This window comes from Rhinopithecus roxellana, chromosome 10, assembly GCF_007565055.1.
Source record: "Rhinopithecus roxellana isolate Shanxi Qingling chromosome 10, ASM756505v1, whole genome shotgun sequence".
Classification (NCBI taxonomy): Eukaryota; Metazoa; Chordata; class Mammalia; order Primates; family Cercopithecidae; genus Rhinopithecus; species Rhinopithecus roxellana.
In genome coordinates, this window is record NC_044558.1 from 66,716,031 (window position 1) to 66,788,119 (window position 72,089).

At 38.0% G+C, this 72,089-nt stretch overlaps 1 pseudogene; it reads left to right on the top strand.

Moving 5' to 3' along the window:
* The first annotated feature begins 14,827 nt into the window (after nt 1-14,827).
* Nucleotides 14,828-49,973, top strand: LOC115900020 (annotated as a pseudogene).
* Nucleotides 49,974-72,089: the final 22,116 nt, after the last annotated feature.

The following is a 72,089-nucleotide window of genomic DNA, read 5'->3' on the forward strand; positions in this document are numbered from 1 at the left end:
TCACTTGTAAGTGGGAGCTGAATAATGAGAACACAAAGACACATAGTGGGGAACACCACACACTGGGGCCTGTTGGGGGTGTGGGGAGAGAGAGCCTCAGGAAGAATAGCTAATAAGTGTTGGGCTTAATATCTGGGTGATGGGTTGATCTGTGTAGCAAACCACCATGGTACATGTTTGCCTATGTAACAAACCTCCACATCCTGCACAGTGAGCTGAGATTGCACCATTGCACTACAGCCTGGGCAACAAGAGCTTAAATTACAAGTTGAAGAAAAAAATTAACTCAAAAAAAAAACATTTAAACATGGGCAAAGGACATGAACAGACACTTCTCAATAAGTCAATCCAATGTCTTATTTCATATATATATATGACACTGACATATTGATATATACATGTCAACTATATATATAATATTGACTCAAAATTTAATCTCAATAGAAGAAGAGATTATTGTCTGTTTTGCCTCTGCTGTACCCTTAGTCTCTAGAAGAGTACCTGGCACAGAGTAGGCATTCAGTCAAGATTTGTTAAATGGATTGATGAATAAATGAATGAATGAAAATACTATGTTTGGTACTGGAAAAATGAGAAGTGATGTTCAGAATTATGAAGCAGAGGCATTGTGAGGTCTGTAATCATCAACATAATATTAATCATGTCACAATGAAACTGTACCTCTTAAAGCAGAGCAGTTGTTTTGTAAAGTATTTAGAAATATGCTGACAAAATGCTGCTTTTTAAAAAGAAAGTTGATTAACTGGAAATGTTATTTTGCCAGAATGGTCCACATTTGCAATTAATTGAGGCTTCAAATTTAAAGAAGAAAGATGCAGACTCTGAGAGGATGAATTATTATATTGGTGCAAATTTTGCATTTGATAATAAAGCTTTATGAAAATCTCCCCCTCGGCTAGTATGTCCAGATGTTCTGATGAGCTTTGATGTTCCCTTGTGTCATCTTTGAGAACAGACCTCCCTAGTTTAAGCTCCATATTAATTTTCTTAATTCAAACTAAATAACATTGGCACAGAAGGTGTTGTATGAACCTTTCAGAGATGTAGAAGATCAGAAACAGAAGGGGAAGGTGGAGATTAGTTGTTAGGTTCTAAATTGTGGTTGCAACCTCACAGTAGATAATTGGGCATTTTACAAAGCAAATTAAGGCAAATTATGGTAATGCTCTAATTTGCAATTTGTATAATCTAGACACAAATTTATATAATTATTTTTCAAAGTTAAAAATGATAGACAATTGCCTCAGGGACTGTTGTAAACAATGGTAATGCATTTTTATACATTCAGCATGAAGAGAATCAATCTACGTTCATGACACTGGTACATTTGGGGTCTCATCCCAATTTTCTATGCTTTTTTTTCCCTTTATTTTTTGAGATGGAGGTAAGAGCTACATAGGCTACCTGGGCTGTTGCCTTTCCATTGTTTGAAAGCATAAGCCTGATGTTATCTGTCCTCACCAGCCCATGAAATTTCCTGAGGCAGCACTCCACCTGCTTAAGTAGTAACTTGGCACTGCCTCCCAACAATGTGTCCCTACTTATGCTGGGGACTTTCTACAAGTGGGTGCTTTGCACTTGTCCACATACCAGTCTGTCAAATGCAGTCAGCACATGGCATCCACTGGGTCCTCCTCCAGCTGCACTTCCTGATGCCTGTCTGCCATCTAGTCCCTACCACAGCCAACCACCACAGCCAACCACCACTGTCTGAGGTGAGGATGCTGGTGTCTATGCCAAAGGTGCTGTATTCTTGGGTATGAGTGTGGTGTCGGGTTTTGTACAGAGGAAGGGAGAAAGGCCCTCTTTCTAATTCTCTGCTACTCTTGGTCATGTGGGCCCTTAAGCAGATCTGATTACATTTAGAGTCCTTTCTATTCTTCCAGCTTCTGGCCTTTACCCTCTGCCAGAACCTTAAAGTCTCCCAAGAAAATAGATCTGTCAGCATCTGGCACTAATTCCATGGCCAGAACCTCAAACAATCTTTTTTTTTTGAGACAGGGTCTCGCTCTGTCACCCAGGCTGGAGTGCAGTGACGTGATCTTGGCTCACTGCAACCCCCACCTCCCAGGTTCAAGCGATTCTCCTGCCTCAGTTTCCTGAGTAGTACAGGTGTGTGCCACCATACAGGGCTAATTTTTGCATTTTTAGTAGAGACGGGGTTTCATCATGTTGGCCAGGCTTGTCTCAAAATCCTGACTTCAGTTGGTCTGCCCACGTTGGCCTCCCAAAGTGCTGGGATTACAGGCATGAGCTACCGCGCCCGGCCCAGAAACTCAAACATTCTTTTGGGGACATTCCTCCAGTTTCTAGTTGCCCCCCTACCCCCGACCACCAGGCTGGACTAAGGCATCAGTACAACATAGGTGCTATAATCATCATCTCTCCCCTCTCTTTTGAGACATTCTCTCAACAAAACTCATGTCCTCTAATCAGTCACGAAGCAGAAGACTCCATGTACATCAAAGGCTACATACGGGTTTAGTGTGAGGGTGATTGGAAACACAGTGAGGAATGGGGTGAATGTGTCAGTCACGACATTAGCAGTCAGTCAGCCAAAATGCTCTCTTATATGAGGAGATATTTCTCTCCAGTTTCTCCAGTGATGAAATAAAACCTGACAACCTTAATCTCAACACACAAAGTAATTTCCCTCAGTGAATCATTTAGGTAGGCACTGCCAGTCCTTCCAGTGCCGAGGGTTAGTCATCCCTTTGCAGCATTTCCTCATATGCCCCCAAATGAGTATTTGTGTTGATTGGGCACTTTATAACTGGATGGCATCCCCTTTCCTGTCCTCTAGAGCCTCGATGAACACAGCCTACGCTACTCACTCCTGCTCTGAGGCATCTCAGAGTTCACAGCTGGTGCTTTATGTGGAACTGCTCAGTTTATGCCAAGGAGACAGTCCTTTTGCTTTCTCTCCGCTACTTCTTTCTTTACTCAGTCACAACCGTATCTTCCTGCTATCCCCATTGGAGATAGCTTTGACTTCCAGTTTAGTGAAAAATCTGGTTTTTCTTCCTACTGTACTCTCAACATTCAATGCTTCTGTGAACAGATGTATGGATTTTTTTTTCCCACACTGACCCATATTCCGACACCAGTTGACACTGGAAATAGTGTCAGATCCCACAGGCGAAGGGCTGAGTCCCATGAGGCTATCCACCACTTCAGATGCCAACTGCAAGTAGTAGATCTTCAGGTTACCATAACTTCTACTGGACTTGGCTACAAATTGGAGGTTCCCATGACTCCGTCTCAGGTTCAATAATTTATGAGAATGGCTCATAGAACCCAGGAAAACAGTTTACTTGTTACTGCCAACTTATTAGAAAACATATTTTAAGAGACACAAATGAACAGCCAGATGGAAGAGATGCATAGGACAAGGTATGGGGCATGGGGCATGGTCATGCCACCCTCCCAGCACCTCCAGGTGTTCAGCAATCCAGAAGATCTCTGAAACCCAGAGGATGGGGAATGGGTCTGAAGTTTCCAAGCTTCTAATCATGGCTTGGTTTTTCTGGTGTCCAGCCTTCATCCAAGAACCTACTGAGGGTTGCATCATTAGAACAAAAGACACTGTTGTCACCCAGGGATTTCCAAGGGATTAGGAGCTCTGCATCAGGAACTGGGGGAAAAAAATTAGAAACAAAGATGCACCTAGCACCCCTATTGCTTAGGAAATTACAAGGGTTATAGGAGCTCTGTGCCAGGAATTGAGGATAAAGACCAAAACATGTATTCCTTATTATAAATCACAATATTGTACTTCTCTTCCTTATGTTTTCCTGATTTTAGTATGAAATCAAGCCACTTTTTAATAAGGACGATATTGAGCAATAATATTATTTAAAGAACCATTGGCTAGGGCATGCCAGTATTAAAAGGAGCAAGCTGGGTGTGATGCCTCCTGCTTGTAATCTCAGTAACTGGGGAGGCAGAGGTGGGAGGATGGCTTAAGCCCAGGAGTTCAAGACCAGCCTGAGCAATGCAGCGACACCCTGTCTCTAAAAAAAAAAAAAAAAAAAAGAAATGAAATTAAAAATGAATAAATAGGCCAGGCACGGTGACTCACGCCTGTAATCCCAGCAGTTTGAGAGGCCGAGGCGGGCAGATCACCTGAGGTCAGGAGTTCGAGATCAGCCTGACCAACAAGGTGAAACCCTGTCTCTACTAATACACAAAATGAGCTGGGCATGGTGGTGGGTGCCTGTAATCCCAGCTACCTGGGAGGCTGAGGCAGGAGAATTGCTTGAACCTGGGAGGCAGAGGTTGCGGTGAGCCGAGATTGTGCCATTGCACTGCAGCCTGGACAACAAGAGTGAAACTCCATCTCAAAATACATACATACATACATACGTACTGAAAGAAGTAAACAAAAAGGTTTCTGAATTCTGAAATGAGACTTCTGTATGCTAGAAATTTCTATAACCTGACATTTAGAAATTGTTACAACATTCTAGATAACAACCAAATAAAATTATTAATGAGGTTTGGCTCCTTAGGAAAAAAGCTCTGAATTAATTTAATTCATGTATATAAAGATACTGTGCAAGTTAATATCAATTTGCCAATTCAAATTAATATGAGAGTCTAAAAGTGAATAAATACTTTTACATTCAACTTTTTTTGTTGCCCAGATATTATGAGCACTTTCCCACTTTGCATCTAGGATAATGTAATCTTTTTCAAAGTCAATATACATCTCTAGATTATAGTTCTGAGATAAAGCCAGCACCATATATTAACTGTAAATATTCTACTCAACTAGCAATTATATTTCTTTTACAATTTGTGATTCACTTTTTCTATTCTAAATATCAAAACTGCAGAATTATAGGAGTTTAGGGAGGGATAGTATACAGCTGTTTAAAAATAATTATAGATGTATACTATCTAGATATATACAGTATATAGTTATTACAGTTATACACGCTATAAGTCACAATACTCAGCATTACTTATCAAGGCTTACTATGCATCTGACACCTTGCCACGTCTTTACCTACATTATCTCATTTGAAGTACAGAGTTTTAACTCCCATTTTACAGATGAGAAAACTAATGCTCAGTGATGCTAAGTAACTTGCTCAAGTTAATAGTCTAAGTGGGAGGCCCAGGATTTGAGCTTGCATCTCTCTGACCCCAGGGGTTATGTACTTAACCTCTATGCTCTGAGGTAGAAAAGGCAGAGAACCACTTAAAACAATTAAATTCCAGATGTGCAAAAGTGTATATAAATTACTTTTCTATCCTTTTACAGAACTGTCATATTCATTCCTTTTAGGCATGGGTCTAAAAAAGGTAAATGCTGGAATAGATGAGGCACTAACAGCAAGAGGACCTGAGGCATACCAGGACCAGTAGGTAGAGTATGCCAATGCACAGCCAAAGGAAGCAGAAGTCTTGATGGTACTTCAGATTAAATTTGGGTTAAAGAGCTTAATTTGATTTCCCTAACATTTTATTTATTTATTTGTTTATTTTGTTTGTTTGCTTTGTTTGTTTGTTTTTTGGGATTGAGTCTCACTCTGTAGCGTAGGTTGGAGTGCGGTGGCACAGTCTCTGCTAACTGCAACCTCCACCTCCCGGGTTCAAGCGATTCTTCTGCCTCAGTCTCCCGAGTAGCTGGAATTACAAGCATAGGCCACCATGCCTGGATAATTTTTGCATTTTTTCCTAGAGCCGGAGTTTCCCCATGTTGGCCAGGCTGGTCTTGAATTCTTGGCCTCAAGTAATCCACCCTCCTCAGCCTTCCAAAGTGCTGGGATTACGGGTGTGAGCCACCTCACCAGGCCGTATTTTTTTTTTATAGAGACAGAGTCTCACTATGTTTCCCAGGCTGATCTCAAACTCCTGGTCTCAAGTGATGGGCCTGCCTCAGCTTTCCAAAGTGCTAGGATTACAGGTGTGAGCCACCATGTCTGGCCCCTCCCTAACATTTATTAAACTTGTTGTTTGCTGGCCATGATGCTAGACACTTTTGCATACATATTTATTTTAATTGATCTGAATAAGAATAGTCTTCAAAGCATCTGCAGCATTTACCATAGATATTTTCTTCAGCCTTTTAAAACATACGATACACCTGAGAAATATTTGTGAGCTTCGTATAATCATTTTTTTAAAGATCTGAAATCTCTCCTTTTAGATTAGTACTTAAACAATTGATGAAGATAGTATCTCTTATTTGGGCATTACATTTTTCTTCTGGTACTTCAGAGATTAATCATATTCATCCTAAAATTAGTGACTATGAATCTTCTTTGGCAGGATGGCCCAACTTCCGTTATAAATATCATAGACATTTCACTTTTTTATGTTTAAGAAAAAAAAAGGTATGTGTATATGTACAGAGTTAAGGAGCTAAAAGACTGGGCATGGTGGCTTACACCTGTAATCCCAGCACTTTGGGAGGCTAAGGCGGGCAGATCACAAGGTCAAGAGATTGAGACCATCCTGGCTAACACAGTGAAACCCTGTCTCTACTAAAAATACAAAAATTAGCTGGGCATGGTGGCGGGCACCTGTAATCCAGTTACTCAGGAGACTGAGGCAGGAGAATCGCTTGAAACCAGGAGGCGGAGGTTGTAGTGAGCCAAGATAGTGCCACTGCACTCCAGCCTGGCGATAGAGGGAGACTCTGTCAAAACAAACAAACGAACAGGAGATAAATAATGCTGAACTTCGAAAAGGTTACTTTAAGTTACATATCAGCTTCTGAAGGAATCTACAACTTTTTTGGTGGTTGTTTCTTCCTTCTACTACCCGCCATAGTTTAACCATCCAATTTAATGCCCGGTAGGTCATTCTGTGACACTTTCTATGTCTACTACATGGCTGCTTTGAGTCAAAAATGTGAAGGAAATCTTGAGTTTCTTCTTACTTCACTGTCTCAGTTGATTTTTCTCCTTTTTATTGTCCTGTCTGCCCCACTGCCTTTTTCAACAACTTGTCTCTCAAAAAACGGCCCTCACAAACACACAAATACATTTTGATACCTTCTTAGCCTTGTCTGTTTCAAAATGATTTCTCCTTGTCACATTCTTAACCTCTTTCCCTCAACAACATTGCTGTTTCCTCTAGGCAGCTGATCTGAGCAGGATCTCAGGAGACAGTTCCTCCCCAAATCAATACCACCAGGAAAGGAAGAGAGGTTCAGTCCTGTGCCAGTCTTTATCTTTTACATATATGATCTCCTAATAAGAGATGTGGAGGAAGGCATAGCTATCTCCATGTTACAGGATCAAGGTCAGAGAATTAAGCAGTTTGCCCAAGTTCATAAAGCTGGGAAATGCCCAGTTGGCATTAGTTCATGCTAATTCACTTTGAGTCAAAAAATTCATGCTATTTCACTATGTCATCTTGCTTTCTACCATATTCAAAATGAAACTCAAAATTTATCAGTCTAGCAATCATAGATTTCCTTGATCAGAATTAAGTTTTTTCTTTGCTTTTTGAGATAAGGTCTCACCCTCTCACCCAGGCTGGAGTGCTATGGTGCAATCTCAGCTCAGTGCAGCCTCTGCTTCCTGGGTTCAAGCAATTCTTCTGCCTCAGCCTCCTGAGTAGCTGGGATTACAGGCATGCACTCCCAAGCCCAGTTAATTATTTTTGAATTTTTAGTACAGATGGGGTTTCACCATGTTGGCCAGGCTGGTCCTGGACTCCTGACCTCAAGTGATTCGCCTGCTTTTGCCTTCCAAAGTGCTGTGATTACAGATGTGAGCCAATGCTCCCTGCCAGAATCAAATTTTATTCAACCAATTTTATGTGCCATGACTCCCAGAAATTCCATTCAGGGTAATCATCACACAGGGTTTCCTGATTTTATGTCTTAAAGTAGGCTGTACCTACTTTACCTCTTCCTTTCCCAGTCCTAAGTCTACCCATTCTTTAAGGCTCACCATGTCCATCTTTCATAGGACCTTTCTGACTCTTCTAGTTCCAGCTTTTCTCCTACTAAACACTTGAGAAGTTTGGAAGATAGTGTTCCTCATTCCTCCTCTATCGCACCAATCCAATTGCACTCCTTTATGAGCTCAGTGGTTCTTGCAGTTGGAAGACAGGCTGAGCCTAGAGGAGTGGAGCATGGCCTTAATCTAAGTAGTGATGGATGGAGAAATCTGGTAGCCAGGGCAGGAATTTTGCCCTGTAGTTGGAATCAGAGCCTGGAGGCCAGTATCAGATTGGCTCTGAGGAGATTTGTAGCTCTCTGTGGGGAGACAGATGGCACTAGCACAGGTGGGTGTTCCTGAAAAGCCTGCTGGTTTCTTTGGCAGGAGAGTTAAACAAATGGGCCAAATCTACTCCTTCTCCAAGACTGAAAGGCCACTGATCTTTGTAGCCAAGAAGACCACCAGGATGTTCTTCCAGTGCTCTGAAAAAGAGCCAGCAACTTGCTGAACTTGCTGTATACCACCTACCTCCCTGGTAGAGCCAACTGTGGCTCTTACCTTTGGCTTGAGTGTGTACACATAAGGTGCCAGAGCAGCTGGACCTGAGTTCCATCTGGAGTAGTGGATCTCAAAGTGTGCATCACAGACCAGTAGCATCAGCATCACCTGGGAATGTGTTAGAAAAGTGAAATCCTAGAAGAAATAGATAAATTCCTAGACACAGACAAACTACAAAGATTGAATCATGAAGAAATCCAAAACCTGAACAGACCAGTAACAAGTAATGAAATCAAAGCCATAATAAGAAGTCTTCTGGCAAAGAAAAGCCCACGACCCAATGGCTTCACTGCTGAATTTTATCAAACATGTAAAGAATAACGAATATTAATCCTACTCAAACTATTCCAAAAAATAGAAGAGGAGGGAATACTTCCGAACTCAGTCTATGAGGCCAGTATTATCTTGATACCAAAATCAGACAGAGACACAAGAAAAAAAGAAAACTACAGGCCGATATCCCTGATGAACACTGATGCAGAAATACTCAACAAAATACTGACAAACCCAATTCAACAATACATTAGACAGATCATTTATCATGACCAAGTGGGGTTTATCCCAAGGATGCATAGATGGTTCAGCATATGCAAATCAGTCAGTGTGATACATCATATCAACAGAATGAAGGACAAAAAACATATGATCATTTCAATTGATGCTGAATGAGCATTTGATAAAATTCAACATCCCTTCATGATAAAAACCTTCACAAAACTGTTTATAGAAGGAACATACCCCAACACAATGAAAGCCACATATGACAGACTACCCAGAGCTAGTATTAGGTTAAATGAGGAAAAACTGAAAGCCTTTTCTCAAAGGTCCGGAACAAGACAAGGATGCCCACTTTTACTGCTATTATTTGACATAGTACTGGAAGTCCTAGCTAGAGCAATAAGATAAGAGAAAGAAATAAAGGGTATCTGTATTAGTCCATTCTTGCATTGCTATAAAGGAATGCCTGAGACTGGGTAATTTATAAAGAAAAGAGGTTTAATTGGCTCACGGTTCTGCAGGCTGTACAGGAAGCATGATGCTTGCCATCTGCTCAGCTTCAGGGGAAGCCTCAGGAAACTTACAATCATGGCAGAAGGCAAAGGGGAAGCAGGCTCATCTTACATGGTCAGAGTAGGAGCAAGAAAGAGAGCGGAGAGCTGCTACATATGTTTAAACAAGCATATCTCACAAGAACTTCCTCACTATTATGAGAACAGCACCAATAGGGATGGTATTAAACCTTTCATGAGAACTTTACCCCCACGATCCAATCACCTCCCACCACACCCTACCTCCATCATTGGGGATTACAACTCAACATAAGATTTGGGCAGAGACACAGATTCAAACCATATCAGCATCCAAATTGCAAAGGAAGCAATCAAATTATCCTTGTTTGCAGATGATATAATCTTATATTTGGAAAAATCTAAAGACTCCACCAAAAAATCTGCTAGAACTGATAACAAATTCAGTAAAGTTACAGGATACAAAATCAGCCTACAAAAATCAATAGCCTGTCTATTTGCCAATAGCAAACAATCTGAAAAATAAATCAAGAAAAGAATTTCATTCATAATAGCTACAAATAAAATAAAATAAAATACATAGGAATAAACTTAATCCAAGAAGTGAAAGCTCTCTATAATGAAAACTATAAAACATTGATGTTTCAAATTGAATAGGACACTATAAAATGGAAAATATTTCTTTTTTTTTTTTTTTTTTTTTGAGACAGAGTCTCGCTCTGTCGCCCAGGCTGGAGTGCAGTGGTGCGATCTCAGCTCACTGCAAGCTCTGCCTCCCGGGTCCACGCCATTCTCCTGTCTCAGCCTCCCGTGCAGCTGGGACTACAGGCACCCGCCACCATGCCTGGCTAATTTTTTGTATTTTTAGTAGAGATGGGGTTTCACCGTGTTAGCCAGGATGGTCTCGATCTCCTGACCTCATGATCCGCCCACCTTGGCCTCCCAAAGTGCTGGGATTACAGGCGTGAGCCACCACGCCCGGTCTGGCAAATATTTCATGTTCATGGACTAGAGGAATCAATATGGTTAAAATATCCATACTACCCAAAGCAATCCAGAGATTTAATGCAATCCCTATCAAAATACCAATGACATTCTTAACAAACATAGAAATAATAATTTTGAAATTTACCTGGAGCCACAAAAGACCCAGAATAGCCAAAGCTATCTTGAGCAAAAAGAACAAAACTAGAAGAATCACATTACTTCAATTTATACTACAGAGCTACAGTAATCAAAGCAGCATGGTACTAGCATAAAAACAGACACATAGACCAATGGAACAGAATAGCAAACCCAGAAATAAATCCATATATCTACAGTGAACTCATTTTCTACAAAGGTGCCAAGAACATACATTGGGGAAAGGACAGTCTCTTTAATAAATGGTGCTGGGAAAACTGGATATCAATATGCAGAAGAATGAAACTAGACCGCTATCTCTAGCAATATAGAAAAATCAAATCAAAATGGATTGAAGACTTAAATCTAAGGTCTCAAACTATGAAACTATTAAAAGAAAACATTGAAGAAACTCTCCAAAGCATCTGGGCAAAGATTCCTTGAGTGATACCACACAAGCACAGGCAACCAAAGCAAAAATGGAAAAATGGTATCGCATCAAGTTAAAATTTTTCACAGCAAAGGCAACAATCAATAAAGTGAAGAGACAATCCACAGAATGGGAGAAAATATCCGCAAACTATTCATCTGACAAAGGAATAACAACCAGAACATATAAGGGGCTTAAACAACTGCACAGGAAAAAATGTAATAATTTGATTAAAAAATGGGCAAAAAATCTGAATAGATATTTCTCAAAAGAAAACATACAAATGGCAAACAAGTATATGAAAAGGTGCTCAACATCATTGACCATCAGAGACATGCAAATACAAACTACAATGAGGTATCATCTCACCCCAGTTAAAATGGTTTTTATCCAAAAGAGAGGCAATAACAAATGCTGGTGAGAATGTGAAGAAAAGGGAACCTCCATACACTGTTGGTGGAAATGTATATTAGTACAACCACTATGGAGAACAGTTTGGAGTTTCCTCAAAAAATAAAAAATAGAGCTGCCATGTGATCCAGCAATCCCACTGCTAGATATATACCCAAAAGTAAGCATATCAAAGCAATATCGAAGAGATATCTTCACTCCCATGTTTATTGCAGCACTACCCACAATAGCCAAGATTTGTAAGCAATCAAAGTGTCCATCAACAGACATATGGATACAGAAAATGTAGTATATATACACAACTGAGTATTACTCAACCACAAAAAAGAATAATATCCTGTCATTTGCAACAACATAGGTGGAACTGGAGGCATTACGCTAAGTGAAATAAGCTAGGCACAGAAAGACAAATTTCACATTTAGCACTCACTTATTCGTGGGTGCTGAAAATTAAAACAATTGAACTCATGAAGATAAAGAGTAAAATGATGGTTACTAGAGGCTGGAAAGGATAGTTGGGGGAGGTGGGGGAGAAAGTGGTGATGGTTAATGGGTACAAAAATATGGTAAGATTTCTGAACTCCAAGGATTAAGACAAATCTTACAAATACAGAGACAGAAAGATCGAGTATGCAAATATCTATATATAGTTATATATGTAGAATGAATACGATCTAGCATTTGATAGCACAATAGGGAACAATAATTTATTGTACATTTTAAATGGACTAAAAGAGTAGAATTGGATTGTTTGCAACACAAAGAAAGGATAAATGCTTGAGGTGATGGATACCCCATTTACCCTGATGTAATTATTACACATGGTATGCCTGTATCAAAATATCTCATGTGCCTCATAAATATATATACCTACTATCTACACACACACGCACAAACACACACAGACAGCACACACACACATGAAAAGGAAATGCAAATGTTCAGACACTATCTCAGACCCACTGAATCAGAAACCCTGGGAGTAGAACCAATGATCCCATTTTAATAAACCCTTTAGGCAGTTCTGATGTATACTAATGTTTGAGTGCTGTGTTACCGGAAATGTAGTCCATAGACCAGTAGCATTGGCATTACCTGTTAGAAATAGGTGTAGAAATATTGGCATAACTTGTTAGATATGCAGACACTCAGATCACACTCCAGATATTCTGAGTTTGAATCAACAGTTTAAGAAGATTCCTGAGTGATTCATATACACATTAAAGTTTGAGAAGGACTGATTTAGAGAATAAATGCTCTAAGGCTAAAATAGCATAACCTTCACAGCAGGAGTTCCATGCAAAACAGAACTGCTAGAGGAGAGAGGCAACAACTTGATCTAGAAAAAATTAAAAGTGAACTTAAGGGTATTACTTATAATATTTAAAAATATAAAAAATGAAAACCCAAACAACAATAACAAAATAACAATGATCGGAAAAAAAAAAAATAAAAAAAAGCAACCCATGACTTTTTAACTGAACAAGCAAGTGGGTGAACTGAAGAAGATGATTTATGTTGGGTTCAAATTAGTAGCCTGAAAGAACAACTGGAAGAAGTATTTCAAAATAAGGAGCAATAATTCAAAGAGGTAGAAATCATGAGCAAAAAGATAGCAGACTTGGAAGAAAGATCCAGGAGACCTACATGTAAATATTAGAAAAACATAAGAGCACAGATTGAGGAGAGGCAAAATTAGTTAAAATTAGATTTATTCAAGTCAGCAGATGGAAATGTACTACCAAGATCCACACACTTAGACATATTCTGGTAAGATTTCTGAACTCCAAGGATTAAGACAAATCTTATAAATACAGAGACAGAAAGATCAAGTATGCAAATATCTATCTATAGACACACATATATATACATATAGAAGAGGAAGAAAAAGAAGAAGGAGGAGGAGGAGGAGGAGGCGGTGGCAGCGGCAGCGGAGGACGAGAAGGAGAAGGAGAGGAAGAAGAAGAAGAAGAGGAAGAAGAAGAAGAAGAAGAAGAAGGAGAAGGAGAAACATTAGACTGATACAGGACTGTGTCATCTACAACTCAGGAGCTAATAAAAATTACTAATATCAGAGAGAAAAGAACTACAATCTAAGAATTTTATATCTGAGGCAAGATATTATTCTTTTATCAGTAGAAAAAATGTATTTGTGGCTATGCAGGAATTCATAGAAAATATCATCCTCCTATTCCATCTTAGGGAAACCAGGTCAGAGTAGAAGATGAAGAGAGGAAACAAGAATGGTAAGCAGTATAGCTTGCAGTAAGTTAAGTTAGATGCAAATAGGTGTTAACAGAGTGAGATTAATATAATAGCTAAATAAGCAATCTTAAAAAGAAGAATTTACTGCAAGAGAAATCTAATAATAGCCTAGAACCCAAAGTATTAAGCCGTATCAGCAAAAAAGGTATTTGAAAGTAGAATGAGGCTGGGCGCGGTGGCTCATGCCTGTAATCCCAGCACTTTGGGAGGGCGAGATGGGCGGATCACCTGAGGTTTGGAGTTCTAGACCAGCCTGACTAACATGGAGAAACCCCATCTCTACTAAAAATACAAAATCAGCTGGGCGTGGTGATGTGTGCCTGTAATCCCAGCTACTCGGGAGGCTAAGGCAGGGGAATCGCTTGAACCCGGGAGGCAGAGATTGCAGTGAGTTGAGATGGCGCCATTGCACTCCAGCCTGGGCAACAAGAGTGAAACTCCATCTCAAGAAAAAAATAAAATAAAATAAAAAGGAAAGTAGAATAGATTCTATTCTGTAGAGTAAAAATTTAAAGGTAATCTGGCAGGAAGAATGGAGAAGTAAAGGTAAGTAAAGGTATTCAAAGGTCTCATTTATTGGTGGGAACAGTGAAAAAAGGAGTGATTTGGTTGAAAGGAAGAAGCACAAGGATTTCATATGATGGTCCAGACACTTGTGTGTGATGATAAAGGGAAGGTAATTAATAAGAAAATGACAATGTAGAGCAACCGGAACAAATCAGCAAAAATGAAGAAAGAAAAAAGAAGAAATGCAAAGTAAGACCAAAGATAAATATTAAATAAAATAGAATGAATAAAATAGTTGTTATACTTAACATGAATGGGCTAAACTTTTCTATTAAAAACAGAGACTGGGGGGTTGGGTTAAATAACAATATCAAGTAATACACTGTTTATTGTTTTTTAATGCTTAAAACAGTGAGTTTTTCAAAGACTGAAAAATGAAATGGACAAAGAGATATCACAAAGAGAAAGCAGAAATTCACGTTAATGCCAGATGGGCAGAATTTAATCTTAAAACCAGCAATGAAATTAAAGATGAATAATACATAATCATAAAAAGAATTTTTTTTTTTTTTTTTTTTTTTGGAGACAGGGTCTCACTTTGTTGACCAAGCTGAAATACAGTGGCATGATAATAGTTCACTGCAACCTTGAACTACTGGGCTCAAGCGATTTTCCTACCTTGGCCTCCCAAAACACTAGGATTACAGGCATCAGTCACCATCCTGGGCTAAAAAGTACAATTTAGGTAAAAGATATACTAGTCATTACTTTGTATGTATTAGATACAGCAGCTAAATATATAAAGTGTTAGAAATGCAAGGAGAACTTCATTTAGAAATATATATGTCTTTCAGAATCATCCAGATCCAACGGGGCAAAAAATAGTAATAATGACAAGCAGAAATTAAACAGTAAAACTATTGAAATGATGGGGTTCAGGATATACTACCCCAAAATAGGGCAGCTTGCCATATTGAATATTTTAAGCTGAAGGAATCTGAAAAACGGCAGGTAGAGGAAGGACACTCTGACTCTTTCTTCTCCCTGAAATACGACATAAGACCCTCACATGAGAGGTACCTTCCTGATACTCAGAGAGAAGTACACCTTTAACACCAAAGACGGGAAGATGGAGGGATGTTGAAAGTAATTTAAACCAATAAGCCTTGCTAAGTTTCCTCCAGTTTGCTATCCTAGCTCAAACCCTCTCTGCCCCATCATATTTTTCGACAACTTTATACTCTTTGTCAAACCTAGTATAAAAATACTCAGGGTTAACTGTTTCTTTGGGTCTTCATTTCCACTTCTGTGTTACGTAAAACATATTTTAAATAAATTTGTATACTTTTCTCTTGTTAATCTGTATCTTACAGCCCCAGCAAACAACTCAGAAGTGAGAAGATATTTTTCCTACCCTACAATATTAAACCATATATCCTTTGAGTAGAAAGTATTAAGTAGAAAATATTCATAGTTTTGCATGTTCATGGAGTATTTATGACATTTGGTCACACTCTTGGTTGAAAAAACGTAACTTTTTTTTAAAGGTCAATTTTACAGGTCATATTCTCTAATAAAACTCAGAAATAAGAAATAAAGAATGACAAAAATTCTAAACACTTATGAATTAACAATAACACTTTAATAAAGTAACAACACTTTAATAGCTCTGGGTCAAAAAGAAAGTAAAAACCAAAATTAAAAATTATTTCAAAGCAATGGCAAGAGCTACTATTTATGTCAAACCAATAAGACATGTGGAAATCTATGAGAGGAATATTTGCAGCTTTAAGTGCCTTTGCCATTAAAGGTTAAGAGCTGAAAAGTAAAGAACAATACTCATCTTTAAGAAATTAAAAAAAGAAAACAAAACCAAACAAAAGTGGAAAGATTAAAGTAGTGAAGAAGGAAAATAATGAATGAGAAAGCAAAATAATAAGTAAAATAGTAGAAAGGATAAATAAACCTAAAAAGGAAAGTCAATAGAAGCCAAAGAGAAACATACACAAGATAAGAAATGAGAGACAATCAAAGATAAGACACTGAAAACATTCTAAGAGAATATTAGATTCAATGGCAAGATTTCAAAAAACCTAGAGGGAATAAATGATGTTCCTGCAAAATATAAACTAACACAATTGACCCAAGAAGAAACATGAAACTTGAATAGATCAAATGCTACAGAAGAGACAGAAGGAAGCTTAAAAGACCTACTATCTAAAAAATCACCAGAATCAGATAGATTCAGAGGTAAGTTCTAGCTGATCTTTAAAAATAAACAAGTAAACCAGGTAATTCACATGGAACTGGTACTTTTCCAGAGTATAGAAAAAGCAATCTCTGGCCTCTCCTTTTTTCTCTTCATCATATTTCCTCTCTTTAATGTTCGTCTCCCCATCTACCTCACCCAAATATTTTGGCACATTTAACTGACTTCACAGACTTGCTGGTTTCAACATCCCTGCTCCTTGCCCCCTTCCTGACCACCTTCCCTCATCAAAATGTCTGCCTCCTCTGGCAGCTGGTCAAGCTGGGACTTAGGAGAGCAATGTTGGCCTGCCCAGGTACTGCTCAAGAGTTTTACTCCAGAGGTGCTCCTTTGAGCTAGAAGGCCCATCTTCCCTCCATGGAGAACACTGACTCCTTCCGTGGGCTCTGTTATTTTTAGGCTGCCAGTAACAGAATACCAACTCAAAATGTCCTAAACCATAAGGGAATTTATTATCTTAAGTAATTCAATCGATTCCATGGTTCAGCAATATCATCTAGAATCCAGCTTCCTTCTCCGTGCTGCTATTTATGACACTCGCTTCATTGTAGGGTTGCTTTTCCTCATTGTCATAATATGGCTACCAGCAAAACTGGGTACACGTGTGTCCTTATCCATGTGCAGGATTCAAAGACAACTGGCTCTTTCCCCTGACAACTCTGGTGAAAACATCTCACATTTCTTTAGCCCAATCACAGGTAGGGGACAGTTGGCTTTGAGTGATCATCTGAGGAAAGACTGTTAGAGAGACAGCCACAATGCCGTTTTCAGTTCCCACCTCATTTTCCCAGTTGGTCAGCAGGGAAATCTAGCACTAACCCCTAGGAATGCCCAACAGAAATGGAATTTGTCACCACGAAGGGTACCAAGATATGCTATACCCCCAAAATATGCCTTTTTGTTACGTTGAATATTTTAGTTAAAGGTCATCAAGACCAACAGATACAGAAAAAGCTCTAAAAGTAGGGCACAAATTTTACTTTAATAAAGGAAATATAGAAAATTTCCATCTTTAAAGGTGTCTCCTTTTCCCTTATGGAGAAGAAGACTCAATAACTCTTATCAGTGGAGAAAGCACTAAACAATCCTTGTTTACCATACTTTTCTTGGTCACCTTCCTATAACTAGCCTGCTGACCTAGAAGTCCTAAATCCTTTTTCCTTTGTTTAGCTAAAAATGGAATACTGTAAAAGCCTTAACCATCTGGCTACCTCCTTGAGGAACATTTTTCTTTATAAACTCTGGTGTTTACGTATGTAGCTATGTACATAATTAAAACTGTTTTTTTCTCTTGTTAATCTGTCTGTTATTTGTTTGATTCATGGACTCCAAGCCAATAAACCTAAGAGGGGTAAATAAAAAAATGTATTTTTTTCTGCTCTGATAACCAATAGAAAAATTAATACTTTGACACAGGAGATGCTTTTATTATTATTATTATTTTTACTACACCTCATCTTGATTCGTTACTTGTTTGTAGAAAGACTTCCCTCTTTGATTCTTTTGTTTTATAGTGGGAATGATTGAGATGAGTAGAGCATTATTTCAAGTTCTCTCACAAGACTGGATTGTAAATCACTTACTGTCGTGACTGTGGCCAGCTGCCATTCAACTGTACTTAATTCATACACTATTGCTATTGACATGTTTCTCAGGTGAGTGAAAAGTTTCTATGCCTCTGTATTTTAATTGGTTTAGCTCAAGTTTTGGCTAAACATGTTAAAGAAAAACAAAGCCAGATACTAGTTAAAGATTATGAAGACAAACCAATATGGAAATGAGCTCAACTTCAATCCATATAGAGACGACTAGGCATTTTAAAGGGAAAATGAGAGAGTGAAGAGAGAGAAACAGCCTGGCTCAACCAAAGTCACGGAAGTGAAAAATTACAATAATTGGGTAAAAGGGGTTGGCCAATGTGATTAGACCATCTGGGTTTGTTAACTAGTGCTTATTGAAGTTAGGCTCTTACCCTCCCACAGAGCCTGGGAGACAGGGGCCAAGTCTTAAGATGTTGGCTAGAGCAAAGAGTAAATTTTTCAACAACCTTGAGATTTCCCAGACAGGAACTTGAGGAGGGCTGGGTTGATCCCAGGTCAGGGCCTTGAGCTATGCTAGCGTTTAATCAAGTCTCTTGGTGGGGGAGTGGGCATGACAAAATCATTTGTGATGACAGGAAAGAACAGTTCTCAGATGTAGCCTAAAGAAATCATGCTACAGTAATGATTTTAATATTATAGCTGTTGACATATGATTCTGCTTGGTCACTAAATTTATAATTTTGCCTACTAATCTAAGGTCAAATTAATACTGTGTATTGAACTTTTAATTGAATAGAGGACTAATTTGCACATTATGCCTTCGTCGTCCCTGAACACATTCTTATGTAACAGAATAATAAAATCGGCTCCAAAGAGAGCCTTAAATCCACCATTTGGAAAAACTTTTTAAAATGGAAGAACAAGGTTTTGTGTCAAATAGTCAACATTTGTCCACTAGCTTTAAGTGATGATAGAAAATCATGGAGTTAGTAATAAAAGCCTATATAGACATTTGCACAAGTAAATTAAATACAGAATATAACTTTTTAGCCCTGTGAATTCTTTCATTGTAGAAACATTATTGAAACAACTGACAATAAATGATATATGTTCTCTCTCGAGTTGTTAAAATATGTGCGAAATTAATTCTCAGAATCTTTCCCCATGCACGTTCACTCTTTGGAAACATATATGTGAAAATGTGAAAACTTTTATAAAGCTGAAAAAAATGAAAAGCAATTCTAGTAAAATTTCCCATCATTCATTCATTATTGGCTGTAAAACAGTGGTATCTTTGCAATCACAAGCAGTACTATGTGGAATAATTTGCTATAGGGAAATGGAGTAAATGTTTTGCTAACTCAGATATGTCTCTGGTGGGGTTTGTTCTATACTGTACGCTGAAAGTCCAAAAGGAAAAAAATGTTGTCTTATTACAAACCACAGTTTGGACTTAGAAGATGATGATAGCATCTAAGATGAAAATTGAGCAAAACAATCCCAGTTGGGAATTTGCAAACCCGAGCTCAAAGGAGCCCCTCCAGAGTAAAACTCTCGAGTAGTACCTGGGCAGGCCAACATTGGTCTCCTAAGGCCCAGCTTGACCAGCTACCAGAGGAGGCCAGAGGAAGCCTAGGAGATCAGAATGGTTTCAGGGGACAGTTCCAACTATTCCCCATAGGCACACTGACCAGGATTGCCTCAGGACACTGCTCACGACATCCTGGCTGTTTCAGCTAATCCATTGTGACTCAACTAGCCACATATACAGCTTGGGCTGCTGCTCCAAAGAGTACAAGCCATAAGCCGTGGCAGCATCCAGGTCCACATGGCCCTAATTCTGCAGGCATGCAAAATGCCAGAGTGATGGAGGTGTGGAGGTTTCCACCTAGATTTCAGAGGATGTAATGGAAAACCTGGGAGCCCAGGCAGAAACCTGCCACAAGGGTGGAGCCACCAGAGAAGCTCCCACAGGGGTGATGCCTAGTGGATCTGTGGGAACATGGCCACTGTCAAGACCACAGAATTGTATAACTACTGGCAGTGTGAAACACTTACCTGGGAAAGCTACAGGCACTAGCCTCCAACCCATGCAACAAGGCCACTGGGGTGCGGCTTTCTGAGGCCTTGGGAACCCAATCCCCATACCAGTGTGTCCAGGAGGCAGCACATAGAGTGAAAGATTATTTTGGAGTGTTAAGATTTAATTGTATGCCCTGCTGGTTTTAGATTTGTATGGGGCCTGTTCCTCCCTTCTCTTGGCCTATTTTTCCCTTTTGGAGTGGGAATGTTTACCCAATGTCTGTCCCACCATTGCATCTTTAAAGTAAGTTTTAAAAACATTTTCACAGGCTGTCAGATGAGACTTTGGACTTTTGATTTGGTGATGGAGCACGTTAAGACTTTTGAAACTATTGGGAACAAATGTTTCTATTTTGTATGTGAGAAGAACATGACTTTTGGCGCCTGGGACAAAATGCTATGGTTTAGATGTGGTTTATTACTCTCAAAACTGATGTTGAAATTTGATCCCCAGTTTGGCACTGTAGGGAGGAGGGGCCTAGTGGGAGGTGCTTGGGTCATAAGGATTAATCCCTCATAAGTAGATTAATGCCCTTCCATAGGAGTGAGTGAGTTGTTGCTCTCACAGAATGGATTATTTACCAGAAAGCATGTTGTTACAGCGGCGAGTTTTTTGCTTCCTAGACTCTCTTGTTTCCTCCCTCACCATGTGATATCTTTGCCCATGCCTGCTCACTTTTCGGCTTCTCCACCATGTTTTTAGCCAGACTGTAGCCTTCCAGAAGTTGGGTGCTATGTTATTGAATCTCCCAACTTACATAATTGTGAGCTAAATAAACCTCTTTTCTTTATAAATTATCCAGCCATGGGTATTCTGGTATAGCAACACCAAATGGACTGAGACAAGACAAGGGGGGAAAAAAAACACATGATTATCTCAATTGATGTAGAAAAAGCATTTGACAAAATTCAACAGCCTTTCATAATTAAAAAAAAAAATCAACAAATTAGGAATAGAAGGAAACTGCCTCAGTATAATAAAAGCCATATGTGAAAAAACTCACTATGAACATAAAACTCAACGGTGAAAGACTGAAAGCTTTTTCTCTAAAATCAGGCACAAGGCAATGATGCCTACTTTTGCTACTTCTATTCAACATAGAACTGGAAGTTGTAAACACAGTATTCAGGGAAGAAAAAGACGTAAAAGACCTTCAAATCAGAAAGAAAAAAGTAGAATTGTCTCTGTTCGCAGATGATATAATCTTATATGTTGAAAACTCTAATTCATCAAAAAACTGTTAGAAGTAATAAATAAATTCAGCAAAGTAGTAGGATACAAAGTCAATGCACAAAATTCAGTTGCATTTCTATACACTAAAAATGAACCAACTGAAAAGAAAATTATAAAAACAATCTGATCTATAGCATCAAAAGAATTAAATACTTAGATACTAACTTAAGTGAGAAAATAAAAATGTAAATATTGAAAACTACAAAACATTGCTAAAAGAAATTAAAGAAGACATAAATAAATAGAAAGGCATCCCATGTTCATGGATGGAAAGATTTAATATTGTTGAGATGTCAGTGCTTCCCCAAGTCATCAACAGATTCAATGCAATCCCTATTAAAATTCCAAAGATAGATTTTCAGAAATAGAAAAACCCATCCTAAAATTCACAGGCAATCTTAGGTGGTCCCTGAATAGCCAAAGCAATCTTGCAAAAAAACAAAGCTGGGTGTAATATAATTTGGATATTTGTCCCTTGCAAATCTCATGTTGAAATGTGATCCCCAATATTGGAGGTAGGGCCTGATGGGAGGTGTTAGGGTCATGAGTGTAGATCCCTTATTAATGGTCATGGGTGTACCTCCCTTGCAGTAATGAATGAGTTCTTATTCTATGAGTTACCATAAGATCTGCTTGTTAAAAAGAGTCTGGCCCCTCCCTCCTCTCTCTCTTTCTTGTTGCCTCTCTCACCATGTTGCATGCCTGCTCCCCCTTTGCCTTCCATCGTGATTTTAGGCTTCCTGAGGCCCTCATCAGAAGCAGATATTGGCACTATGCTTCTTGTACACTCTGCAGAACTGTGAGCCAAAATAAACCTCATTTCATTATAAATCACCCAACCTCAGGTATTTCTTTACAGAAATGCAAAGTAGACTTCTTGTACACACTACAGAATTGTGAGCCAAAATATACTTCAATTCTTTATAAATCATCCAATCTCAGGTATTTCTTTATAGAAATGCAAAACAGACTTCTTATACACTCTGCATTGTGAGCCAAAACACACCTCATTTCCTTATAAATCACCCAACCTCAGGTATTTCTTTATAGAAACGCTAAATAGACTATTATAAAAGGATTCACAGTTCCTGATTTCAAAACTTACTATATAGCTGTAGTAATCAAAACACGGTGGTACTGGCATAAAGTCACACACATCCACCAATGAAATAAAATAGCCCAGAAACATACCCTAACATATGTGGTGAAATAATTTTCAATAACAGTACTAAGATCATTCAATGAGGAAAACACCATCTTTTCAACAAATTGTGCTAGAAAACTGGATATTCACATATAAAAGAACACCCAGTTTTCTGACAGCATATATCACCTTATCTAACACCATATATAAAAATTAACTGGCTGGGCATGGTGGCTCACGCCTGTAATCCCAGCACTTTGGGAGGCCAAGGTGGGCAGATCAAGAGGTCAGGAGATTGAGACCATCCTGGCTAACATGGTGAAACCCCGCCACTACTAAAAATACAAAAATTTAGCTGAGCATGGTGGCAGTTGCCTGTAGTCCCAGCTACTCGGGAGGCTGAGGCAGGAGAATGGCATGAACCCGGGAGGCGGAGCTTGTAGTGAGCCGAGATCACGCCACTGCACTCCAGCCTGGGCGACAGAGCGAAACTCTGTCTCAAAAAACAAAAAACAAAACTAAAAATGGATCAAAGATTGTCTTTGACTTCTTTGTGTTGCTATAACAGAATAACTGAGACTGAGTGATTTATAAAGAAAAGTTTACTTAGCTCATGGTTCTGCAAGCTGGTAACTTCGAGAAAGATAGCGCCAGCATTCATCTGGCTTCTGGTGAAGGCTTTTGTGTTGCAACGCCACATGGTGGAAGGTCAAAGGGGAAGTGAAAAGATGTCAAGAGGCAAAACCTGAGGGGCATTCTGGCTTTATAACAACTCACTCCTGAAGGAACTAATCCATTCCTGCTATAAGCAATTCAGTTTTGTCAGAATGAGAGTGCACTCACTACTGCAAGAACAGCACCGAACCACACAGAAGGGCAGAGTCCTCATGACCCAAATACCTCCCATCAGGCTCCACCTCTTAGAGGTTTCACTTGCCAACATTGCCACACAGGGAATCGAGGTTTCAATACGAGTTTTAGCGGGGAAAAACCATATTCAAACATAGCAAATAACTAAATGTAAAATCTAAAACTGTAAAAATCTTAGAAGAAAACATGAAAATAGCATCAAAACTTTGGATTTGTCACTGATTTCTTGGATAAGACATGAAAGATGCTGGCTGGGTAGTGTGGCTCACACATATAATCTTAGCACTTTGGGAGGCTGAAACATTGAAGATTACTTGAGCCCAGGAGTTCAAACCAGCCTGGGCAATGAGTAAGACTCAATCTCCACAAAAATATTTATTTAAAAAATTAGCTGGACATGGTGGTGCATTCCTATAATCCTAGCTACTCAGGAGGCTGAGACAAGAGGATTGCTCTTGAGGTCAAGTGTTTGAGGCTTCAGTGAGCTGTGATTGCACCACTGCACTCCAACCTGGGTGACAGTGAGTGATCCTATCTCAAAATTAAAAAAAAAAAAGAAAAGAAAAGTAAAGGAAAACATAGCCAACAACAACAACAAAATAAAAAAAATTGGACTTCATGAACATTTAAAAATTTGGAAGCAAAAAGAACAATGCTAGAGGCATCACACTACCTGACTTCAAAATATATTGCAAGGCTATAGTAACCAAAATATCATGATATTGGTATACAGACAGACACATAGGCCAATGGAACACAATAGAGAACCCAGAAATAAATCCACATATTTACAGCCAACTGATTTTTGACAAAGGCGCCAAAAACATACACTGAGGAAAGGACACTGTCTTCAATAAATGGTGCTAGAAAAATTTGGTATCTCTATGCAGAAGAATGAAACTAGACCCCTATCTGTCACCACATACAAAAATCAACTCAAGATGGATTGTAGACTTAAACATAAGATCCGAAACTATAAAACTACTAGAAGAAAATATAAGAGAAATATTTTAGGACTTTGGTTCTGACAAATATTTTATGATTAAGACCTCAAAAGCACAGGCAATGAAACCAAAAGTAGACAAATGTAACTCTACTAAACTAAATAGCTTCTGTACAGCAAACGAAACAATCTACAGAGTGAAGAGACAATCCACAGAATGGGAGAAAATATTTACAAAATATTCATTCAATAAACGACTAATATCCAGAATATACAAGGAAATCCAAGAGCTCAACAGTAAAAACAAAAATAAAAACAAACAAAAAAAATTACCATTAAAAAGTGGGCAAAAACCAAGAATAGACATTTATCGAAAGAAGACATACAAATGGCCAACAAAATGCTCTACATCACTAATCATCAGAGAAATGCAAATAAAAACCACAATGAGATATCATCTCACCCCAATCAGAATAGCTATTATCAAAAGACAAAAAAATAACTAATGCTGGCAAGGATGAAGAAAAAAGGGAACTCATACACTGTAGGTGGGAATATCAATTAGTACAGCCATTGTGGAAAACAGTAGGGAGATTTCTCAAAAAAACTAGAAATAGAACAACTACCATACAATCCAGCAATCCCACTACTTGGTATTTATCCAGAGGAAAATAAATCAGTATATTAAAGGGATATCTGCACTCCCATGTTTATTGCAGTATTCACAACAGCAAGGATGTGGAATCAACCTAAGTGTCCATCAATGGATAAATGGATAAAGAAAGTGTGGTATATATATATACATAATGGAATACTATTCAGCTGTAAAAAATAATAAAATCGGGGCCGGGTGCGGTGGCTCACGCCTATAATCCCAGCACTTTGGGAGGCCGAGGCGGGTGGACCACGAGGTCAGGAGATCGAGACCATCCTGGCTAACACGGTGAAACCCTGTCTCTACTAAAAATACAAAAAATTAGCAGGGTGTAGTGGGGGGCACCCGTAGTCCCAGATACTCAGGAGGCTGAGGCAGGAGAATGGTGTGAATCCGGGAGGTGGAGCTTGCAGTGAGCCGAGATTGCACCACTGCACTCTAGCCTGGGTGACTGAGTGAGATTCTGTCTTAAAAAAAAAAAAATAAAAAATAAAATCATGTCATTTGCAGCAACATGAATGGAATGGGACATGATGTTAAGTTCAGAAAGACAAATATTGCATGCTCTTACTCATACATGGGAGCTAAAAAAGTTGATTTCATGGAGGTAGAGAGTAGAAAGGTAACAGAGGCTACGTGTGGGCGGGGGCAGGAGATAAAGAGGTTGGCTAATGGGTACAAACAGTCAGAAGGAATAAGTTTTAATGATCAATAGCAGAGTAGGGTTACTATAGTTAATAACAGTGTATTGCATATTTCAAAATAGCTAGAAGACTTGAAATGTTCCCAACACATAGAAGTGATAAATACTTGAAGTGATGGACACCCCAATACCCTGACTTGATTACTACAGTCTATGTGTGTAACAAAATATCACCTGTACCTCATAAATATGTACCAATATTGTGTATCAATAAAAATTGTGCATCAAAAGACAGTATCAATAGAGTAAAATGCAACCCACAGAATGGAAGAAAATATTTGCAAATGATATATCTGATAAGGGATTGATATCCAAAATATAAATGGAACTCATAAAACTGAACAACAAAATAGCAAACAACCCAATTCAAAAATGGGCAGAAGACTTTATAGGTATTTCTTCAAAAATATGCAAATGGTCAGTAAGGACATAAAAAGATGCTCAACCTCACTAATCATCAGGGAGATGCAAATCAAAAACCGCAAAGGGAGACTACCTCGCACCTATTAGGATGGCTACTGTAAAAAACAAAACAAAAAATTCCAGAAAATAACAAATGTTAAGCAATGATATGGAGAAATTGGAACCCTTGTGCATTGTTGGTGGAAATGTAAAATGATATGGTTGCTGTGGAAAACAGTCACAAACTGAAGACAGAATTACCATGATCTAGAAATTCCACTTCTGGGAACACAGACAAAAGAATTGAAAGCAGGGATTCAAAGAAATGTTTGTATAGCCACATTCATAGCAGCATTATTCATAACAGGTAAAACGTGGAAGTAACCCTATTATTCATCAACAAATATATTCATCAACAAATGAATAGATAAGTGAAATGTGGTAAGTATATATGATTGAAGATTATTCAACCTTTAAAGGAAGGAAATCCTGACACATGCTACAACATGGATGAACTTTGAGGACACTGTGTTAAGTAAAACAAGCCAGTTACCAAAAGACAAATACCATATGATTCCATTTATTTGAGGTACTTATAAGTCAAAAATCATAGAGACAGAAAGTGGTATGGTGGTTGCCAGGGACTAGAAGAAGCGGGGAATGGAGAGCTGTTCTGTAACAGGTACAGAGTTTCAGTTTTACAAGATTAAAATAGTTATAGAGCTGGATCCTGGTGATAGTAGCACATTATGGGTGTGTTTAACACACCTTTACACTGATCTATACATTAAAAAATGGTTAAGATGATAAATTTTACGTTATATATACTTCCACAATGAAAAACATTAGAAAAAAATTTAAATTGGAATATTTCAATATAATATTTTTAAGAGACAGGGGCTTGCTCTGTCACCTAGGCTGAAGTGCAGTGGCATTATCATGGCTCACTGCAGCCTTGAATTCTTGGGCTCATGTGATCTTCCTGCCTTAGCCTCCCCAGTAGGTAGGATTGCAGGCACACCCCATGCCTGGCCAATTTTTAAAATTTCTCATAGAGACAGGGTCTCATTATGTTGACCAGACTAGTCTTGACCTCTTAGCCTCAAGCCATCTTCCTGCCTTGGTCTCCCAAAGTACTGAGATCACAGGTGTAGCCATCCCACCCAACCACAGATGGTTTTTGTCTTTATAATTCTGTATATTCCAAATTTTCACCAATGAATTAATTTTGAAATTAATATAATTAACAAGATGGTATTTTTTATGTGTTCAGGGGTAAGCTCCACCTACAGGAAAAATTATATAGAGAAACCCATTCCTAACACAGTCTAACCATATTGTGTTAGACAATGAGGAAATGCTCTCCGTGTGCCTGATGTTTGTGAGGTCCTGAATATTCAAAAATAAAAGACATGGTCTCTGTCCTCATGGAGCTTAGACTCTAGAAGGAGACAAGTTTTACTATAATGTTTATTGAGAACTCATTAACATTAAGCATTTTACTTAGATCATCTCACTTAATCTTCACGGTAATTCTGTGAAGTAGATATTATTCTTGTCCTTTTACATTAGGGGGAAGTTGAGACTTAGAGAGGTCAAATGACTTGGCCAAGATCACAGCTGGTAAGTAACGAAGGAGAGCTTCAGGCTCAGGCAGACCAGCTCCAGATGTTCTTTACCAAGATTGCCATAGGCAACTATGATCAAGGTGACATGTGCTAAGATAGAGTGTTATCAGAGCACTCAGAATGTGTGTCTAACTCATACTGAATGGAGGAAAGGATGCTTAAGGCTTCCTGGAGGAGGTGGTATGGTCACAGAACAGAATAGGAGTAGGAGTTGGGGCTAGAATAGGTTCTAAAGGGTGTTCCAAGCAGAAGCAGCCCTGTGTGCCCTGAGCCCAAAGGCATAGACTGTGGCACACTCAAGAATGCAAGTGGTTCAGTGTGGATGGAGCAAGGGTGCAAGGGAATGTGATGGCTTGGGAAGCAGGGAGCAAGACTGGAAACTTGTTAGAAAAGGACATATTTGCCTCATCCTATTTGCACAATTTGTATCGTGCAAAATGAAATTATTTCTATCAGCTTTGCACTGCTGGGTAAGAAAAAGGGTTAAATAGGCTGCAAAATCCCATTCCTGTTTGACTGATTACTGCCATGGCAACTCAGTAGCAGCCAATATTGTCAAGGCCTCTTCTTTGGATACAATAATAAATAGCGATTAAACATTACCTCAAGGCTTTATACTTTTGCCATCAGTTAAAATTTTGCTCTTGGCTACGGTGAAGACTTTTTCAAATTACAGAAAAAAACAAAAAGAAAAAGTATATTTTGCATAATGTACTAGAAATACTTTATGCATGTGCTTTAAGAACTTGAAGCCCTAACATTTCAGGAGTTCTGAAGGGGCTTTCTCCCTGCCATGAATAAGGACTTGGCAGAAGGTAAACAATGATGCAGCACTTTGCAGTTTCACAAAACATTAGGCCCATTATGTCTGTCATGATTTATTTGGGGGTGAATAGCTACCCCTTCTCCGCTCCTTTCACTTTTAACTCTAGCTGAAACAGAGGAGCCAGTCTCACTATTATTGCTGGGTGACAACTGTGTGATGGGTGGGAACTTGTTTCTAAAACAATCCACAAATATTTAGATAACAGTACCATTCTCAAAGGCATTCCCAAATCAGGCAGCTTCGTCAAAAAGAGCAATTCCCTAGAGTAACTGAAGGCATCTCAGCTTTGAAGGGAGACCTAGCTGGGTTCCAATCTCAGCTCTCACTCCTGGCACCTTCACCTTCATACTTTATCTAACCTCTAGGAGCTCAACTTCCTGCCTTGTAAAATGGAATTTATACTTTCTTCCTTGCAATGTAGTTGAAACGACTGGAAATAATGAATGTAAATGTTACAAGCAACACATTATTTGTTCAATAATTGGTCATAGCTATTGTTATTTATTCAGGATCACAGACTCACGATAATTCAGATCATAAAACACCATGAAATGGCTTCGGCAAAAAGTTTGGAACCCTTGATTTACATATCATATTTCATCAATTCTACAACACAAGGTACTTCATGTTTTCGCATCTCTAAAACTGGGATGTCTCTCACAACATAGGATGTGTCACAGTTAATTGGCAGTGACTTTTCTTTCTGAGTTGATCATAAAATAATAGAGTGTCTTACAATGGAGGAAACCTTAGATTAGATGAAATAGGGTAGCTCCTTTCAGCATATGGAGCATTTTACTTTGGTTATAAGCCAACAAATAAAAGAAGGAGCCACATCCAATTTCTATGCAATAAATCCCTGACAGAAAAGATAAGATTCATGGCAAGTACTCATCTCATCTTTCTGAACTACTGCAACCTGGCAACACATCTGTTCCTAAGAGAAGACATGTCAGAATCATCCATCCAGTCTCCTATGTGATCCATACCATCTGGTGCCCTCTTTCTGCATCTCCTCACCCTTCTTCTCCCCACCCCATGGATTCCTGCTAAAACAAAACAAAACAAAAAATACTTAGTTTGAGATTTTCAAAGTTGTTTCTAAAATGGAACCAGGCAAGAATGTAATGAATATAATTTTACAGGCTTGCAGAAACAGGCTAATCACAGTCTTATTGTTGGGGGAGGCAGTAGGAAGATGCACACACACACACACACACACATGCACACACACACTCCTCTGTCCTACACTACATATTTCTGCCTTGAGACTTCATGTGACAATCCTCAGAACGAGGGCTCTAAGGGAATATGAGTAGTTGGGACCCCAGAGTTGCTGTTGTCACCTGCTTGGAAACAGGAGGCCCACACACATACATTTACTCTTTTAGGTAGCAGAACCAGATTATAAGTAGGTTAGGAGGCACTTGACTGGGGAATACATCTATGGAAGTGTTAAAATATCATTGGCGTAAATTAGGACTATGATACCAACTAAGATTTTTAAAAGCAAAAACCGGTGAGGTTTTTGAAAGTGACTGTACATGGTGGCTGAAACATAAAGTTGGTCCTTTACCTGGAAAGGAGACACTGACCTCTAGGAGAAATGGTTAAAAACAAAACAAAACAAAACAAAACAAAACAAAACAAAACAAAACAAAACCCCAGCTCCCTCAGGTGCTAAGCATGATTCAAATGAATGTTTTCGTAGTGATCATAAGTACCACCATATGGTACACTTATGGGATGAGCCACCAATCCTGAAATTCTGTGTCTGAAATGAATACTTGTAGTAAGTTAAAAGGACTACCAGAAACTGCCAAGGGCCTACCATGTCACTGTCCTTGCAAGCTAACAAATTAGCCTGCTACTGTTTCATGGAGGCTGGTAGAAGATACGAGTCTCCTGGGTCAAATGGTTTGGAACAAAGGGCAGTCAGAGCCTTGCTTGCAAGATGTGTAGAGACCCTGGAGAACTGTCTCCCATCAATGACGTACTATGTTAAATGCATGTGACATAGTGGAATATAGCATAGTAGGTCCCACTTCACTAAACAAACACATATTGAAACACATAGAGAAAGAATATTGGTATAAAGGGGCACAGACTGTAGACTATCTAGAAAGTCCACATGGTCCATCCAGCTCTAGCCTGGAGCACAGCAGGTTTAGTCTTCTCATGGAAATGAACGTGAATGAAAAGGTCAATTCATGGAGAAGGAAATAGGACAAAGGAAACAGAATTGTTCTTTTATTCTTTGTTCAGAGACATACATATTATGTATTTCATAATTCAGAGGAAAGAATAAAACTGATTATTTAAAAGTGCAGTAATTGGAAAAATCTTTCCCTAAAGGCAATGCAAAGGTTCAAAGTTTAGTTATGGAGAGCTAATAGGTTCAAAGTTTAGTTATGGAGAGCTAATGTTTTTCCTCTTTCTGTATAGATGACTTTTCCTTTCCTTTGATGATACCTAACAGTTCACAGTTCTTTGTCCTTATATTTAAAGGACATGAATTGGGAGATAAAGTTGCCAGATTTAAGATGTATGGAACTTGAATTATTTTAAATATGTATATCAAACCGATTGGAATATTTTGTATGATTTTAAACTGTGTAATTCATTACAACTTGAATTTCTAAATTTTCATATTCTAAGCATGTTCTCCTTTTCCTAGAATCATTACATTTCATTATAGTCTTCTACGTAATAATCATTTTCTAAATAACTTTTACTAACTGGCAGCCTAATGTTATTTTATTTTATTTTTTTGATACAGAGTCTCACTCTATTGCCCAGGCTGCAGTGGAGTGGCATGACCTTGGCTTACTGCAACCTCTACCTCCCAGGTTTAAGCAATTCTTCTGCCTCAGCCTTCCGAGTAGCTGGGACTACAGGTGTGCGCCACCACACCTGGCTAATTTTTTGTGTATTTTTAGTAGAGATGGAGTTTTGCCATGTTGGCCAGGCTGGTCTCGAACTCCTGACCTCAGGTGATCCAACTGCCTCGGCCTCCCAAAGTGCTGAGATTACAGGCCTGAGCCACAGTGCCCAGCCCTAATGTTATTTTATAAGATAACATTGATACAATACTATTACCTAATCTGTAGAACTTAATCAAATTTCTCCAATTATCCTTTTTCTGCTCTAAAATTTAATTCAGGATCCCACATTGTGTGTAATTTTCCTGTCTCCTTATTCTCCTCCATCTGGATCAATTCCTTTATCTTTACTCTCTATGACCTTAATATTTTGAAGAGTCTTTCGATTTGGGTTTGTTTGATGTTTTCTCATGATTCAACAGAGGTTATCAATTTTTGGCAAGAAGACTCCAGAAGCAATATTGTGCCCTTCTCAGTGTACATCTCAGGAGGTGCATGATTTCAATAAACCTCATATTACAAATAGCAATATTGACTTTGATTATGTGGTCTTGCCAGGTTTCTCCACCTGGAATTTATGATTTTTTCCCTGTTGTAACTAAAAAGTATCTTGTGGGGAGATAATCTGAGACTCTGCAAATATCCTATTTCTCATCACATTTTTGTTTACTAATTGTAAACATCCATCAACATTGCTAGCCTGTAACAGTTATTACTATAGTGTTTACCAAAGAATGATTTTCTATTTCTACCATCTGTCTGCATTTATAAATTGGAATTCTAATGTAAAGAAGACTTGAATGAATAACTTATTCAGTTATCTATGTATATCAGTTGTCTTTGTTTTACAGTATGTGACGTTGATTTTACTTGTCAACTTGACTGGGCCACAGGGTGCCCAGATATTCAATTAAGCCTTACTTCCGGTGTGTCCGTAAGAGTGTTTCTGGATGGGATTAACATTTGAGTGGACAGACTGAGTGAAGCAGATAACCTTCTTCAGTGTGGGTGGGTCTCATCTCATTTGGGTGAAGGCCTGAATAGAATAAAAGACTAAGTAAGAAAGAATTCTTTCTTTCTATGTGATGGTCCTCTAGCTGGGACCTTGGTCCTCTCTGGCCTTCAGACTTGAATTTAGACTGGAATTTATACCATCAGCTTTCCTGCTTCTCAGGCCTTCAAACTCAGACTGGAATTATACCATTGGTTCTCCTGAGAGTCCAGCTTGTCAATGGTAAATCTTGTAACTTCCTGGCCTCCATAACCACATGAGCTAACTCCTTATAATACATCTCTTTATATATACAGTCACACATTGCTTGATGACAGGATAAGCTTTGAGAAATGTGTCATTAGGTGATTTTGTCTTAGTGTGAACATCATAGACTACACATACACAATCTAGACGGTACAGCCTACTATACACCTAAGGCTATATGGTACAGCCTTTTGCTCCTAGGCTACAAACCTGTACAGCATGTGACTGTTCTGAATACTGTAGGCAATTGTAATACAATGGTAAGTACTTGTGTATCTAAATATATTTAAATGTAGAAAAGGTACAGTAAAAATACAATTTAATCTTATGGGATCGCTGTTATATATGCAGTCCATCATTGACTAAAATGTTGTTATGCAGCCTATGACTGTATATTTATAAATATATGTATATGTATGTGTGTATATATTACATATATATATAGAGAGAGTATATATGTATAATAATAATATCCTATTGGTTTTGCTTTTCTGGAGAACTCAGAATAAAACACAGTATACAGTCAAAATACTATCTTCCAAAGTTACTTATGTTAGTTCTTTTCCTCTGTGCTCCCTTTATGTCATGTTGTTCATTTGTAATTGTTTGCTTATTACCATTTATATTAATTTTTAAAATTGAGTTGTATCCTATCTGCACAAAATTCTCCAGGACTTTCTACCTCACTCAAAGTCAAATTAGAAGTCCTTTCCACATGGCCTAAGGCTACATGATCTGACCCTCTTATGCCTCTCTAACCCCATCTCCTTACCAGACTCTTCTTAACCCCAGTCAGGTCACACTGGCCTCCATGCTGCTTCATGAGCTCCTCGCTGCTCAACACACCCCACGAGCTCCTACCTCAGTGCTTTTCTACTTGCTCTTCTCTCTGCTTGAAATGTTCTCCCCCATGTATCAACATGGGTGAGTCCCTCACTTCCTTCAGGCTTCTGTTCAAGATTCATCTTATAGAGTTATTTCTCTTTTTCTTTTTTTTGAGACAGAGTCTCACTCTGTTGCCCAGACTGGAGTGCAGTGGCACAATCTCGGCTCACTGCAACCTCTGCTTCCCGGGTTCAAGCAGTTCTCCTGCCTCAGCCTCCCTAGTAGCTGGGACTACAGGTACCCACCATTGTGCCCAGCTAATTTTTGTATTTTTTTTTTTTAGTAGAGACGGGATTTCACCATGTTGGCCAGGCTAGTCTTGAACTCCTGACCTCATGATCCTCCTGCCTCGACCTTCCAAAGTGCTGGGATTACAGGCCTGAGCCACTGTGCTGGACCTATTTCTTTGGCTGCCTTAGTAGGGCTTTGTTTTATTTACCGTCATACTCCCTGATCTAGAACAGTACCTGGAACTGTTCTAGTAGCAGAAACTAAATACATGTGTATATATTTGTTATTGAACATTTTCCCCCTCCAACTTTGTTAAAATATGATTGACAAATGAAAATAGTACACGTTTAAGATGTACAATATGATGATTTGATATATAGATATATTGTGAAATTATTATTACAATCAAGCTAATTAATACTGAACATTTGCTGAATTAACCAAATTCATATTTCATTAAGAAATATCTTATAAATGCTTGAGGGGATGGGTTAAAAAAAGAAATATCTTAAGATGTTTTAGCTGTTAATAATAAGTGTCAACTGATAAACTGCCAGCATAAGGACTGACAATCTGTATTTCTGCCTTGAATCCATATTACAGTAACTGTGTGAGTACAGAATGTGATTTAGTCTATTCATTAGAATGTTTGCCTTCAATATACTCCTCCGCATCTCTTCTAACAGCTGCCTGTCCTTATATAAATGAAACATGTTTTCTCCCAAATTCTCCACAATGAATAAGTATTATTTTTGTAATCAGAGAAAAAGAAAAAGCTATTAAAACAAAAAGCTCACATGTTAAAGCATAAATCTTTGCCATAAAATGATTGTGATACTCCTAACTCTTCACCCTTCAAGTTGACAGGCTTCAGAGTCCACTTTTAAAGACCTGTCTGAAAAAATTACCCTGAAACATAAGTGCACCTGTAGGTAGGCCATTTACTAATGTGTAAGCCAGCCTGAAAAAGACAGTTATCTCAAATCACTTAACAGGGACAGGCAGAATAAGGAACTAATAACAGGTAGCAGAAAGTGTGAGGCAACTATTGTGCTGCTTCTCAGGGAATTAGACAAAGGGAGAGAGAATGGAGCCATAATTGGGGTGAGGATGTCAATGTTTCTTCCTGTAGTTTACACACAATGAAGTGGGGATAACTCTGGAAGGAAAGCACGTAAGGTGAGTGAAGTGTATTGTCAGCTCTGGGTTAGAGTATTTGGAAGCTAGATACAAAATACCAAATTATGAAAGTAATTGAGTGATGTCTAAACTGAGAAATAATAGCTAGAAAATAGTTTTCATTTGCTGAGAGCACAGATTTATTTCTGTAAATTGAAAAGACTGGAAATAGCCAAAAGGATTGTTAGACTAATGGTATCCTCCACTGAGCTTCCTGGGGAAGATTCTCAGCAGTGCCATTTCCCTTAGAATGTTACCAAGCCTAAAGGAGTGAGGACAGTGGAAAATGAAATGGGGATGGGGAAGGAGAAAAAAAGGGGACAAAAGGTGCTAATTTTGTAAAATCCTATGAAATAGAGAAAAGATTCTTAAAGGTGACAAACGTTGAAAACAGCTGTGATCCCTCTGGTAACAGAGATACTCAAACAATTTAAGAGACTCTAGTCAGCAGCACCAAAATCTGGAGGATGGAGTAGGCACATCTGAAATAATGATGAATAAATTTGTAAAACTAAGGGTGCATTTCCTTCCTAGAGTAGAGAAGGCTTTCCTTTGTGGTGAACAACTGGACAAAGTATTGAAAAATAAAGCCTGTATGAACATCAAACTTGACTCTTTGGGCCTTTGTTTTTTTCTCTTAGGAGTCTTTTAACTCTAGAAAACTGAGGCGACACAAATAAACCCTGGATTAAGACTGGGAGTTTCAGGGGCTGTGGTGAATTGCTTCTTATGTTGTGCTACTCTGCCTGTAAATTTGCTATAGCAGATACCTTTGGTTGCCTGCCCTATAGCTAGTCCCTACTCACTCTCTTCTAACAGAACTCTAAATTTTTTCTAGTATCCACACTTTTTCAAGAAACCATGGGCATTAGGAATAGCTGGTCCCATTCTCATTTCCAAGTGTCATAATTTGATTATACTAACTGCTGTGGATTTAATGTCTCCTCTAAAATCATGATAAAATTTAATTATCAATGGGATGGTATTAAGAAATGGGACCATTAAAAGGTTATTAGGCCATGAAGGCTCCCTCATGAATAGGTTAATGTCATTATTGTGGAAGTGGGTTCATTATTGTGAAAATGGGTTGTTATAAAAGTGAGTTTGGTGCCGTCTGTTTGTTGCTCTTGTCCTCATTTGCTCTTCTGTCTTCCACCATGTGATGGCATAGCATGAAGACCCTCACAACATGCCAGCAACTTAACAACAAACTTTCCAGCCTCCAGAACTATGAGAAATAAATTTCCTTTATTTATAAATTACTGGGCCTGTGGTATTCTGTTATAGCAGCACAAAAGGAATGAAGAAAATTGGTATCCAGAAGTGGGGCTGTTATAACAAATAATGGGTAACATGGATGTGGTTTTGGAACTGGATAATGAGTAAAGGTTGTAAGAATTTGGAAGGGCAGGCCAGAAAAAGCCTAGTTTGGCATGAATAAAGCAGTAAAGGCAATTCTGGTGAGGGCTTAGAAGACTCCAGAACTAGGGAGAGCCTAAGTCTTCTTAGGGATTACTTAAGTGATAGAATATCAATAGAATACAATATATCAATAGAAATATGTATGGGTAAATACATATCAATAGAATACTGATAGCAAATAGTAAATAGATATCAATAGAAATAGGATATGGATGGTAGACAGATAGAAATAGAATATGGATGGTAAATAGAATATGGATAGACAAATTGAAAATGGATAGACAAATAGAAATAGAACATGGATGGTAAATAGATATCGACAGAAACATGGATAGTAAATAGATATCAATAGAAATAGAATAAGGATGGTAAACAGATATCAATGGAAATACGGATGGTAAAGGCCATTCTGAGCAAATCTCAGATGGAATTGAGGAACAACGAATTGGAAACTGAAGTAAAGTCCATGCTTGTTATATAACCGCAAAGAATATCATTGAATTGTGTTTATGGCTGAGGGCTTTATGGAAGGTGACATTTAAGAGCAATGAGGCCAGGCACAGTGGCTCACACCTGTAATCCCAGTACTTTGGGAGGCCGAGGCGAGCAGATCACTTGAGGTCAGAAGTTTGAGACCAGCCTGGCCAATATGGTGAAACCCTGTCTCTACTAAAAAACAAAAAAACAAAAATAAGCAGGGCATGGTGACACATGCCTATAGTTCCAGCTACTTAGGAGGCTGAGAAAGGAGAATTGCTTGAGCCCAGGAGGTGGAAATTGCAGTCAGCTGAGATTGCACCACTGCACTCCTGCCTGGGCACCAGAGCAAGACTCTATTTCAAAAAAAAAAAAAAAAAAAAAAAAAAAAAAAAAAGAGCAATGAACTAGGATATCTAAATAAATTTCTAAACAAAACATTGTAGAAGCTATTAGGCTACTTTAAACTGCATACAGTAAGATGCAAGAGGAAAGAAATGACTCAGAGATGGAATTTATAATTATAGTCATGTTTTAGTCAACAACCAATCACATACAGGTATATCTGAGAAGTACTGTGGCTTTGGTTTCTGACCACTGCAATAAAACAAGTATCACAATAAAGTAAATCATATGAATTTTTGGGTTTGCCAGCACATATAAAAGTTATGTTTACACTATACTTTAGTCTATTAAGTGTGCAATACCATTGTATCCAAAAAAAGTACATATCTTAATTAAAAAGACTTTATTGCTAAAAATGCTAATAATGATCTGAGCCATCGGCAAGCTGTAATCTTTTTGCTGGTATAGGGTCTTGCCTTAATCTGATCAGGGTGGTAGCTGTTGAAGATTGGGGTGGCTGTGGCAATTTCTTAAAATAAGACAACAATGAAGTTTGCCTCATCAATTAACTCTTCCTTTCATGAAAGATTTTTTTTCTGTAGCATGAGATGCTGTTTGATAGCATTTTACCCACAGTAGGACTTCTTTCAAAACTGGAGTCAATCCTCTCAAAACCTGCCACTGCTTTATCAGCTAAGTTTATTAAATATTCTAAATCCTTTGTTGTCATTTCAACAACATTCACAGCATCTTCACCAGGAGTAGATTCCATCTCAAGAAACCACTTTCTTTGGTTATCCATAAGAAGCAACTCCTTATTTGTTCAAGTTTTATCATGATGTTGCAGTAATTCAATCACCTCTTCAGTCTCCGCTTCTATTTCTATTTCTATTGCTATTTGCGCCACATCTGCAGTTACTTCCTCCACTGAAGTCTTGAATCCTTAAAGTCACCCATGAGAACTGGAATCAACTCCTTCCAAACTCTGTTAATGTTGATATTTTGACTTCCTCCTATGAATCATGAATGTTCTCACTGGCATCTAGAATGGTAAATTTTTTTCCAGAAAGTTCAGTTTTCTTTGTCCAGATTAATTAGAGGAATCACTGTCTATAGCAGCTGTAGCCTTATGAAATGTATTTCTTAAATGACAAGACTTGAAAGTTGAAATTACTCCTTGATCCATGGGCTGCAGAATGAACGTTGTATTAGCAGGCACAAAAACATTTATCTCCTTGTACATCTTCATCAGAGCTCTTGAGTGAATAGGTGAATTGTCAATAAGCAGTAATATTGTAAAAGGAATTTATCTTTCTGAGTAATAGATCTCAATAGTGGACTTGAAAATATTCAGTAAACCTTGCTGTAAATAGATGTGTTGTTATCCAGGGTTTGTTCCATTTCTATAGCACAGGCAGAGTTGATTTAGCATTATTCCTGAGAGCCCTAGGATTTTCAGAATGATAAATGAGCATTAGCTTCAACTTAAAGTCACCAGTTGCATCGGTACCTAACAAGACAGTCAGCCTGTCCTTTGAAGCTTTGAAGTTAGACACTGACTTCTCTCTAGCTATGCAAGTCCTAGGCGGGATTTTCTTCCAATTGAAGGCTGTTTTATCTACATTGAAAATCTTGTTTAGTGTAGCTGCCTTCATCCATTATCTTAGCAAGATCTTCTAAATAACATTCTGCAGCTTCTACAAAAGTGTTGTTGCTCTACCTTGCACTTTTATGTACTGGAAATGGCTTCTTTCCTTAAACCTCATGAACCAGTCTCTCAGCTGGCTTCAACCTTTTCTTCTGCAGCTTCCTCACCTTTTTTCAGTCTTCATAGAATTGAAGAAATTTAGGGTCTTGCTCTGGATTAGGCTTTGGCTTGAGGTAATGCTGTGGTTGGTTTGATCATCTATCCAGACCTCTAAAATAGTTTCCGTATCAGAAATAAGGCTGTTTTGCTTTCTTATCATTTGTATGTTCACTGAAGTAGCACTTTTAATTTGCTTCAAGAATTTTTCTTTCGCATTTACAACTTGGTTAACTATTTGGCACAAGAGGCCTAACTTTCAGCCTATCTCAGCTTTTGACATGGGTTCCTCAGTAAGCTTAATCATTCCTAGCTTTTGGTTTAAAGTAAGAGACTTGTGAGTTTTTCTTTCACTTAGAGGCCATTGTAGAATTATTAATTGACCTAATTTCAATATTGTTGTGTCTCAGGGAGTAGGAAGGCCCAAGGGATTTTGAGACAGGGGAATGGCCACTTGGTGGAGCAGACAGAACACACACAATGTTTGTTGATTAAGTTTGCTGTTGGTGGTCCTGTAAGATGATAATACCATATTTTCACCTTACTTCTTTTATATTTAGATATGTTTAGATACACAAATAGTTACCATTGTGTTCCCTTGGGTCCATCATATAGCCTAGTTGTGTAGTAGGCTATATCACATAGGTTTGTGTAAGTACACTCTGTGATGTTCAGATGATGACAAAATTGCCTGACAATGCCCTTTTTAGAAATGTAATATATGACTATAAAGGAGAAGCAGAACGGAAAAATTTTGAAAATTTTCAACATGGCCATGTGAAGAATAAAAAAGCCTATTCAGGAGAGCAAACCAAGTGTGTGACCAAGAGACTGTTAAGGAGATTCATATGAACAGAAAGGATCATCAAGACAATAGGAGGATGACCTCAAAGTCATGTAGAGATCCTTGAGGCTGTGTCTCCTGTTACAGGACCAGAGCTCTAGGAGGGCAGAATAGTTTCAAAAGATGATCCTGAGAACCCTCTGTGGGCTCTCTACCCAGAGCCTCCTAGGTGTCTCCTTCCCACATTTCAGTGCAGTGCTCCTCAGCTGCCTTAGCTGTGGCTCAAGTGGGACCAGGTGTGGCTCAACCCACCACTCTACAAGGTATAAGCCATAAATCTTGGTGGCATTCATGTGGTGCTAGTTTTTTAGTGCCCCACAGCAAGAACTGTGGGGGCACGGTTTCTTTTACCTAGATTTCAAAGGATGTCATAAACAGCCTGGGGTCCCTGATAAAAATTTTTTGCAGGGGTGGAGTAACTACAGAGAGCCCCAACTAGGGCAATGCTAAGTGGAAATGTAGGGTCAGAGCTGTCATAGAGAGTTTCCACTAGGGCAATGACTAGTAAAGTTTATTTCTAGGCTCTCTATTCTGTTCTGTTTATCTATGTGCCTATTTTTACACCAGTACCATACTCTTTCGATTACTACAGCTTTGTAACATAACTTGAAGTCAGGAAGTATGATCCTCTAGCTTTGTTATTCCTGTTCAAGATTGTTGTAACTATTCAGGGTCATTTGTGTTTACAAGTAAATTTTAGGATTTTTTCTTTTTCAGTGAAAAATGCCATGGGAATTTTGATAGGGATTACACTGAACTTATAGCTTGCTTCAAATAAAATGGAAATTTTGACAATATGATTTTTCTGATTCCGTGACCATGGGATATCTTTCCATTTGTTTGTGTCTTCTTTATTTCTTTCATCAATGTCTTATAGTTTTCTGTGTACAGATCTTTCACCTCCTTGGTTAAATTTATTTCTAAATATTTTATTTTTTGATGCTATTATAAATAGAATTGTTTTCTGAGTTTCTTTTATGAATAGTTTTTTATTCATGTAAGCTTGTCATTCACGTATGTAACAAAGCTGAGTTTTGTATGTTAATTTTGTGTCTTGTAACTTTACTAAATTCATTTATTAGCTGTAATAGTTTGTTGGTCAAATATTTAGGACTGGCTATGTACAAGATCAATTTACCTTTTACTTTTCCAATTTAGATGCGTTTTATTTCTTTTTCTTGCCTAACTGCTCTGGCTAGGACTTCCAATGCTATACTGAATAGAATCAGCAAGAATGGGTATCCATCCTTGCCTTGTTCCTGATCTTAGAGGTAAAGCTTTCAGTGTTTTATTTTTTTTATTTTTTATTTTTTATTTTTTTTGAGATGGAGTCTTGCTCTGTTGCCTGGGCTGGAGTGCAGTGGCCGGATCTCAGCTCACTGCAAGCTCCGCCTCCTGGGTTCACGCCATTCTCCTGCCTCAGCCTCCAGAGTAGCTGGGACTACAGGCGCCTGCCACCTCGCCTGGCTAGTTTTTTGTATTTTTAGTAGAGACAGGGTTTCACCGTGTTAGCCAGGATGGTCTCGATCTCCTGACCTCGTGATCTGCCCATCTTGGCCTCCCAAAGTGCTGGGATTACAGGCTTGAGCCACCGCGCCTGGCCGCTTTCAGTGTTTTACAGTTGGGTATGATGTTAGCTGTGGGCTTACTATATATGACCTCTATTATAGTGAAGTAAATTGTTTCTATACCTAATAAGTGGAGAGTTTTCATCATAAAAGGATGTTGAATTTTGTCAATGCATTTCTGCTTCTATCGAAATGATCATACAGTTTTTATTTTTATTTTTGTTAATATAGTGTATCATATGTATTGATTTGTGTACGAATTTCTTAAAATTAGTTTTTTGCCTCTTTCTTTTGCTTCTGTTCCCACAATTTGTAAATTCATTTGCTTGATAGTGTCTCATGGCTTCTTTATGCTTTCTTAATTCTTTCAATTTCTTCTTTTGTTTTTGTTCCTCTAATTGGCTAATTTCCAAGGATCTATTTTTGATTTGCTGAGTTTTTTCTTCTGCAGGATCAACCCTGTTGTCGAAGATCTCTATTGAATTTTTTTTTCATTTCTGTCATTATATTCCTCAGCTCTAAGATTTTTGTTTGGTTCTTTTCTATGCTTTTATTTCTTTGTTAAACTTCTCATTTTGTTTATGGATTGTCTACATGATTGCATCTGTTTATATTCTCTTGCATCTCAATGAGTTTTTTTAAGATACAGTCAGGAAGTATTTGGAATCATTTGTCAGGCAATTCATACATATCCATTTCTTGGGGGTTGGTTACTGGAGCTTTATTAGTTTCTTTTGGTGTCATGTTTGCCTGATTCTTCTTGATCTGTGTAGCTTTGCATTGGTGTCTGTGCATTTGAAGGAGCAAACACCTTTTCCAGTCTTTATAGATTGATTTCAGCAGGTAAAGACCTCTTGTTAGGTCCATGGGCTGATGGAATTGCCACCAGGATTACAGTTGAATGGGGTTGGAGTTGGGCAATGTGACTGCTGCTGGGTCCAGTGTGGGGTCTGAAGTTGGTGGGCCTGTTACCAGAGGCTCAAGTGAGCATGGATCCTCTCTGGTCCTTGAGTGAAATCAACTGTCTCTAAGTCTTTCATCAGTAGGTCTGGTTCTGGGATAAGCGTCCACTTCAGGGTTCAAAGTTTGGTCTACAGCTGGCAGGCCTGTTGCCAGATGCATGGATGGGTATAGCTCCCCCAGGGTCTCAGGGAGGGTTCCCACTGGTTCACTGGGCAGAAGAGAGGGACTAAAACTGAGTCACAGGACTGCTTCAGGGTCCACACACAAGCTCAAGGCCTGCCTCCTGGGTCACGGATGAAGGTGCCTCCTCCTGGGTCCTTTGTTGGGAAGGACTGCCCTGGGACTGCAGTTGAGTGGTGCTGAAGCTGGGTCACAGGGCTGCTTCAAGATCTGGCCTAAGATTTACTTAGGTCAGTGAGTCTGCCTCTAGTGACATAAATGTCTTCTGGCACATCCCTGGGATGGGAGGACTGCAGTCAGATTGCAGCTTAAAGGGCCTGGAAGCAAGTTTTAGGGCTCTTTGAAGGTCTGCTGTGGAATGCAGGCAAACAGGTGGGCCTCTCAAGGCATGGATGGGCATGTTTCCCAGCAGGTTCCTGTGTGGGCAGGACTGCTCTCAGACCACGGCCAAGAGAGCTTGGAGCTGGGTCCCAAGCTGCTTCAGGATCCACAGCCAGGACTGTGGTCAGCAGGCCTGTCACCTGAAGCACAGGTGGGTGTGAGTCCTTCCAGATTCCCTGGTAGATGGCTCTGGTGGCAGGACCAAAGCCAAACGGGGCTGTAGCTGAGTCCACAGAGGAACAGAATGTTTCTGATTCTGTCACAGGATCACAGTTGGTGAGCATACCACCTAGATGTGAGTCTGCCCTTTCAAAGGAGCCATCTTTGGTCTTAGGCTGTGCTTGGGTTTTGCAAACTGGGATCCACAGCTCCCACAAAGGCACTTTTGTCCATGGATGGCTACCAAATTCTTGTTGCTCTGGGGAAATATGATCAAGGGACCTCCTATTCCATCATTTTTTCCTCCCTGTTATATCTTAAACAGACACTTAAGTGAGAAGGAAATTAAGCAGCCTTCTCAAGGCTCTATAACTAGTAAAGAGCAAAGCCAGGACTCAAATCATGATCTTCTGCTTGTCCAGCTGAAGTGAACAACCATTATACAGCCTCATCCTTTTAAGTACCTCCAGTGAATTCAGTTTCTTAAGTATGAAACAGCTTAAAGGCATGTAAAATGTTTTAGAAATGATCCCTAGTTGAAGTACACTCATGTTACCTAAGAAGGTTTTGTTTTGTTTTGCTCAGGATATTCAGCAGGTAAACATATTTTGGTACACATAGGGACAAACTAGTCAACTGTATTAGAGGAGGGAGATTCACTTCCTTTGCACTCTTTCCCTGTTTATTCATTTTATTTTGGATATATTTTCTTTTTTTGCATGCAACCACTACAATTATGATTAGAGGAAAATTCTGTCCTATCTTTTGTCAAGACATGAGGCATTTTCACTGTCGTCTGAGATAACTGAAATCTCAGTAGTGAAGCAAATCATTAGTATTTCAATCTTGGTTGTGTTTTCTATGTGGGTCATAATGGAGACAGTATATCATCTCATTCCATTGATCGAATGAGAAGAGAGATTTTAGTTACAAATATTAATGCAAAAAAGAGAGTTGAAAGTGACAACATATTTTGCTGTCCCTGACACTTTGATATATATATATTTCTTGGCAGTTCAAGATGCCAGGGGCATAAAAGTCTAGATAATATAGGTCAAGAATCCCTGGGTTTTCAAACCCACATTTTACATCAAAACTATAACCAAATGAATCTTAAAACTCTGTACTTATTTAAATTATGGATTTATTTTAGAATCTGTGCTTTGCTGCATTATATATTTACAATTTTGAAAAAGATTAGATTTCAATGATCAGGATGATGTAGCAAAAGCAAAACAATGTTCTTTTTCAGAAAGCATCAATCCATTATTAAAAATCTAGACTATCTGATAAGCAAAATTCCTCATTAATACCTCATATGCAAGGTAGCCTTTTAATCCTGGAAGTTTGTTCAGAAGGAAGCACCAAAAAATGGAATGCTTATTTTATTTTCAAGCTGGGTTTTTCAATTACCCTGGCAGGATGAGTTTTAATCAGCTTTTGTTGTAACATGAGTAGTAACTTCAATATATACCACACACGCACATCATCTAATATTTTATTCCCTATCCATACCAAACACACATGCACACACTATATACCATATACATGCCACACCATACAGATACATACATAAATACCGTGCTGCATATGTATACTCTCCTCTCCATCAAGCACAGAAAAATACGCTATACACATGCCACAGCATATCACACACACAATAGCATATACACACATACCTCTCACATCAAACCCATGTACACACATACCATACCACACACATATACATACTATGTGCACATACACCACACAAACACAAGACTTTGCCACACATGCACTACCCATACCACACCACACCTACATTCCCTTTCATACCCAGCACACATACACATACATCCCACATAATCTGGCCATTGGCTGCCTTCCTGACCTTATTTCCAACTCTCCCCTTTTCACTGTACTTGAGCTACACCTTCCTCTTTGCCTTGTCTTGAGCACACCAAACACACTTCTGTCTTAGCCCATTGGCATTTGCTGTTCCCTCTGCCTGAACTTCTCTTTTCCTGAATGTGCACATGGTATATTCCCTTTTCTTTAGAGATCCTTTCCCTGACCCTCCCCCAGTGCAGGATAGCACCCAGATCACTTGTTCTCTGCAACTGTGTGCTGCTCTGCATTACTGTCCTGACTGGCCTTAGCTACCTGTATTCTGAATTCCAACCATAAAATGTAAGCGGTTCTTAGAAATCATCTAATTTAGTCTAACGTCCTTATTTCGCAAACAACAAGAGGGAAGCTTCAGAAAGAGAAGTAACTTGTCCAAGGTTACAAAAATCATTCATTCATCCATTCAGCAAATATTGAGTAAACATCTATTATGTCACTATTCTTGGTACTAGGTATCAGAGGGGCACAAAAAGGGCAAGGACTTTGAACTCATGAAACTTACAGTCTATTCAGGGAGACAGATAATAAACAAACAAATATATAAAATAATGTCAGGTAGTGATTAATGCTTAAAGAAAAAAAAACAAGGAGGGAAAAGGAGGTAGAAGTAAGAAAGATCCAAGAATAGTTGAAAAACATTGTCCAAAAGGCACAAGGACATACAGTCTATTGGAAATTCTGCAGATGTTAAAGCATCTGTTTATTCAAGATGGTAAATAAGTGGCATCCTGGTTTGCAAATGCAGAAGGCTTAGCTAGGGGGTCATTTGGACTTGAAAAGGAGGCATGGCTTCTGAGTCTTGGCTCAAGGCAAGGATGGTGTAGACCTTTATACGTTATAATGACATTCACAGTGACAATAACTGCAGTTAAGATAATGGTGAAATACACACTGAATCCATACAAAGCATTGTACACAATAAGGCATCATAGAGTTTAGATACCCCTGTTAATGTCAGGTACTGATAGTGGATAAAGCTAATCTGAAAGCCAGGAACATATAGAATCTTCTAAGAAAATAATTAATAGTCTAAAAACATGAGCCAGGCTACTGAAACTTAGGAAGTCAAAAGCGGTCATGCATAAGGCAAGACCAAAATCAGATTACTTGCCTAATAATGTCCAGTTCTATACTTATTCTGGAAAGATCGAAGTCTACTACTGCCATCATGAGAAGAGGCCAAGCAAAACAAAGGCTAAGAAGGGCAGATCTGATCTGGGAAAAAAAGAGACCAAGAAGCAATGGCTCCTAAGAAAATAACCTACCAGCGTCTCAGAAACTCCCTCTGTCTTCTCATGTTTGAAGTTCTATTCAGGAAGCAGGCATCAAATGGAAATATCTGAGTATGTGTATGTGTGTTTGTATGCATGTGTGTGTAAAAGAGGAAAGAACAGACATGTTTTGGAGGCATTGCTACCTATTGAACAGTATGTCCTGTTTACCATGTCTGGTACAACTCATCATCTTTTTAAGGAAAATTTTTTAAGAAATAGTAACCTGAGTTTGTATGCTATGTGAAACTCCAGAATGAGGGCTGCTTCTCAGATTATTTGAACTGTTCATATGCAATTTCAAAAATGTTGACCATTTGCACTTAACTAATAATGTCCTTTTCAATGACAAGAAGTTATTCTGAATAAAGTTTCAAATCACTAAAATGGCTCACATCTCTTAGCTTCAATGTAAACATCTCTGGAAGCGATGTATATTTTGGGACTACCTAAGCTTTGTAAACTTTAAGTATTTAAATTATATCTTTTTTGTTTTTTTCTTTTGTTTTTTTTTTTTTTGTTTGTTTTTTTCTGACAGGGCCTCACTCACCCTGTCACCCAGGCTGGAGTGCAGTGGCGTGATCTCAGCTCAATGCAGCCTCAACCTCCAGGCTCAAGTGATCCTCCCATCTCAGCTTCCCAAGTAACTAGGACTACAGGAGTGCACCACTGTGCCCAGCTAATTTTTGTGTTTGTCGTAGAGATGGGATTTTGCCATGCTGCCCAGGCTGAAATGATTCCTTTTTTGAAAGACAGAATAGCTTTCCCTAAATGTTTAGAAATTAGGATAGAAACATCTTAGAAACACTTATACAATAATTTAATAGCATTCTTTTAGGTCTTATGTTATATAGCTTAAATATTTTGTCTCCCATAACAGATAAATTATTTTTGCAAAGGATTGCCTTGGATTTGTTGATGATTCCAACTCTAATCACGTCTATATTTGAAGACATATATTGGACATGATGAAATAAGAAGCTAACATGTTTAATCAAAATATGCCATTAATTATTTAAATGTGAAGGAAATAAAAAATGAAATTAAGATTTTGTTTATATTCATCATGGGAAATTTTCAAAATAGATTTTGTAATCAGTACCAGAACCTTTTACAACTTGGAGAATGGCAATAAGACATTGCTGAAAGTAATTTACAGATATGTTACTTCCCAATGATTACAGTAATCGAGAGTGTTGCATAGTTTGCAAAATAATTCATGAGTTCTTTTAATTAGCAAAACAAGGTATTGGCTAGGAATACAAGTTATTATTATTTACAATTTATAGATGAGAAAATAGGCCGGGCGCGGTGGCTCAAGCCTGTAATCCCAGCACTTTGGGAGGCCGAGGCGGGTGGATCACGAGGTCAGGAGATCGAGACCATCCTGGCTAACATGGTGAAACCCCATCTCTACTAAAAATACAAAAAACTAGCCAGGCGTGGTGGTGGGCGCCTGTAGTCCCAGCTACTCGGAGGCTGAGGCGGGAGAATGGCGTGAACCCGGGAGGCGGAGCTTGCAGTGAGCCGAGATCGCGCCACTGCACTCCAGCCTGGGCGACACAGCGAGACTCCGTCTCAAAAAAAAAAAAAAAAAAAAAAAAAAAAAAAAAAAAAGAGAGAGAGAGAAAACAGAACCACAGAAACTTGAGGGAGTTACCCAAGGTTACATGGCAAAGGAGTGATGGTGGCACATCTGGAATCCAAGTCCAGTGACTCTCATCATAATGACCTTTTTATATCGTGCTTCTCTTGCTGAACTATGACTTGTCTTCTAGTATATGTAGATATCATTTATACTTAAATATTTGCATAATACTATTTCATAATGAGGTTAAGATGATTAAAATGAAAATTAAAGTTTGTCAACAGTGTCACTTAAAATTTGGAAGATTAAGGAGTATGAAAGACACTGAAGAACTACTTTCAAAGAGTCATCTTTTAAAGGTCTGGTGTGCAAGTTTTGTGCAGAGTACAAAGGCATGAATATTTGGTTTCTTTCCCAGCTAGGATCACTCAAATTTCCCTTGGGTACATCATGCTGCCTTCTTATTATTCACTTATCCTTTAAAGTAGGTGACAATTTGGCTTTTGTTATTGCCTATATCTCATTTTAAAGTGAAATCAGACTGAAATTCTTTGTATAAGAGGGCTTAAGAAGTCTATCTGTTAAGATAAAGGGAAGAAAATAATTTATTTCAATCATTAGAAACTTTTGACAGATGGACAGGTTAATTTTCTTGATTTACAAAGAGCTCATTCAAATGAACTGAAAGGTGAGCAAATCAATAGAAAAATTGGCAAAAGATAAGATCATCCATCTTACAGAGCAAAAGTACAAATGGGGAAGAAATATGTGAAAGATGATTATAATAAAGGAAATGAATACCAAAACATAATATATCTATCAAATTGGCAAAAAAAAAAAAAAAAAAAAAAAAAAAAAAGAAGAAGAAAGACAGAAATTGAATGGTGAGTACTGGCAAAAGTATGGAGGAAAAAAGACTCTTATACCCTTTTGGTGGAAGTGTAACTTTGAACGCTCTCCTGGAGAGTAATTTGTTCTTATCTATAAAAATCTTTTTTTTTTTTTTTGGAGAACCATCCCAGCAACCCAAACACAGCTAGTTTCCCCTGGATACCATGAGCCACACTGTCCAAACCCTCTTCACTCCCATCAACACTGGCCGCCCCACCAACTATGAGATGCTCAAGGAGAAGCATGAGGTGGCTGTGCTGGGGGCGCCCCACAACCCTGTTCCTTCGACGTTCACCATGATCCACATCTGCAGTGAGACCTCCGTGCCTGACCATGTCATCTGGTCCCTATTCAACACTTCTTCATGAGCTCCTGCTGCCTGGACTTCATAGCACTCCATGAAGTCTAGGACAGGAAGTCTATGGACAGGAAGATGATTGGCGATCTAACTGGGGCCCAGGCCTGTGTCTCCACTGCCAAATGCCTGAATGTCTGAGCCCTGGCTCTGGGTATCCTCCTGACCATTCTGCTCATCCTCATCTCAGTGCTGATCTTCCAAGTCTATCGATAGAACAGGAGGCAGCGTCCAAGCCAGGAGCTCGGCCCACAACATGTCTCCCATGTACTCCACCTTCCATTCCTTGCCCTGCCCCCAGAACCCAGTCCTGTATCAGCCCTTTATCCTCACACAATTTTCTACAATGTCATTCAATAAAGTGCATGTGTTCCTGGTGCAAAAAAAAAAAAAAAAAAAAAAAAATTAACTTTCTTTAACATACTAGCTGGTACTTTGGAATAAAAATCTTAATTGCATATATCCTTTGAAGGAGCAAGCCCATTGTATGAAACTTACTATAGGAATATAGTGATGGAAGTTCACCTAGATCTATGGACATGGACACCAAACTCATTAATTAAAGCATTATTTGTAATGGCAACAAACTAAATGACCAATTCCTATCAGTAGGGATTGGTGAAATAAAATACAGTTAAATCCATCGGTGCAAATACTGGTCCCTAAAAAGGGTAAGGTAATATACGTATATGAAATGATTCTCAGTATTTGGTAATAAGTTAAAAAAATGAGTGAAGAGGTGTGTATAGTGTGAGCTCTGTTCTATGGATTAGCAAAGAAGAAAAATAGATTGAAAATATATCTGAACACATGTATATGCATATATGTATCTTTCTGAGATGGAGTCTCACTCTGTCACCAGGCTGGAGTGCAGTGGCACAATCTCGGCTCACTGTAATCTTTGCCTCCCAGGTTCAAGCAATTCTCCTGCCTCAGCCTCCTGAGTTGCTGGGACTACAAGCGCACGTCACCACGCCTGGCTAATTTTTGTATTTTTAGTAGAGATGGGATTTCACCTTGTTGGCTAGGATGGTCTCGATCTCTTGACCTCATGATCCTACCTGCCTCAGCCTCCCAAAGTGCTGGGATTACAGGCATGAGCCACGACACCCGGCCTAAGACTTTGTTAAATAGCAATTTTCTTTGAGGTGAAAGATTAGATGGGAAGGGGTCATTCAGGTGGGGAGAGGTAGCTTCAATTTCTATTTTGTATGTTTTTGCCCGTTTAAAGTTAATATTTTCTAGCCAGATACATGTATTTTGTGTTTGTTTGTTTGTTTTAAATATTAACAAGGGATATCTTCTCTACATTTCACTGAATTGAAGAAAAATAATTGAAGGAAGAAAGGAAGGAAGGACAAAAGGAAGAAAAGAAGAAAGGAAAAAGTTTCATGTTGATAAGGGAATACAAACACACAATTACATCTACAAAGTAAATTTTGAAATCTCCTGTACTAATTTCATAAAGGCCTTGCACTTTCCAAGTCTCCTTTTCATTCTCTGAGTGTTGCACAAAATGCCCATCATGTCACGGAATGTATCCTCAGGAATCTGAAGATACTCTCACATCTGGATTGATTATTCACATCATAATACAGTCAAGGGCTGTCTTAGTTCGTTCGGGCCACTTTAACAAAGTGCCATAGACTGGGTGGCTTATAAACAACAGAAATTCATTTATCACAGTTCCAGCAGCCCAAAATCAGGCGCCAGCATTGTTGGGTTCTGGTGAGGGTTTTCTTCTGGGTTGCAACCTGCCATCTTCTCATATCCTCACAAGGCAGAAAGAGAGGGAGAGAGCTCCCTGGAGTCTCCTTTATAAGGGCACTAATCCCATTCATGAGGCTAGAGCCTAAATCACCTCCCAAAGGTTCCACTTCATAATATCATCATATCAGGGGTTAGGATTTCAATATATAAACTTTTTAGGGGACAGAAACATTCAGTCCATAACAAGGACCTTGGTTGCTGGAAATCGTATCTTAAAAGTCACCACTAGGATTCCTTTCTTTCCCTTGCCCTGACAAGTAATATATCTGAGTATAATTTTTGCTCATACTGTGATACTAAACACAGTTTGAGCTGTGGCTTATTTAATATGCACCAGGATTTTATTAGTGCACACTCTAAACAGGTTTCAGTTAGTATGAGATTATCAGGCTTCAACCCACATCTCACACAGTCATTCTTTCAAGTCTCACGGGCATGATGTACCCACCATTCCTACCTTGCTCCACTACTATAATTAAACCTAAACCATTATTATTGAACTGAACATTACATGACTACTTTTAGTCCATACATGTATAGATTTTATTTCTGTTTTTTCAGGGCCCTGTACAAGGGATGCCACATCAGAGGATCCATCACATCAAATCCTTCTAGGATAGGGATAGAATTGTCTTTAGTCTCTGAGTACAATCCCTACCACAGAAATCATGGACCTTGAAATACTTGGAAAATGTGTTTGTAGGCATCATGTTGCCTCTTTTAGTTTAGCTTGTCAAGGGTTGAATTCCAAAATTTTTTGTTCAGATTTACCAATATATGAAAATAGTTAGGAAATAATGTTTGTTTTCATGATTTAAAATAACTTTGCATTATTTTATGGAACCACATGTAAAAAAAACACAGTCCCCTTTGTAAGAAACAGGGGAAAATTATCTTATATACTGTATTTTTAAGCTTTGCATATGAAAAATGTTAAGCATATTAAAGTAGAATAGTATATTGAACTATGTATCAGCGTTATGAGATTGCCATATCATCCTTTTCTCCCCTTGAATGTATATATTTTGAATGATAATCTTTACCAAAAAGACTCTTTAACTTTCAAAAATTCCACAAACATTGGCTAGATATTTGTACCAGTTAGATTTTGGTTCTCCTTTCATAGTGATGCTGATATTTAAGGGGATATTACTCTCCAGCCTCAGAAAGGTTTTATTGCAGTACCAATGCTGCACTTGGGCTGAGTCACATATATAGTGTCCCTCCAATCTTCCTTCTAACACAGGTTCTGGGGCAGTTGGGTAGGGTTGTGTTTAGTTAGGTTGTCTAGAAATTGACTTACATATAGTACAATGGCTAAACTGACTTCACTGTCAGATGGAGCCCATTCCTTAGCTTGATGACTTCAAATAATCTATGCTGGGTGAGAAGGTTTGGTTTCCTGATGATATAAAGATTGCATTCAAACTTTGAATTATAAATCCAAGTGCAAGCTGTTTAATTCCTCCATAGTATTGGGCCATTTACACAAGGGTATTTGTTGCAGAGGAAAAAGTTCTATTAGAACCTTACTTTTAATTTGAATATACTAGATCAAAGCTCCAGATTGCCAAGCTTAAGTACACATGGAAATAAAAATTAATCAATATAATGGTTTTGTGGTGCTGTTACTTTTCCCCGTAACTATGTTTAGGTAAACCCACTTCAGTAAATCAAAGCTCCATCTCAACTGACTTATTTATAAGAAGCTCATATGCAAATAAGAGAGTTCACAAAAAGGGACAGGTAATTTACTATGTGTTAACAGGACTACTGGCAGCCAGTTAGTGTTTCTTTAAAAAACAAAAAGCACTGGAAAAATCACAATGTTTCCACTCGATGCTAATGACTTTCCATGCAAAGTTCATTACTGGCCAGGACATCTGCCTTTCACTCCAACTTCCCTATTTTTTAGGTAAGTATAACTAAATAGAAATAAAACATGACAGGCTGGGCACGGTGGCTTATGCCTGTAATCCCAGCACTTTGGGAGGCGGAGGTGGGCAGATCACAAGGTCAGGAGATTGAGACCACCCTGGCCAACATGGTGAAACCCCATCTCTACTAAAAATACAAAAATTAGTTGGATGTGGTGGCTCATCCCAGCTACTCGAGAGGCTGAGGCAGGGGAATCGCTTGAACCAGGGAGTCGAAGGTTGCAGTGAGATGAGATCGCGCCACTGCACTCCAGCCTGGTGGCAGAGTGAGACTCCTTCTCAAAAAAAAAAAAAAAAAAAAAAAGAAGAAGTAAAGCATGACAATAGTGTCAGCACAACCAGGATGCAGGATAAAACTGGAAATGATCCATGGAGAAAACCCTTTCCTACCTGTGTTGCTCCCTCCAACCTTTCTCCCTTTCCATTTTGTGCTCAGTGGTGTCAACAGTGAGAATTCTCTGGAGTAATTCCAGCCACTACTGATGAAGGACAATGGTGTACACACCTGGATGCTCTGCCAGATGAGGAGCTGCAACTTTTTACGCATTTACCCTAACAAGTTTTCTACAAAAATAGAACGAATTGAATAATTTTCTGCTTAAACCATAGATACACTGAGTTTCTGAGAGGAGGCAAAGGTTCTAGCATTGATTAAGGAGGGCATTTTGGGGACATTCTGAGGTCAAGGATTGGAGTGGGCGAATGAAGTACCTTTCTTTAGCCTAAGGAGGGGAATGCCTAGGAGTTACAGATAGTTTTATTTACTATGCCAGCAAGTGACAATGACTTGACGTTTTTATTGGATGAATCACCTTTTAAGTAAGTGATAGATATTGGAATGCTTCAAGTCATAGAATAAGAATATGTTTTCTCAATTATAAAAGTAACTCAAATTCATAAATATGATCACAATATCTTCAGTTTTTAAAAACTGTTTTTGGCGGATGACCGAACATACTGAATGTGATTATTATATTAAAATACAAGTATGCACTGACAACATTTAAGTAATGTATGTAATTGCTTGACACATCTCAATCATCTTAGTTAATTGTAAATAGCTAATTAATATGACTTTTACCCTGATGTGACAATAATAATCTGTATATGTAAACAAAACCAAACATAACAGCACTAATAACATGTATCTTAACCCTTAAGAATGTATAATCTGATCATTGCTATAAAAATGTTCATCCTACTGACCACACACATCTTTTCTTTTTTTAAATTTAATGCTAAAGTTAATTGCTCTGATATAGACATGAACTTTTTCTTTTTTATTTTCTAGAGGCAGGATCTCACTTTATTATCCAGGTTGGAGTGGGGTAGCATAATCACAGCTCACTGCAGCCTTGAATTCCTGAGCTCAAGCAATCCTCTTGCCTTAGCCTCCTGAGTAGCTGGAACTACAGATGTGCACCAACACATCTGGCTAATTTTAAAATTATTTTATTTTATTTTTGTAGAGATGGGATTTCACTCTGTTGCCCAGGCTGGTCTAAAACTCCTACCCTTAAGTGATCCTCTTACCTTAGCCTCTTAAAGTGGTGAGATTACAGGTATGAACCACCACACTTGGCCTCAAACATATAGTGACAATCATAATTAAACAATTTTCATTGATAACATCCAAGACACAAAAACAACTGTGGTTAAGAATATGATGTTGTGAAATAACCAAATTCAATTTTCCTATCTACCCCTCCCAGAAGCTTTTTTTTTTTTTTTTAAAAAAAATTGGGTAAAATATATTAAGTGACCTTTCATTTCATTGTGTGTATTAACTCCTAACCTTTGAAAATAAAGCCTTACCACTTAAAAAAATTAGCCAAACAAAAGTTTTTTGTGTTCCTACAGCTCAATGGCTCTCAAGCTACTTTTGAACAGTAGAATGTTAACTTCAAGTAAAATTTTATTTTTAAAAAACCCATATATAAAAGTGAATAATATGAAACTGCTTTAGATGAAAAGGGAACAACGAAGTCAGAGTCTTACCTATTAAGTCTCTTCTTTGGGCAGGACTCAAGACTTTTTGCCAAGCACAGTTTGAAAATCACTGCTTTTGCTCATTATAAGAAAATTTTTCTCCATTTGAAACCATGCAAGTCCAATCAGTGTATACACTACACTGTTGATGGCTGTAATGGTAGCACACCACTCCCCACTGGGGTCCCTCAGAGTTCCTGTCAGACACATGGTCTCATCTCCATACTTCTTACCTTGTGATTATGCCACTGTAGTCACAGGTGAGTGGACTAGGAACGGATACCTGATCTCAGGAGCTCTCTTTAGACTGCCCAGTGGTATTTATATAACCTAGCATGAGAATTCCACCCAAGGGGCATGCCATTCTTTTTTTTCTTAAAATTTTTTTTTTTTAATTGGCTAGGACTAGGATAGGACGGGCATGCCATTCTGAAGGGTTGACCTACTACTCTCTGCAGGGAATATTTTTAAAATTTTATTATTTTATTTTATTTTATTTTATTTTGAGACAGGGTCTCGCTCTGCCACCCAGGCTGGAGTACAGTGGTGTGATTATGGCTCACTGCAAACTCTGCCTCCTGAACTCAAGCAATCCTCCAACCTCAGCCTCTTAAGTAGCTGGAACCACAGATAGCTAAGACCACCGGCGCAAGCCACCACACCTGGCTAATTTTTGTATTTTTCATAGAGATGGGGTTTCACCATGTTGCCCAGGCTGGTCTCAAACTCCTGAGCTCAAGAGATCCACCTGCCTCAGCCTCCCAAAGTGTTGGGATTACAGGTGTGAGCCACTGTGCCCTGACTTAAGGGAATTTTAACTTGAGATGTACAGATAGGAATGTAGCAGGGAAATAGATGTACCAAAGGAAGGCAAAAAGCAGAAGGCTGGTGGGCAAAGAGAATTAGAATTAGTTTGTTAAGGCAGGAACAATGAAAGAAGAGAGCAGCTGAGTTTTAATGATGGCAGAGATGGAGAAAGGAGCTGCAGATGCCAACTTCCCAGTTTCTTTGCCAGACCACCCAAGATTATTTGAAGGAAATTCAGAGATGGCTTTCTGTACTTCCTCACTTTCCCAAGTGTCCTTATAAAAACCTCTATCTTGCTAAGTATTTCCTGTTGCTTTCTATGCAGAAAAGCCTCACTAACCCCATTGCATGGTTTGCCTAATTTTCCAAACATATAATTCAACTCAGAAGATACCATGAAAAGCCAGCTTTGAACACCGGATTTGTCTCTCTCTCAAGATTAGGAATCTCAAATGCATGACAGTTCCTCTTCCAGTTACCACACCTGCATTCTCGGCAGACATCAATAATTAAACATGTTCTTTTATTTTACTGCTGAGACAGAAATCAACCTCAGAATTTTTTCTCAAACAGTTCTCTGGATAGCTTGCCAATCTATATTGTTGATACAAGAGTTGAAATCTGTTTACCATTCTACTTCAGTAAATATTTGGAATGGGATCTTTCTTTTCTTGCTTAGCAGAATATTTGGGTAGATCTCTGGTTTTCAGTGTTCTCCATGACACCTTAATGCTTCAGCTGAGGTACCTCATGGGTTGCCTCTAAGAGAAGAGTGAGGCAGCCCAGAGTGAGGCTGAGCAATTGGAGTCTAGATAAAGAAGGTGCCTTCTCCATTTTTTGTTCCTCAAACACTTTTAAATAGATAAGACACTTTTATCTGTTGTATGTATTTAAGTTCCTGGTAAAATTTTATTTGAGGAATCATTTCTACGACTAAAAAAAAAAAAAGTTAAGTTGAAATCAGCAAATTGCTATAATCAACCCTTGAACCACAGTGCTCATACCACTATATTATTTCATAAATTGACCTGACTCAAGTTGGCATAATCAGCCAACAATTTCATTTTTTTATTTCAAGATCTAAATTTACAGAATAACTTTTCTAAGTATTGTTTTTATGTTGCTTTATTAATGAAGGATGCAACCATGCATCAATGATTCCAAGATCCTTCAGAAGACATGACAGCACTGTTCTCCTACAAAACTTTAATGAAGCATAAAATGGTATCATAACGCAAAAATGAATGTGCACTCTCAACAATCAAAACATATAGACAGGAAATCAGTGAGTATACTGAAGACTTGAACAACACTATCAGTCAATTTGACCTGACTGGAACTTACAGAATACTCCATCCAACAGCAGCAGAATTCCCATTCCTTTCAAATACACATGGAACATTTACCAAGATAGACAACATTCTAAGCCATAAAACATATCTAAATAAATGTAAAAGAATTTAAGTTTTATAAAGTAAACTATTTTACCAAAATCGAAATAAATTAGAAATGAAAAACAGAGGCCAGGTGCGGTGGCTCATGCCCATAATCTCAGCACTTTGGGAGGTCGAAGCGGGCGGATCACAAGGTCAGGAGATCGAGACCATCCTGGCGAACACAGTGAAACCATCTCTACTAAAACATACAAAAAATTAGCTGGGTATGGGGGCACATGCTTGTAGTCCCAGCTGCTCAGGAGGCTGAGGCAGGAGAATTGCTTGAACCCGGGAGGCAGAGGTTGCACTGAGCTGAGATTATACCACTGCACTCCAGCCTGGGCTACAGAGTGAAACTTTGTCTCAAAAAAAAAAAAAAAAAGGAAATAAAAACCAGAATGATAGCTAGAAAGTTCTCAAGTATTTGGAAACTAAATAACACACTTCTAAACATCCCCTGGGTAATAGAATAAATCAAAGGGAAATTATAAAATATTTCAATTTGTATGTAAATGTAAATAAAATATTATAAAATATTTTAATCTGAATGTAAATGTGTATCAAAATTTATGGGATGCAGCCAATGCAGTTCATAAAAGACAGTTTATAGTGCTAAAATGACTATATTCAAAAAGAAGAAGGATCTGAAGTCAATGACTTTAGCTTCCACTTCAAGTATTAGAAAATAAAGAGCAAATATAACCCAAAATCAGCAGAAGAAATGAAATAATAAAGATCAGAGTGAGTATGAGTGAAACAGAAAACTGAAAAACAACAGAGAAAATAAATGAAACAAAAAACTGGTTCTTTGAGAAAAATCAACTAAATTGAATAAACCTCTAGCCAAAACAACAAAAAAGAAGAGTGAGAGAAGAAACAAGTGACCAGCATCAAGAATGGAAAAGCTAACAGCACTAGGGACTCAACAGAGTGTAAAAAGAATAATTAGGGAATATTATGAAGAATTTTATGCAAATAAATTTGACAACTTAGATGACATAGATGAATTCCTTGAAAGACACAAACTATGAAAGCTCATTTAAGAAGAAATAAACAACCTAAATAATCCTATATCCATTAAATAAATTGAATTTGAAATTAAAACCTTTCCACAAAAAAAATTCCAGGCTCAGATGGCTTCTTCGGCAAATCTGACCAAATATTTAAGGAAGAAATAATACTAATTTTAGAAAAATTTTCAGGGAAAATACAGAGGAATAAATACTTCCCAACTCATAGCAGGTCAGCATTATGTTGATACCAAAACACCGCAAGAAAAGAAACGTACACACCAATATCCCTTACGAAACTTAATGCAGAAGTGCTTAACAAAAGTTTAGCAAATTGAATGTAACATTACATAAATAGGATAGTAGTTCATAACAAGTGGGTTTACCCCAGGAATACAAGGTAGTTTTAACATTAGAAAACCATCAATATAATTCATATTAACAGACTAAAATGAAAAACATGTGATCATCTCAACAGATACAAAGAAAGCATTTGGCAAAATCCTACATGCATTCCTTATAAAAACTCACATTAAGCTAGGAATAGAAGGAAAAGTCCTCAACCTGAAAAATTTTTTTCTTTATAGAAAAGCCTTACAGTTACCATCATGCCTGATTATGAAAGGCAGACTGAATGTTTTCTTTGTAAGATTGACAAGGCAAGAAAAGTCCAGTCTTACTACTTCTATTCAACATTATACTAGAGTATCAAGCAACGCAATAAGAAAAAAAATGTCATTTTTGAAAGAAATTTTTGAAATGATTGAAAAGGAAGAAATAAAATTGTCTTTATCTGCAGATGTCTTTATAAGCAGAAAATCCTTTGAAATATATTTTAAAAAATGACTTGAACTAGTAAATGAGTTAAGCAAAATTGTGGGATACAAGAACAAAATGTAAACTCAATTGTATTTCTATGCACTAGCAGTGAACAATCAGAAATTAAAATAAAAAACATAATTCCATTTATAATAGCATCAAAAATATGAAATACTTAGGAATGAATCTGACAAAAACTATTCAAGACTTGTACACTGAAAACTACAAAACACTGCTGAGAAAAGTTAAAGATCTAAATAAGTATAAAGATATACCATATTTATGGCTCAGAAGACTCAATATTATTAAGATGTCAATTATCCTCAAATTGATGTATAGACTGAACACAATCTCAATCATGTACCCAGCAGGCCTTTTGTCAAAGTCGACAAGCTAATCATCAACTTCACATGAAAATTCAAAAGACCTAAAGTAGTCAAGAAAAGCAAAAGAACAAAAGTGGAGGGCTAATACTACTTGACATTAAGATGTATTAAAAAGCAACAGTACTCAAAATAGTATGGAATTGCCATCAGAGAGACAAATAAATCAATAGAACAGAATAGTAAGACCAGAAAGTCTAGATCTCCACACATATATGGTCAATTGGTTTTTTGCAGGGGTGCAAAGGGAATTTACAGAGAAAGGGCAGTTTTTTTCAACAAATAGTAATGGAACAGTGTGCAATCAATACACAAACAAAAAAGGGAACCTTCATACCTTGGGCAGTGTAAGAAAATTAACAGAAAATGAATCATTGACCAAAATGTAAAACACAGGGCTATAAAACTTCTAAAAGAAAACATGAGAGAAATGCTTTACGAATTAGAGTTAGGCAAAGATTTCTCAGGTTTGACATCAAAAATACCCTCCACACAACAAAACTTGGTATGTTGGACTTCACCAAAATTAAGAATATCTACTATTTAGAAGTCACTGTTAAGAGACTGAAAAGTCAAGCACAGATTGGGAGAGAATATTTGCTCATCACTTACCTGTTAAGAACCCATATTGAGAATATATAAAGAACTCCTACAACTCTATCATACAAACCAATTCAATTTTTTAAAAAAGGGAAACAGATTTGGACAGACACATCACCAAAGACAAATACAGATGGCAAATAAGGATATGAAAGTTTGCTTATAATCATTAGTAAAATACAAATTAAAAACACAATATGATATTACCACACTCTGTTTAGAATGCCTAAATTTAAAGACTGATCATAACAAGTCTTGGTAAGCATGTGGAGCAACTGGAATGCTCATATACTGCTAATTTGTTTCTTAAAAAGTCATACAACTATCACATGACCCAGCCATTCCACTCCTAGTTATCTTCCCCAGAGAAATAAAAGCAGGATACAAGAACAAAGTGTAAACTCAACTGTATACCAAAAAATCTTCATGTATATACAAAGACTTGCGTATGAATGTTGATAGGAACTTTATTTGTAACAGCAAAAAACCAGAAGAACACAAATGCTTGTCAACAGGTGAACGAATAAACACATTTTGGTATGTCCATGCAATGGAATAGTGTCAGCAATAAAAAGGAATAACTACTCATACATAAAACAACATGCATGAATCTCAAAGTAATTACGTTGAGTGAAAAAAATAGACAAAAGAGTACATATTATATGATTCCAATATGTAAAATTATAAAAAATTGAAACTAATCTATAGTGGTAAAAAGCAGCTAATGATTTCCTGGAGATGAGGGTGAAAAGCAAGGAGGGACTGTTAGGGACATGAGATAAGTTTTTGGGATGATAGATATGTGCATTATCATGATTGTAGTGATAGCCTTGTGGGCGGTACACATGTGTGAAAACTTGTCAAGTTACACACTTTATGTGCAGTTGATTGTATGTCAATTATGCATCAGTGAAGTTGTTAAAAATGTAAGTACAAAAATGTTCATTACACTGTTTTGATAGTAGCCCAAAATAGAAACAAAAAAATTTCTAAAAATAGGGAGTAGATAAGTAAACGATGATGCATTCATAAAATATCAAGTAGCCACTAAAGATTTTTCAGAGGATACTTAATAACATGAGAGAAGGGCCAAGTTACAATGAAAATTTGAATGAAAGAGAGAATTCAAAATTGTAGATAAGCATGATACTGATTTTGTAAAATAAAAGTATAATAGATACAAAAAGAGAAGAGAAAAGTTACTTAAGGCTTGTGATGCCCTGGCTCTATCGCCTGTGCTTAGAACACTCATTGTAACAATTATGTATATTCAACTTTTGTTCTTGCCTTCTTATAGCCACTGAGTTTTTACTTGAATATAAAATACATTCAGTAAAGGGAAAATAAACTGTTATTAATTTTTTTGGTATACTGGTGGACTTACTATAGAATTTTGGTACATTGTTTTGTTGATTTTATGAAAGTGTATGTGTCTTAACCATATATCAAATTTTTAAAGGGAAATGTCTGTGCAATCTCTATTCTCTATAGATAATTGATGTCATAAAAAATTGAGCACATTTGTTTGAACTCTGCATGGATAAAAGACAACTATGCTTGGGTAGAGTTGGATTTATATGAGACTACGTTCACACACTGGCTAGAAGGGGCAATTAGAATTCGAGTAATGTCTGTTATATCTTACAGAACAATTTTTAGTGTTCAGTAACGTGAAAGCACTTTTTTACGTAACAAAATCTATAAGAAATATTTTTTGACCACTAGTTGTAACTGAATGTGGATCTCTTCAACGTAACTGCTATCAAAGATATTAATTACCTTGTTTTGTAACTAACAACATTATTTTATTTTGTCAAATAATCTCAGCTGTGACATAACCTTGTGATTATGCTAGAAAGTAGAATTTCTACATTAAGCAGATGATAAATAATTCTTAATTCTAACCTAAAAGCCTTATTTTCTGCATTCTGCTTCCTACCCTATGGTACACTTCCCATGAAACTCAGATATCTCCACTACAATGAGAAAGTAGCAAAAGAAAATGAGCTCATGGTTTTTGTTTTTGATTTAGAGGATTATAATCTCCAGGAGGTCAGTGACATTCTTTCATGAGTTCTCAAAAATAGATAGGACATTGCAGAGTGCTTAATAAATCTTTAATCGTTGAACAGATTTTTGACAAGATTTGCACTGTATAGCCAACCTCTGCACATGGGAGCGAGACAGACTTATAAATCACCTAGCATCAGTGCCAAGGTTTGTATCCATCTCCAAATTCTTATTTTCCAGATGTGAAAGACTCAACTATAGCCTACAGAAAAGATGCTCAATGCCTTGGGAAAATGTTGATATTTTAGGAAAGAATGATAATGGCTAAGAGTAAAGAGTTGAAAGAAGAAAGCCTCCATTACTCTAGTTTTCCATACTAAATATCTTGAGTAAAAGATTAAGCAGGTGCAAGATGCTTAATGATTTTCTATTACTGAGGACATAAGAAGACATTTGTTTTTCACACATAACAAAATACAGTTTGAGCAATTATGATGTAAGTCACATCCAGACAATGTGAAATGCAAAGTTCTGGATGAAGGGAGTATATGGATCCAATCGGCTTTCTGCCCATCTTCAGGGAGACACACTGGCTGCAATTATGAGTGAAGCAAATTTTCTGTGGTGTAAACCTGTATGTCAGTGGTAAATCTGCTGTGGTGCTTAATAAAACAAAACAAAACAAAACAAAAAAAGCCAGAGTGAATCACTAGGTTGTATACACATTCTCCAACAAAATGTGTAATTAGGCCAAGAGATGAATGCCTAATTTAAAATAACAATGGTAAGCATTTAGAGTGATTACTATGTATTAAATGTGTCCATTTTATTATTTCAATTAATGTTTTTTATAACTTCATGGAGGACCAAACTATAATTATACCAATTTTAGAGAAAAAGAAAGGGAAGTTGAGAGCATCTTTTTTATTTTTTCTGAGATGGAGTCTCGCTCTGTCACTCAGACTGGAGTGCAGTGGCATGATCTCAGCTCACTGCAACCTCCCTGGGTTTAAGCGATTGTCCCACCTCAGCCTCCCGAGTAGCTGGGATTACAGGCGCCCACCACCGTGCCTGGCTAATTTTTGTATTTTTAGTAGAGACAGGGTTTCACCATGTTGGCCGGGCTGGTCTCAAACTCCTGACTCAACTGATCTGCCCACCTCGCCTCCCAAAGTGCTGGGATTACAGGTGTGAGCTCCACCACACCTGGCTCAGAGCATCTTTTGTCACTTATTTTGACAGAGCCAGGAAAGAAGCTTAAGTCCATGGTACTCTTAATCACTTCTCTACTACTCCCATCAGCAGGAACTTCCTAAGGCAGAGTAGCCAACTTAAGTCAACATCTAGAAAATTCTCTTTGGACATTTAATTAGATTAAATTATTATTCTACTAAAAAATGTATTAGAACATGTTAAAGATGCATTCTTATTTCTATGCATTGGAGAAAAATAGCAAAGGAGATTTCTTTAAAAGCCTCCAACATTTTAAATTAATTAAAATACTCAGTTTGCTTTGGGGTTCATTTTAGTTTTCATTTTTTTAAGATCTGAAGTAGTTTGGTTCTCAATGAGTCAGTGTTTTTAGAGCAGACTCTCTTCTTCAGGGCAATGAGTACCCGCTAACGATTCACAACTTTGTAGCAATAAAAGGAACCATGCAAAAACAAGGGAGAAGCCCTTGCCTTCTGCCAAAGTCTCATTTATAAACCATCCCTGACAATGTATCACCAGGATTGTTTCTTTCCTAGTGTTTAAATAATAAGATTTTTTTCACTCATTTTTAATGCTTTATGGAGAAATAATTCACATAACATACAATTTATCCATTTAAAATGTACAATTCAATGGTTTTTAGTATTTTCATAGATATGTGGAACCATCACCACAATTTTAGAACATTTTTCATCACCTCTGAAAGCAACCACATACCCTTTAGCTATGTCCCTTTTCCATACCCCCATTTTTTCCACCCCTAGGCAGCCACAAATCTACCTTCTGTCTTCATAGATTTTCCTGTTATGAACATTTCACGTAAACTGAATCATATAATGTGTGATCTTTTATGACTGGCTTCTTCCACTTAGCATAATGTTTTCAAGCTTCAATCCATGTTGTAGCATGTATTGTACTTCATTATCATCATTATTATTATTATTATTTGAGATGGAATTTCACTCTGTCACCTAGACTGGAGTACAGTGACATGATCTCTGCTCACTGCAACCTCTGCCTCCCGGGTTCAAGTGATTCTCCTGCCTCAGCCTCTCGAATAGCTTCAATTACAGGCACTGGCCACCATGCCTAGCGAAGTTTTGTATTTTTAGTAGAAACGGGGTTTCACCATGTTGGCCAAGCTGGTCTTGAACTCCTGACCCCAGGTGATCCGCCCACCTCGGCCTCCCAAAGTGCTGGGATTACAGGCATGAGTCACAGCGTCTGGTCTGTACTTCTTCTCTTTTATGGTCATAACATATTCCACTATATAGATATACCACAGTTTCTTAATCCATTCATCAGTTGATGGACATTTGAGTTATTTCCACCTTTTTTTATTATAAATAACGCTGCTATAATCATTTGCATACAAAATTTTGTGTGGGCAAATGCTTTCACTTCTCTTGAGTATATACCTAGAAGTAGAATTGCTGGACCATATGGTTACTCTTTGTTTAACTGCTTGAAAAACAGACTATTTTCCAAAGTGGCTGCATCATTTTACATTTCCACTAGCAGCATAGGAGGATTCCAATTTCTCCACACCCATGTCAACATTTGTTATCTGAATTTTTGTTTTTAGCTATCTTAGTGGGTGTGAAGTGGTATCTCATTGTAGCTTTGATTTGCATTTATCTGATGACTAACAACGTTGAGCATCTTTTCATGTACTTATTGACCATTTGTGTATCTTCCTTGGAGAAATGTCTATTAATATCATTTTTCTATTTTTTAATTGGGCAATTAATCATTTTATTATTATTATTTTGGAGACAGAGTCTCACCCTGTCCCCCAGTGCAGTGGTGTGATCTTGGTTCATGCAACCTCTGCCTCCTGGGTTCAAGCGATTCTCATGCCTCAGCCTCCCCCGAGTAGCTGGGATTACAGGCGCCTGCCACCATGCTTGGCTAATTTTTGTATTTTTAGTAGAGATAGGGTTTTGCCATACTGACCAGGCTGGTCTCAAACTCCTGACTTCAGATGATCCATACGCCTCGGCCTCCCAAAGTGCTGGGATTATAGGTGTGAGCCACCGTGCCCGGCCTTATCTTTTTACTATTGAGTTGTAGGAGTTCATATATATTCTGGACACAAGTCTCTTGCCAGATTGCAAATATTGTCTCCCATTTTATGGGTTGTCTTTTCACTTTCCTAATAGTGTTTTTTGAAGTACAAAAGTTTTCTCTCTTTTTTTTTTTTTTAAGAGATAGGGTTTCACTATGTTGTCCAGGCTGGTCTTGAACTTCTGGGCTCAAGCAGTCCTCTCAATTTAGCCTCCCAAAGTGTTGGGATTATAGGTGTGAGCCTCCATGCCCAGCCAAAAAGCTTTTAGTTTTGATGAGGTCCAATTTATCTATTTTTTCTTTTGTTGCTTGTTGTCATACCTAACAAATTATTACCAAATCTAAGGTCACAAGTATTTACGACTCTGTTTTCTTCTAGGATTTTTATAGTATTAGTTCTTAAGTTTAGGCCTTTGATCTATTTAGGATTAATTTTTATATTTGGTGTGAGGTAAATATATTTATTTACTTTATTCTTTTGCATGTGGTTATCCAGTTGTCCTAGCACTATTTGTTGAAAAAGACTATTCTTCCCTCATTGAATATTTTTGCAACACTGTTGAAAATCAGCTGGCTATAGACATGTGGGTTTATTTCTAGACTCTCAGCTCTATTCCACTGATCTATATGACTACACTTATGCCAGTACCAATACTGCTGTTTTGTAAAAGTAAGGTTTTAAAAACACTCATGATTAACACTGTCCAGGATCTCACAACTTTGACATTTTCAATAAATGAATAATTAATAGATTGGCAAATAATTTGACTCAAATGATCTAACTACCTATTAAAACCTTACGCTATACTAGTAATGAATTATTATAAAGTTGGGACAAAATGTGTATGACAAAAACTCATTTTCTTATCTGATGGTGCTTTTTGAAAATTAAAATCTCAAAACAAAATATTCAATTTTGTGACTAGAAAACAACTCTATGCCAATTTTTTTTTTTTAGCAGATCAAAAAACAGACCTTCACTCTTTCCATAATGTCACCTTTCCCATACTGTGACCTAGAAAGCATTTGCTCCATTAAATTTATTTGTGAACTAGAAATAATTCAGATGCTTTGACAGACTATGTACCTTTACAAAAGGAACAAATAATTATTGGTGAGGACAGAGCTTATCAATATCTTTTTTGTAGTTAAGGCTCATCACACTGAGGGTGTCTCTGCAAATATTTATATGAATTTTGTTTTTGCTTTCCAGTTACTTGACACCATGTAGATATGTTAATAGTAAAGGTCATTTTAAAATAGAAACATGTTGAGAAAGTAACCATCATATTTTGAAACAAAACGTCAGTGTAATGTGCTAATAGAAATTATGAAACAATTGAATCAGGAATATATTCTTGTTCTATATACCTTATTTATTTCAAGTTTTCATTATTCTAATTAGTATAGATTTCTAGTGAGCTAATTAAAAGGAACATAATTTCACTGACATGAAGCAAAAGCTAAAGTGCCCTTAGATGCCAAAAACTAATCCATACAATTTCTTTGGATCAGAGCCTGGCATAGCAGTTCACTTTGTTGTATACAATTCTTTTTCATTGTACATATTAAATGCTTTACACATAAAAGAATTATGGGAAGATGTAAGACATGTTAATCATACAGGGTGCCTCCAATCTGCTGTAGACCATCATCATGTCATCACCTCACTTAAAGAATAAATGGGGAATAGGAACAGCTCCAGTCTCCAACTTCCGGAGCAAGCGACACAGAAGACCGGTGATTTCTGCATTTTCAACTGAGGTACTGGGGTCATCTCACTGGGGAGTGCCGGACAATCGGTGCAAAGATACTCCTCGAGAAGAGCAACTCCAAGACACATAATTGCCAGATTCACCAAAGTGGAAATGAAGGAAAAAATCTTAAGGGGAGCCAGAGAGAAAGGTCGGGTTACCCACAAAGGGAAGCCCATCAGACTAACAGCAGACCTCTCGGCAGAAACTCTACAAGCCAGAAGAGAGTGGGGGCCAATATTCAACGTTCTTAAAGAAAAGAATTTTAAACCCAGAATTTCATATCCAGCCAAACTAAGTTTCATAAGTGAAGGAGAAATAAAATCCTTTACAGATAAGCAAATGCTTAGAGATTTTGTCACCACCAGGCCTGCCTTACAAGAGACCCTGAAGGAAGCCCTAAACATGGAAAGGAACAACCAGTACCAGCCATTGCAAAAACATGCCAAAATGTGAAGACCATCGAGGCTAGGAAGAAACTGCATCAACTAACGAGCAAAATAACCAGTTAATATCATAATGGCAGGATCAAGTTCACACATAACAATATTAACCTTAAATGTAAATGGACTAAATGCTCCAATTAAAAGACACAGACTGGCAAACTGGATAAAGAGTCAAGACCCATCAGTCTGCTGTATTCAGGAGACCCATCTCACATGCAGAGACATACATAGGCTCAAAATAAAGGGATGGAGGAAGATCTACCAAGCAAATGGAGAACAAAAAAAAGCAGGGGTTGCAATCCTAGTGTCTGATAAAATAGACTTTAAACCATCAAAGATCAAAAGAGACAAAGAAGGCCATTACATAATGGTAAAGGGATCAATTCAACAGGAAGAGCTAACTATCCTAAATATATATGCACCCAATACAGGAGCACCCAAATTCATAAAGCAAGTCCTTAGAGACTTACAAAGAGACTTAGACTCCCATACAATAATAATGGGAGACTTCAACACTCCACTGTCAACATTAGACAGATCAACGAGACAGAAAGTTAACAAGGATATCCAGGAATTGAACTCATCTCTGCAGCAAGCGGACCTAATAGACATCTATAGAACTCTCCACCCCAAATCAACAGAATATACATTCTTCTCAGCACCACATCACACTTATTCCAAAATTGACCACATAATTGGAAGGAAAGCACTCCTTAGCAAATGTACAAGAACAGAAATTATAACAAACTGTCTCTCAGACCACAGTGCAATCAAACTAGAACTCAGGACTAAGAAACTCAATCAAAACCGCTCAACTACGTGGAAACTGAACAACCTGCTCCTGAATGACTACTGGGTACATAACGAAATGAAGGCAGAAATAAAGATGTTCTTTGAAACCAATGAGAACAAAGAGACAACATACCAGAATCTCTGGGACACATTTAAAGCAGTGTGTAGAGGGAAATTTATAGCACGAAATGCCCACAAAAGAAAGCAGGAAAGATCTAAAATTGACACTCTAACATCACAATTAAAGGAACTGGAGAAGCAAGAGCAAACACATTCAAAAGCTAGCAGAAGGCAAGAAATAACTAAGATCAGAGCAGAACTGAAGGAGATAGAGACACAAAAAACCCTCCATAAAATCAATGAATCCAGGAGTTGGCTTTTTGAAAAAATGAACAAAATTGACAGACCGCTAGCAAGACTAATAAAGAAGAAAAGAGAGAAGAATCAAATAGACGCAATAAAAAAATGATAAAGGGGATATCACCACGGACCCCATAGAAATACAAACTACCATCAGAGAATACTATAAACACCTCTATGCAAATCAACTAGAAAATCTAGAAGAAATGGATAATTTCCTGGACACTTACACTCTTCCAAGACTAAACCAGGAAGAAGTTGAATCCCTGAATAGACCAATAGCAGGCTCTGAAATTGAGGCAATAATTAATAGCCTACCCATCAAAAAAAGTCCAGGACCAGATGGCTTCAGAGCTGAATTCTACCAGAGGTACAAGGAGGAGCTGGTACCATTTCTTCTGAAACTATTCCTCCCTAACTCATTTTATGAGGCCAACATGATCCTGATACCAAAGCCTGTCAGAGACACACAAAAAAAGAGAATTTTAGATCAATATCCCTGATGAACATCGATGCAAAAATCCTCAATAAAATACTGGCAAACTGGATTCAGCAGCACATCAAAAAGCTTATCCACCATGATCAAGTGGGCTTCATCCCTGGGATGCAAGGCTGGTTCAACATTCGCAAATCAATCAACGTAATCCAGCATATAAACAGAACCAAAGACAAGAACCACATGATTATCTCAATAGATGCAGAAAAGGCTTTTGACAAAATTCAACAGCCCTTCATGCTAAAAACGCTCAATAAATTCGGTATTGATGGAATGTACCTCAAAATAATAAGAGCTATTTATGACAAACCCACAGCTAATATCATACTGAATGGGCAAAAACTGGAAAAATTCCCTTTGAAAACTGGCACAAGACAGGGATGCCCTCTCTCACCACTCCTATTCAACATAGTTTTGGAAGTTCTGGCTAGGGCAATCAGGCAAGAGAAAGAAATCAAGGGTATCCAGTTAGGAAAAGAAGAAGTCAAATTGTCCCTGTTTGCAGATGACATGATTGTATATTTAGAAAACCCCATTGTCTCAGCCCAAAATCTCCTTAAGCTGATAAGCAACTTCAGCAAAGTCTCAGGATACAAAATTAATGTGCAAAAATCACAAGCATTCTTATACAGCAGTAACAGACAAACAGAGAGCCAGATCATGAATGAACTTCCATTCACAATTGCTTCAAAGAGAATAAAATACCTAGGAATCCAACTTACAAGGGATGTCAAGGACCTCTTCAAGGAGAACTACAAACCACTGCTCAGTGAAATCAAAGAGGACACAAACAAATGGAAGAACATACCATGCTCATGGATAGGAAGAATCAATATTGTGAAAATGGCCATACTGCCCAAGGTTATTTATAGATTCAATGCCATCCCCATCAAGCTACCAATGAGTTTCTTCACAGAATTGGAAAAAACTGCTTTAAAGTTCATATGGAACCAAAAAAGAGCCCGCATTGCCAAGACAATCCTATGTCATAAGAACAAAGCTGGAGGCATCACACTACCTGACTTCAAACTATACTACAAGCTACAGTAACCAAAACAGCATGGTACTGGTACCAAAACAGACATATAGACCAATGGAAGAAAACAGAGTCCTCAGAAATAATACCACACATCTACAGCCATCTGATCTTTGACAAACCTGAGAGAAACAAGAAATGGGGAAAGGATTCCCTATTTAATAAATGGTGCTGGGAAAATTGGCTAGCCATAAGTCGAAAGCTGAAACTGGATCCTTTCCTTACTCCTTATATGAAGATTAATTCAAGATGGATTAGAGACTTAAATGTTAGACCTAATACCATAAAAACCCTAGAAGAAAACCTAGGTAGTACCATTCAGGAAATAGGCATGGGCAGGGACTTCATGTCTAAAACACCAAAAGCAACGGCAGCAAAAGCCAAAATTGACAAATGGGATCTAATTAAACTAAAGAGCTTCTGCACAGCAAAAGAGACTACCATCAGAGTGAACCAGCAACCTACAGAATGGGAGAAAATTTTTGCAGTCTACTCATCTGACAAAGGGCTAATATCCAGAATCTACAAAGAACTCAAACAAATTTCAAGAAAAAAACAAACAACCCCATCAAAAAGTGGGCAAAGGATATGAACAGACATTTCTCAAAAGAAGACATTCATACAGCCAACAGACACATGAAAAAATGCTCATCATCACTCACCATCAGAGACATGCAAATCAAAACCACAATGAGATACCATCTCACACCAGTGAGAATGGCAGTCATTAAAAAGTCAGGAAACAACAGGTGCTGGAGAGGATGTGGAGAAAGAGAAACACTTTTACACTGTTGGTGGGATTGTAAACTAGTTCAACCATTATGGAAAACAGTATGGCAATTCCTCAAGGATCTAGAACTAGATGTACCATATGACCCAGCCATCCCACTACTGGGTATATACCCAAAGGATTATAAATCATGCTGCTATAAAGACACATGCACACGTATATTTATTGCGGCACTATTCACAATAGCAAAGACTTGGAATCAACCCAAATATCCATCTGTGACAGACTGGATTAAGAAAATGTGGCACATATACACCATGGAATATTATGCAGCCATAAAAAAGGATGAGTTTGCATCCTTTGTAGGGACATGGATGCAGCTGGAAACCATCATTCTTAGGAAACTATCACAAGAACAGAAAACCAAACACCGCATGTTCTCACTCATAGGTGGGAACTGAACAATGACATCACTTGGACTCGGGAAGGGGAACATCACACATCAAGGCCTATCATGGGGAGGGGGCAGGGGGGAGGGATTGCACTGGGAATTATACCTGATATAAATGACGAATTGATGGGTGCTGACGAGTTGATGGGTGCAGCACACCAACATGGCACAAGTATACATATGTAACAAACCTGCACATTATGCACTTGTACCCTAGAACTTAAAGTATAATAATAATAAAAAAAGAATAAATGGTTGTACATTAGGTGAACACAGAACTTAATCTCTAAGATAAGAAGACTACATTATCACCTTTTTAAAACAGCAAAGTAACAAATTATTTTCTAATCTGCAACATTTCTAGAATAAATAGGGGAAGAAGAAAAAGATGAGGGGAAGGAGAAGAGGGAGGAAGGCAAGGAGAATGGAGGGAGGGGAAGAGGTATCAAAGTGTTCATACTGCCTTCCTTTATTGAAGCAGTTTCCTGTTGTACCTCATGAGTGTGGCTACAGCTTTAAGACAAAAAAATGAAGGGTCCAGATAGTCCACAGACATTGCGGGAGGGGCAGGGGAGCAAGGAGGAAAGAAACTACACTCTCAGAAGTCAGAGCCCAGTGAAGATACCATGCAAAGGTGGTTTAATATCCTTTGGGCAGAGGATAAGGAGCAGCAGACACTTTCAACTGTTTACCACCATAACTCCCCCACCCTTAGTATCAGGATTGAAAATTAGGCCTAACTCAAAGAAGGCTGTCACTCTTGGTTTTGGCAAGATCCTAAAATCACCATACATTTATTCATTTATATAAGTATTTACTGATAACCTGTGTGCCAGGCTTTAATATATACCTTTTTATATACTTAAACAGG